The 62,497-nt window shown below is 35.1% G+C and overlaps 3 protein-coding genes, 2 long non-coding RNA genes and 1 pseudogene across 5 annotated transcripts; 3 read left to right on the top strand and 3 right to left on the bottom strand.

Moving 5' to 3' along the window:
• Positions 1–6,826: 6,826 nt before the first annotated feature.
• Positions 6,827–8,083, bottom strand: LOC149494650 (uncharacterized). The gene is given in 1 exon segment (XM_089724385.1): positions 6,827–8,083. A coding segment is annotated over 1 exon segment (1,257 nt).
• Positions 8,084–13,307: 5,224 nt separating this feature from the next.
• LOC105638545 (putative inactive ATP-dependent zinc metalloprotease FTSHI 4, chloroplastic) lies at positions 13,308–20,312 on the bottom strand (annotated as a pseudogene).
• An 834-nt stretch (positions 20,313–21,146) lies between these two features.
• LOC149494651 (uncharacterized) lies at positions 21,147–23,454 on the top strand. The gene is made up of 3 exons (XR_016321641.1): positions 21,147–21,447; positions 22,254–22,319; positions 23,202–23,454. It is a non-coding gene; the product is annotated as an uncharacterized LOC149494651 (long non-coding RNA).
• A 3,854-nt stretch (positions 23,455–27,308) lies between these two features.
• On the top strand, positions 27,309–29,920 carry LOC149494652 (uncharacterized). Its single transcript, XR_016321684.1, has 3 exons — positions 27,309–27,843; positions 28,717–28,782; positions 29,668–29,920. It is a non-coding gene; the product is annotated as an uncharacterized LOC149494652 (long non-coding RNA).
• A 5,651-nt stretch (positions 29,921–35,571) lies between these two features.
• Positions 35,572–40,345, bottom strand: LOC149494653 (phosphatidylinositol/phosphatidylcholine transfer protein SFH12-like). Its single transcript, XM_089723844.1, is given in 12 exon segments — positions 35,572–37,554; positions 37,645–37,749; positions 37,832–37,931; positions 38,037–38,086; positions 38,170–38,259; positions 38,333–38,410; positions 38,610–38,792; positions 38,794–38,831; positions 38,834–38,876; positions 38,974–39,073; positions 39,401–39,650; positions 40,188–40,345. Coding segments are annotated over 11 exon segments (972 nt in total). The 5' UTR covers positions 39,526–39,650; positions 40,188–40,345; the 3' UTR covers positions 35,572–37,494.
• Positions 40,346–50,746: 10,401 nt separating this feature from the next.
• On the top strand, positions 50,747–54,212 carry LOC105646375 (Sodium Bile acid symporter family). The gene is made up of 7 exons (XM_012232223.4): positions 50,747–51,512; positions 51,980–52,073; positions 52,169–52,202; positions 52,288–52,342; positions 53,140–53,223; positions 53,304–53,591; positions 53,870–54,212. The coding sequence occupies exons 1-7, from the start codon at positions 51,003–51,005 to the stop codon at positions 54,017–54,019; spliced, it is 1,215 nt and encodes a 404-aa protein (XP_012087613.1). The 5' UTR covers positions 50,747–51,002; the 3' UTR covers positions 54,020–54,212.
• The last annotated feature ends 8,285 nt before the right edge of the window (positions 54,213–62,497 follow it).

Consider the following 62,497-nt stretch of genomic DNA (forward strand, 5'->3'; position numbering starts at 1 on the left):
TTAATCATGAGGATTTAACTATTCTTTGTAGTTCAGTCACTGCTCCTACCAGTTCAAATGATAAATTGTCCTACAATTGAAACTTCCAAAAGAATTTCACAGAAATGGAAAATAGTAGATGCTTGCTAGCATCCCTCAGAACTAACAAAATCAGACTTAAAAACTCGAGGCCTTGAAGAAAATACGTTTCAACAATCAATTATCTAAACACTCTTCCCTTCATGGAATGCATCTTTCAATTAACAATTCTTACTCTTGGCCTCTAAATATTCTTGGACAGAGGCAGACATGAAACAAATAACAGCATCAGAACCATTTAGGACAACACTAGTCCACCAAAAAAAAAAAAAAAAACATACATTTAGACATGAGGAAAATTGCATGATAATGACCCGATAATATAAGGCTTGTACCAAAAAATTGTCCAAATATCTACCTATCTGTGGTAGGATAAATATTCCTAAACTGAATCTCAAAATAATAGAGTAACAGACAAATAGAATCTAAATGAGATTAAAGACTTGAAGATCGTTAAGGAAATTATTATTCCTAATTAGTTAATCATTTATAGTCCTGAATAGCCTAGAAAGTTCTTGTATATAAACCTATGTAACAAGTGCAAACACAAATTCTTCTCAATTCATATATCGTATCAGACCAGTCTTTTCATCACCGGTTCTCTTCTCTGACATCGACTCCCCTTATGCGGCACTATTGACTGGTGCATTGACCTGTTAACGTCAACTTCAGGTTCCTTGTTTTAAGTATTTTATAGAGTGATGCTTTGTTTGTTGAGTTCTTGTGTTTGGCTTGTTTCTTTTTTTTTTATGTGCAACCCAGTGAGTCGCACATGTTTCTTAGGTACTTCTGATGGTTTCAGTTGCTATCGTTGCTGCAATTCTGTTCCTTTGAGTAATTTTTTTTCTCGGTGATTTCTTCTTGTTTATCAATTTTTGTTCCTATGGTCATTTCAATTTGAGAGTGCTTTTATTTAAACATCATGGGAACTCCCAATCAAAAGGCTGTTATCACTGATGCGGTTCCAGTAATGACTAAGATCACAGAAAACAAACTTAATGACTCTAATTATTTGGATTGGAGCAAGACTATTCGAATTAATTTGCGAAGCATTATTAAAGATGATCACCTTAGTAGTGATTCACCAACTGATGATGCGGACATAATTGGTTGAGAGGAGATGCTTGGTGTCGTTGCAAATATGAAATTCTATTGACAATGAGGTAATTAGCCTAATCAATCATTGGGAATTTGTTAATGAACTCATAGATTATTTGGATGTTTTATATTCTGGGAAAGGCAATATCTCTAGAATCTATGATGGTTGCAAAGCATTTTATCGCTTAGAAAAGCAAGATAGACCTCGTACTGCCTATTTTTTAGATCTCAAGCAAATACATGAGGAGCTTAATGTCCTATTGCCCTTTAGTACTGATATAAAAGTGTAACAAGCTCAACGTGAACAGATGGATATTATGAGTTTTTCTTGTTGGTTTACCTCCAGAGTTTGACACTGCGAGATCACAATTTCTTTCTAGTATTGATATTTCTTCTTTGCAAAAACATTCACCAGAGTACTCTCAACCTCTCATTCTTCATATTCTGCCACTAATAATGCTCTTGTAAGTCGTGGAAGGCAAGGAAATAGGGGAAGCAACTATAATTCTGCAAACAGAGGAGGATCTATTGCTCGTAATGTTATAGCTACTAATTGGGGTCCTAATGGAGTAGTTTGCTATTATTGTCATTAACTCAATCAAGGCGCACTTGTTGGAAACTCCAAAATAAACCTCTGCCACATCCAAAGGCAAATGTAGACATTCAGGATCCTACCATTGCTTCACCATCTGGGCAATCGATTACAAGTTCTGCAGGAGAATTTGAAAGTTTTCTTAATATCAAGCATCCTTAAAGTTTACCAATTCCTTTGTTTCTACCATTGCTAATTCAAATAAACCTACTTGATGTCTTGTAGAATCCTCATCGAAACAGGTCAATGATTATGCATGTACAAATCATATGACCGGTAATCATTGACCTGTAACTTTTGTCCCATTAACTTTTGTCATGCACAAATCATATGACAGGTAATCATTGACCTTCTTTTGTCGATGATTATTCTCGAGTTACTTGGTTATACATAATGAAAAGTTGATCCGAACTATTTTCTATCTTTTGTGCCTTTTGTGCTGAAATAAGAACATAATTTAATGTTTCTATACAAACATTACGCAACGACAATACTAAAGAATACTTTTCAGAAATGTTTCAAAGTTATGACATAAAATGGTAGGTAAATTACAATAATGGTCACCTAAATTCACATTTAATTTTATAAGGTCACCTAACTTTAATTTGTCATTTTTGGTAAGTGACCTCTTGTTGAAACAAAAACTAAAGTTGAGTGATTAAAAAATGACAAATAAAATTTTATAACCTAAATAAAACTGAGTATAAAATTAAGTGACCACTGATGTAACTTATTCCATAAAATAGCATTCTACAACAATCCTCATGTTGATACACCTCAAATTGGGGTTGCCGAAAGAAAAAACCATCACCTCCTTGAGGCAGCTCGAGCACTTCTTTTCAAATGAAAGTTCCTAAACCTTTTTAGGTTGATGTTGTGCCCACTGCTTGTTTTTTAATTAATCATATGCCTTGATCCGTTCTTCAAGGCGATATTCCTTATGCTACCCTTTTTCTGTCTATAATTCAACGTGGAAAAAATATTGTTGTTATATTTTCATCAATAGGGACACGTAATATACGTATACAGGATACTATAAACCTATTAGGAATCTAACTCCTAACATAGCTCTATTTACAACTAGTACCCAACTTGTTACAAAGATAGTTAACCCGAGGTCCATTTAGAGCTTTTGTAAAGATATCTCTTAACTGTTCACTTGTTTTAACCTGCCCTGTAGAGATAACACCATATTGTATCTTTTCACGAATGAAATGACAATCAATCTCGAATATGTTTTGTTCATTCATGAAATACTAGATTTGATGCAATGTGAAGAGCAACTTGATTATCAGACCATAAATTTGCAGGCAAGGACGACTTGAAGCCAATTTCCACTAACAACTGATAAATCCAAATTATTTCACAAGCAGATTGTGCCATAGCTCGATATTCTGATTCAACACTCGATTGTGAGACTACATTTTGTTTCTTGCTCCTCCACGATATCAAGTTTCCACCCACAAAGACACAATATCCAGAAGTTGATCTTCTATCAACCTTCGAACCTGCCCAATCCGCATCTGAAAAACACTCAATGTCCAAATGCCCATGATTACTGTAAAGGAGGCCACGACCTGGATTACCTTTCAAGGAGCACAAAATTTGTCCTAAAGCTTCCCAATGGATAACAATAGGAGAAGACATAAACTTGCTTAAGATGCTCCCAGAGTAAGCAATATCTTGACGTGTTACCGGAAGATAATTTAGTTTGCCCACCAATCTTCTATGCATCTCAGGATCATCAAATAGCTCACCACCAATTGAAAGTTGAAAATTAGGAGTCATTGGAGCACTGCATGGCTTGGCACCCAAGTTTCCAGTTTCCTTCAGTAAGTCAAGGACATACTTCCTTTGAGATAAGAAGATGCCTCTCTTATACCTAGACACTTCAATACCCAAAAAATACTTCAACAATCCTAAGTCTTTTGTCTAGAACTGAGTCTGGAGGAATGACTTGAGTGATGTAATGCCTGCTGAATCACTCCCTGTAATAACAATGTCATCAGCATAAACCACAAGTAGAATCCAACCAGTCTTTGTACTTCTGAAAAATACAGAATGATCAGAAGTACTCTTCTGCATGCCAAATTGGTGTACCACATTGCAAAATCTACCAAACCAAGCTCGAGGATTCTATTTTAGGTCATAAAGAGATTTTCGAAATTTACACACTTTACCCAACTCCTCTTGAGCAACAAAGCCTGGCGGTTGCTCATGTAAACTTCCTCCTGAAGATCTCCATGAAGAAAGACATTCTTAACATCCAGTTGATGTAAAGGTCAGTCAAAAGTAGCTGCTAAAGAAATAAACAAACAAACAGAAGACAATTTGGCTACAGGAGAAAAAGTATTAGAGTAATCAAGACCATAAATCTGAGAATAGCCCTTAGCAACTAATCGAGCCTTGAGACGAGCAACAGACCCATCAGGATTCATTTTAACTGTGAAAACTCATTTACAACCAATAGCTTTCTTACCTTCCGGGAGAGGCACAAGATCCCAAGTACCATTAGTATCTAAAGCAGCCATCTCTTTCATTGCTACACACCAACCAGGATGGGACAAAGCTTGGACAATAGTTTTAGGGATAGAGACAGAGTCTAGGTTACTTACAAAACAACGAGATGAAGAAGAAAGATGATCATAACTAACAAACGAAGAAATAGGATAGGTACACTTGCGTTTGCCTTTTCGAAAAGCAATGGGAATGTCAAGGTCTGACTGAGGAGTGGATGGCACAGGCTCAGGTTGAGTGGAGGGAACCGGATCTTCTGTTGAAGTGGTAGGTGGGAAAGTGCGTCAAGAGTTCATGATCTCTTGGAATAAACCTGTTCAAAATGAGGACGGGACGATGCTGGTGCAAGAGGGCGAATAGGAGGAGGAGACGCTGTAGCAGGAGCAGTGCAAGTTCAGGAACAGGAACAGGAGCAGGAGAGCTAGGAAATTGCTGGATAGCGTAGACTAAAAGCTCATCATCCTCCCCTCACTCTAATATATAGGAGAAGGAAAAATGAAGTAGTCTCGAAAAATGAGACATTTACAGAAATAAGATAACGATCAAGATCGGGAGAGAAACAAGGATACCCCTTTGGATGCCGAGAATACCCAAGGAAAACACAACGAAGGGATTTTGGATCTAATTTGGAAACCTAAGGACGAATATCACGAACAAACAAGTACAACCAAAATACGAAGTTCAATAGGGAATAGAAGTTTAGAAGGAAACTGTGAAGAAGAAGAATGAGAGGAAATATTAACTTAATTATTCCCTCAAGAATTGAGGATATAAATAGTACTACATATGTACAATTAATGACAGCTAATTACAGCTATATACAACAGCTAATCATAACACCGCTAAGTACAACTAATGACAACTAACAACAGCTAATCATAACACAGCTAAGTACAACTAATGACAGCTAATTACAGCTAAATACAACAGCTAATCATAACAATCATAACACTACCTCCCCCTCAAGCTGGAGCATACATGTTGTATGTTCCTAGCTTGCCACAAATGTATTCAATTCGAGGTCCTCGTAAAGATTTGGTCAGTACATCTGCCAATTGATCGTTCGAACTGACAAAGGAAGTAGATATGCATCCTGACTCAATCTTTTGTCTGATGAAATGACAATCGATCTCAATATGTTTCGTTCTTTCATGAAACATTAGATTTGAGGCAATATGGAGTGCTACTTGATTGTCCCATATCAGTGTCATCTGTTTTATTTCTCCACACTTCAACTCTTGAAGAAGTTGCTTGAGCCAAACAAGTTCACAAGTGGCTAATGCCATGGCTCGATACTCTGCTTCTGCGCTTGACCTAGCCACAACATCCTGCTTTTTACTTTTCCATGATATCAAATTTCCTCCAATCATGATACAATAACCAGAAGTGGACCATCTGTCAGAGGGAGAACCTGCCCAATCTGTATCTAAATAGCCAACCACTTGTGAATGACCCTTGTTCTCATATAACAGACCTTGCCCAGGAGTGCCTTTGATATATCTCAGAATGCGAACAACAGCACCCCAATGACTATCACATGGAGATTGAAGAAATTGACTAACCACACTCACGGCAAAAGAAATATCCGGTAGCATAATAGTAAGATAGTTTAATTTTCCAACAAGCCTCCGATATTTGCCAGGATCTTTAAATGTCTCCCCCTGTCCTGGAATAAGTTTTACATTGGGACCCATAGGAGTATCCACAGGTTTGCAACCCATCATACCTGTTTCTTCTAATATATCAAGAGCATACTTTCTTTGTGAGATTGCAACTCCAATCTTGGACTGTGCTACCTCAATCCCAAGAAAATATTTTAGCTTTCCCAAATCTTTAGTTTGAAAGTTGTTGAATAAATGCTGCTTTAGTTGAGAAATCCCTTCATGATCATTGCCAGTTATGACAATATCATCAACATAAACAACTAGATAAGTACATTTCCCATGATTTCCATGCCGATAGAAGACTGAATGATCAACGTCACTTCGATGCATGCCAAATTTCTGGACAACAGCACTAAATCTTCCAAACCATGCACGTGGAGATTGTTTCAAGCCATAGAGATATCGACGTAGTCGACATACCAAACTAGACTCCCCCTGAGCAACAAAACCAGGAGGTTGCTCCATATATACTTCCTCGGTCAATTCCCCATGCAAGAAAGCATTTTTGATGTCAAGTTGATGAAGAGGCCATTGATAGATAGCTGCCAAAGAAAGAACACGACTAGGACCCCAAATGTCTGAATGAACAATATCAAACATAGCCAAAGCTTTATTATTGACAATCTTAGGAAATAAAACACAAGATTGTTTTCCAAGTTGACAAGATTCACATTCCAAAACACTTAATGAAGATAAGCTAGGAACTAAATGTTTAAGTTTAAGAAGACTAGGATGACCAAAACGATTGTGTAGAAGCTTAGCGGAAGCAGTAGAAGCTAATGTAATAGTGGCTTTCAGAGGGCATATGTACAAGCCATGTGACTTATATCCTATTCCAATCGTTTTCCCCGTACGCCGATCCTGCACAACACCATAGTTAGCTATAAAAAACAATGCAATCAAGCAGTTCGGTGATTTTGCTAACGGAAATTAAATTATAAGGACAGCCAGGGGTGTATAAGACAGATTGTAAAGTTATTGATGGAATAAGTTGAACGGTCTCAATGCCTTTAACTATAGTTTCTGAACCATTAGCTAAGGTGACTGTGGATGAGTCTAGAGTAGGAATGAGAGTAGAGAACAATGTTTCATTACCAGAAATGTGATCAGAAGCGCCGGAATCAAGTATCCAAGGAGTACCAATTGAGGACTGAGACAAACAAGCAACTAAAGTGCTAGAGTGTTGTAGACTAGATGACTGTTGTTGAGCTTGTTGTTTGGCTGCCTGGAATTGGGCATATTCTTCATATTCTAATCCTGTCAGAGTGATGCAGTTGCTTGATGTACTAGGCAAAGGAAGAATTCCAGCTCCATTACTCTGAACCATATGAGCTGCAGGTCGTCTAGTACCAGTAGATTGATTCTGAGACGGTTTACCATGTAATTTCCAACAGGTTTCACGAGTATGTCCTGGTTTATCACAATAAGTGCAGTGAACCTTATACTTATACCTATTACCTTTCTATTTTTGATTACTATTCTAGATGGCAAAAGTAGAAGCTTCAATGTTAGGAGGTGCAGCTGAAGTGGTGGAAATACGAAGAAGTCGAGCAGAGATATCTTCTAAGGTAAGAACAAAGGAACTAGTCAAAATTTGATCTCGAACAGAGCTAAGATCGGGTCGAAGGCCGATTAGAGCCAAGACCATAAAAAACATGTCTCTTTGTTTTTCTTGTTCAGCAATATTCTCTGTGAAAGGCATAATGGAAACAAACTCATCTTTCAATGTCTCAACTTGCCCAATGTAACTAGCCATATCCATTTGATTTTGCTGCAAATGGACAATATTAGAGACAACATTGTAAATTCGTTGTATATCATTGGTAAACAATGTTTTGGCTTTTGTCCAGACCTTACAATAGGTTTTACAGGACTGAAAAAGAGGAAGTAATTTGGGATCAAGAGTATGCCATAATAGGCTACACAACTGAGCATCAATTCGAATCCATGCTGTCCTATCGGTTGCAACGATATCAGTAGCATTCTTAATAGGATGATCATCATATACTTGGCCTAAGAACCATAGTTCAATAGAATTGAACCAAGAAATGTAATTGCTACTGCCTTGAAGTTTTACAGTAGTAATACTAGTAGAATTAGGAAGAAGAGACTTAATTAGACCTGATTCAGCCATATTCAGTAGCAGAACAGTTACTATAGAAGAGAGAGAATAATAGGGTAATTGGAAATCCCTTAGAAAAGAGAAAGAGAAAAGAAGAAGAATGTATTCAAGCCCTTTGCAGAAAGTGCAGAAGCAGAAAGTGCAGGAAATGCAGAAAATATAGAAGCAGAAAGTGCAGGGGCAGAAAGTGCAGAGAATGCAGAAAATACAGAGGCAGAAAGTGCAGAAGCAAAAATCAGCCCTTCTTTGGCTCTGATACCATATGAAGAAGAAGAATGAGAGGAAATATTAACTTAATTATTCCCAAGAATTGAGGATATAAATAGTACTACATATGTACAATTAATGACAGCTAATTACAGCTAAATACAACAGCTAATCATAACACGGCTAAGTACAACTAATGACAACTAACAACAGCTAATCATAACACAGCTAAGTACCACTAATGACAGCTAATTACAGTTAAATACAACAGCTAATCATAACAATCATAACAAAAACAAGACACTATAAGGAATTGCACCATTAAGCACAGAAGGCATGCGATTAATCAAAAAACATGCAGTAGAGACAGCATCCGCCCAAAATGTTTAGGGTCTTTCATTCGAAATAGAAGTGCCCTAGCAACCTCAAAAAGATGTCGACTTTTTCTTTCTGCATCCCCATTTTGAGTATCAACATAAGATGTTGATAAAATTTAAGACAACAATTTAGTAGATGAGTAATTTTGCTAACAGGTAATATTGAACGAAAAACGAGGCAAACAAAAAACAAAAGACAACGGAAGAGATGGGATGGATTGGCTGTGCCAATACACTGGACAGAAGATGTGGACTCATCAACTAGAGTAACATGACGATTAAATTGTTCAGATTCTTTTACTAAGGATAGGAGACTAGGGTTACCAGTCATATGATCTGTGCAACCAGAATCAAGGACCCACTCTGATGAGGTAGACATAAGACATGTAGTAGGAGTACCTGATTTGGCAACAGCAGCAACTGAGAAATTAGTAGACTTAGAAGAATGGTATCTAGAGAGCTCAGCATACTCCGCAGTAGAAATTGTTATGGTGTTGACAGAAGAAGTAACTGCAGAATCTTGAGTGGCCATAATTGCCCTTGGCGGCTTATTTATCAGTTTTTTACAATACCGTTTAGTGTGACCATTTTCATGGCAATAAAGGTAAATAAGAATGCTCGCCTCCCGATAAATTGCTCCATTACAACAATTATTTCCTTCTCTTCCTCTGTTTCTTGGCTGCGTAACTATCTGATTACGACTCACAAGGGCGCTATTATCATAAGGGATGCGGTATGAGAACCTTTAGTACATAGTAATCTAGCGAAAGTCTCCTAAAGAGTGGTAACGTCATTGCCTGAAAGAAACTGTGATTTGGCAGTTTCAAAAATCGGAGCAAGACCTGCAAGAAAACTCATTACAGCCATTTGTTCTCACTGAGTCTGTTGAACCTTAACATCGGGGCTAAAAGGCAATAAAACATTAAGTTCCTCGTAAATCTTCTTAAATTCCATGAAATAAGCTGTGAGGGGCTTATCTTGCTGGTCGGCCCGATAAAATCCTTTGTAGACCTCATACATACGAGATCGATTACCTTTTCCCGAGTACAAAAATTCAAGATAATCCATCAACTCCTTAACAAACTCACAATGATTAATTAAACCAATTACCTCATTGTCAATCAAATTCCAAAGCTGTAAAAATAACAGAGCATCCTCTCTAAGCCAGATTTCCTAACATCTCCTTCATGTGGATCATTGGTCAAGTGGTCATCCTTATCCAAACTACGAAAATATATACGAACTATTTTACTCCATGCCAGAAAATTGGAGCCAGTAAGTTTGTGTTCTGTTATTTTCTTCCGTAACTACACCACATCAGTGATGACAAGTTTCTATTCGAAAATCTCCGATAGAGTAGTCGTCATGATTTGTGACTAAACGCTCAAAAACAAATGTAGCACAGCAAAGGAAAACTACGATTCTTGGTAACTTGATAGAAGAATAGCAAATAGGCAGCAGCAGAATATAAATTCACAAATTCAGACTGTACCCAGCAAAGCGGCAGCAAAGTTGCAACATGAAAAACACCACAAAAGTCGAAGAGGGTCGATGCAAACACTGGGTTGCACTGTACTGGCAGAATCGAAGCCAGAAACTGAGAGCCGGTGACAGGAGATGGCCGGACGTGCCCACACGCACTGGCGCGTGAAGAATAGCGAAAAAAATATGAGTGGCGCATGAAGCCCACTCGCGAGGATTCCGATGACCGGATTGGGAGGGAGAGTTGATCGGCGGCCTGCTCTTCTTCCTTGGGTGACGGTGAGACAAAAACACTAACCTAAGTGGGTGACCTAGACTGACAGTCACCAAAAAAACACTTTGCCTGTAGTTTCAACACAAAAGAGCAGAGAAAAAAAAAAGAAAACTTAACAGCCCCAGGCTCTAATACCATGTAATTCAACGTGGAAAATATTGTTGTTATATTTTCATCAATAGGGACACATATATATACATATACAGGATACTATGAACCTATTAGGAATCTAACTCCTAACAGAACTATATTTACAACTAGTTCTTAACACTGTCAAAACTCCTGCTTCCTATTGATCCCCATATTTTTCGATGTACTTGTTTTGTTCGTGATGTTCGTCCACATATTACCAAACTTGATCCAAAATCCCTTAAATGTGTCTTTTTAGGATATTCTAGACTTCAAAAGGGTTACAAGTGTTTTTCTTCAACGCTTAATCGTTATCTTGTATTTGCTGATGTCACTTTCTTTGAGTCTACACCTTTCTTTCCTTCCTCTCCTATGTATGATAGTCAAAAAGAGAAGGAGAATCTTCTGGTCTATACCGCATCTCAACCTGTTATTTCACTCAATCCTTCTGCAAAATCTCCATCTGCACCTACACTAGCACCAGCACCTACTAACCTCCTCCAATTATTCATGTTTATTCTCGTAGGTTAGAGGCTCTCGACTCATGCCTGACGCCAGACTCTTCATCACCGGATCCAGCTCCTACCATTCCGAATCCTCTTGATCCCAGCATTGATCTTCCTATTGTTCTTAGAAAAGGTAAATGTAAGTGTACCTATCCTATTTGTTCTTTTGTTTTGTATGACCACATTTCTTATTCTTCTTCTAGCTCTTTATTGTCTTTAGATTCTGTTTCATTTCCTAAAACTATTCATGAAGCATTATCATATCCTGGTTGGCGAGCTGCTATGGAAGAAGAAATGGGGGCTTTGGATGTCAATGGTACTTGGGATTTGATAACTTTGCTTGTTGGAAAAGCTACTATTGGATGTAAATGGGTATTTGTTGTGAAGGTTAAATCCCGATGGCTCTATAGCTCGTTACAACTCTCTTCTTGTAGCCAAAGGTATGCTTAGACTTATGGTGTGGATTATTCAGATACTTCCTCTCCATTACCAAAGATTGCTTCGATTCGTATCTTTATCTCTCTAGCAGAAACTTGTAACTGGCCTTCGTATCAACTTGACATCAAGAATGCTTTTCTGCAAGGTGATTTGCATGAGGAAGTTTATATGGAGCAACCACCTAGGATTGTTGCTCAAGGGGAGTATGCGAAAGTTTGTCATCTTCGCAAATCATTTATGGGTTAAAACAGAGTCCTCGTGCTTTGAGGTAGATTTAGTAAAGCGGTTTAAGTATTTGGAATGCAGAAAAGTAAATGTGATCATTCAATATTCTATAGGAATTCTAAGAATGGCATAATTCTTAGTAGTATATGTTGATGATATTGTTATTACTGATAGTGACAATACAGGCATAGCATCCCTAAAATCCTTTCTTCACTCCCAATTTCAGACAAAAGATTTGGGTTTGTTGAAGTATTTCTTGGGTATTGAAATAATAAGGTGCAAGAAAGATATTCTTTTGTCCCAAAGAAAATATGTTCTTGACTTGTTGATAGAAACAGGAAAATTAGATCTTAAGTCAGTGAACCCATAGCACCCAATATACAACTCATAAAAGAGGATGGTGAATTGTTTTAAAGATCCTAAGAAGTATAGAAGACTGGTTGGTAAATTAAACTATCTTACAGTGACTCGTCCGGATATTGCATATTCAGCGTGTTGTAAATCATTGGACAGCTCTAGAATAGATCTTGTGCTATTTAAACGGAGCTCCAGGACAAGGTTTGTTATATTCAAATCATGAACATTTTAAAATTGAGTATTCATTCAGATGCAGATTGAGTAGGTTCTAAAATTGATAGAAGATCTACAACTGGATATTGTGCTTTTGTTGGAGGAAATTTGGTTTCATGGAGAAGTAAGAAACAAAATGTGCTTTCTTGGTCCAGTGCAGAATCAAAGTATAGAGCCATGGCACAATCTGTGTATGTAATAGGAATGAGCAGCCAATTACCACTACCAAGCCTTTCAAAGTTTATTCAATAAGGCCCAAATTTGTGACAGCAGACAAGGAGAAGCGTATGAGGTTTATGCACAGAGATTCAAGCAATGAGAGAGCTCCAGGTGGCATTGTTATTACAACAATGGTGATACCAGTGCTATAAACATCATGAGGATTTTGTTGTGAGACATCTTTTGGGAATATTTATATTTTTGGCAGATTGTGATATCTGTAAAGAAACTTCAGTTCCTGCTTGATTATTGCTAGTCAAGTTTATTTCATCTTTCGTGCTATTTCCTTCATTTGATTTTTTAATCCAGAGATATTACTGGCCTATTTTTCATCCTTGAGTTATCAATCAAAAGAAATCCATTCAAGTTCTCATTCTATTTGTTTTTCTGTTATTTTTCTGAAATCTCTGTTTGGAAATTCTGTTCCCATTCCTTGCTCTATCATGGGTGCATTGACTGTTGAATGAAGTTGGTCTTAAGTCTTCAGTACCTACTAAAGTATGGTGTGATAATCAAGTTGCACCTTCATATTGCTGCTAACCCAGTATTTCATGATTGCAATTGTCACTTTGCTTGTGACAATATTCAAGAAAAATTTATCACCACAGGTTACGCTAAAATTGGCTACCAGTTGGCTGATATTTTCGCAAAAGCTTTGCATGGGGCTCATGTTGATTATATTCTATGCTCCAACTTGAGGAGGAATGTTAAGGAAAATTAGTATTCCTAATTAGTTAATGATTTATAGTCCTAAATAGCCTAGAAATTTCTCGTATATAAACCTAAGTAATTCATTGATAAATTATGTATCAAATGCAACACAAATTCTTCTCAATCCATAACAAATTTATGTTGTAAGAATAAGATTTATTTAACTTACGGGCACATGCACGCACTACAGCATTCACGTAATCTGATTTCCTTGCGAAAACTCTGCCCGCAATTTCTGCATAGCGCATATTTGGCTGGCTATGTATAGAATTTATGTCTGTCTGCAGAATACACATTTAAACAAGTGAGTGGCATGTACTTCAACACTTAACCAAACAATAGAGCATCAAAGCATTCAAATGTATCCTTTCAGTGACCTCTGTGAAGGGGTGGTAGGGATCAGGAAAATAGCACGCAAGGACAGCAACAGCTGCTTCTCGGTAAGCCAATCTTAATTTCAATTCCTCTGGAATATCAGTACTATCTTCCTGGCCCGTTTCAAAAGTTCCTTTTTGCTGCATAATCAAGTATTAAATGCATTGAGAAAACAATCATACTGTAAAAAAGGTTTTAATTTTCACATAAAAGAAAAAAAAATTGTGCCACAGATACAGGGAGGAAGGTAAGGCAGCACTAACCCTCTTCAAAGCCTCTAGAAGTTCTTCTCGTCCAATGTAATCTAAATCCTTCCTGGCTGTTAAAATTCCAGCTTCATTCCTATAATCAATTCAGGAAACATTAGCCACTTTGTACAAATGAAAATCAAAGGGGGTTATTGATCAGTCAGTAAATACAGTATATTCTGCAGCTCAGCTCCGGTAAAATCTTCTGTCATCTCTGCAATTTCCTGCAGTAAAGCTAGCTTTTCCTCCTCTGAACGGAAAAATTTATTTCTAGCATGCACCTGCAGAAGTTAAATCTCAATGATGATTATAATGTAAAGTTGAACTAGAATTTTTGAATACCAGCTACATTTAAAAAAATACCTTTAATATTGCTAGTCTACCATCCTTAGATGGCAAACCAACTCTTATAATCTTGTCAAAACGACCCTTTCTCAAGAGGGCAGGATCAAGAATGTCAAGTCTATTGGTTGCACCTATAATTAACACCTGACAAGCCAAAGGTTAGCAGTTGATTAAAAAATCCAATCCCCTCAATGCACCAAAATATGATGGAGCATACCTGAGATGTAAATTCTTTAAATCCATCCATCTCAGTCAGTATCTGAAGAAGGCCTTGCTCCCTCTCAGCACCACCCTATACAATAAATCACATCTTCAAGCTCTATAGCAACTAAATTTTCATAGTTGGTCCGTATTTAAAAATAATATTCCATGCATAAACTTAACTATCATGTAGGCATGGCCACCCGTTTAGTTCTAACCGGAACCGAACCGTACTGTAGACGAACTGGAACTGGATCAAAACCGGTGGTTCAAAATTTCAAACCAAAACCGGCGGTTCAAGGGCTGGTTAAGGTTCATGTGAATGGTAAAATATGAACCTAAACCGGCCCAGAACCAGCGATTACTTGGTGTTTCGGTCCGATTCGAACCGAAAATTTTCTATTTTTATTTTCAAAATGATAATCACTTAGCCTATTTTATACTTCTCTAAAAGTCTCAATAATATTTCTATATGATATACTTTACTTAAGATTTTTTTTTTTTTAAATATACTTCACTTTAAAAGTTAAAAATCTAAAGTAAAATGGTAAAAAAGAGAGAAATATTTAGTCTAAAATTATATTATTTTTAACTTTTTTTTTTACCCTTTTAATTGTTTACTAAGTTTAAAATTACATTCTTTTGAAGCATTTTTTAAAATTTTCTTATAATTTATTTAATTAATAATATTTAAACAAAATAAAATGATAATTTATTTGATTATTTTGTAAATGAATTAACTTTATTCTTATATGAGTATGAGCATTCCAAAATTTATTTAAAATAAAATTTATCAATATTTTTTAAACTCATATTAATATTTATGAAAGAAAGATGTAACATTAGAACTAATCTGTTAAAAAAAAAAAAAAAAAAAAAAAAAAACATATATTGCTAGAAACCGTAATCGGAACTGTCAGTTCATTGGAACAGCACTAGAACCGGTCCAGAGTGGAACTAGACCTGAACCGGTGGTTCAAGGGCCGGTTCAGGTTCAACATTTTAAAAATTTTGAACCGGCCATGCCTACTATCATATGTCCATGCAAGTAAAGTAGCTTACCATCCAGCATCACCAATTTTTGATGGCTAAAAATTTATCTAAAGTTGTATATGTAAAGCTAAAAATAATACTCATCCAACAAAATAATGTCAATCATTTGGAAATCCAAATAAAATAAAACATGAATAATAAATGGATCTTTTTAATAACTAATGGGATACCAGAACTAATTTTATAGTTAGACAATGTTTCAATGGGCTTGAATTGGTGTCATTATGGAAAATTCATCCTTGGTTCATCTCTCTTGCTACATTAATTAAATGTTAACCATTTTTTCTTAGAACATGGCACATCTCCATTAATCCCTATCTAAATTTACACATGGCACTATTTCCTATTTTTTTAGGCAGTTGTCACTCCCTTCTCCATGTAAGCATCTGTTATACCTTTAATTTGCAGTATATTTTGTCATCAGTGATTTCAAACTCTCTCTCTAAATATTGCCCCACACATGCATTACTGTGTCCACCTTGAGTCACCATTGCTTTAGTCTACTACCTATGGCATTATATTCTCTAGTGTGAGCGCAGCTGTGTTCCTTTTCATCACTTTTCAAGCAACATCTAACCTTCTAAGATTGCACAATCCTCCTCTCAGACCCTCTCTAATTTTTCCTTAGTTATCACTTGCATGCAGTGTTGTCATCATCACTGAGGAACTGCTACAAAATGAATTTCCCAGTTCATATGAAGTTGCCAGCATATAATAAGGTTGCCAAGAGGTTAACTACTATGCTCCTCCATCAACATTTCATATTCCACACAACAAAAGAATTAAATAAATCAAAGATAATATACCCTACATGAAGATCAAAGATTAAAATTCACAAACTACATTTTCTTTTGGTCACATAATTGTTGTCACAGCATGCAATGCAATTAATAGATTCAAACAAGAACTAACCAAGCAATGCAACTTTAAACAACGAAACTGTCTAGAATGGTGCCACTTTGGACTGCATTTTGCTATGCTATTTCTTCTTGTTCCAATGAAATCCATAATGACTTTATATGAATCAGAGCTCCTTTCGAATAACACACCTTTGTAATTGCCATAATATTTACAATTTTGCACTGTTTAATTTCCTGCACTAGAACTTAATAGATAGAAGCAAACACATATCTTACCCCGCCAATGTCAGGTCCCCCCTTGCTGCCAATAGCATCAATTTCATCAATAAAGATGATGGAAGGAGCAAAAGATCTGGCACTGGCAAAAAGATCCTTCACACGAGATGCCGCCACACCTACAAACATCTAGAAAGTCACCTTTTAAGTTAGGCAGGTTTCTTCAAGTTCTAGGTATTCTGAATAATTCATGAGTCAGCAGAGATGAAGAAAATCGTTTAATTACAGTGAAAATCAGCAAGATAGCCATGTGGCACCTAAAGCAAGCATTCTAATTATCATGAACTGAAAAGACTAAAATAACCAGTTAACATAAAAAAGAAGACAAAAGAAGCTTAATAAAAAAGCAGTTCAATTAGTAAGGTTGGGGACTCATGCTTGTACTAATTTACGAATTAACAAGGCATTTTTGGTTGTGCTTGTGCCTTAGGCGTCAACAGAACATATTGCCATGATCGTGCAGCCCCTACCTCAAACTTAACAGCAAACAATTTCATAATTGATTGCAAGTTGGTCATGTGCAACATCTATGGACCAACTTGAGGGAGAGTGTTGAGTTGTATAATCAGGAAATATATTGTATAGCTTATTTAGGAGGATCATTGTAGTTTCCTTTTTCTGTATTTTCCTATTTAGAGTTAGACTTGTGTGTGTGTGTATAAGGTTGATGTTAAACACATAAATCAAGGAAGAAATAAGAGAAAATCTTTCTTTTAAACTCTTCTTTATCTATTGATATTCAAAAATGGCCTTCATATTATTTAAATGAGAGCAACTGAATTTTCAATGAAGTTCATTGAATAAAGTTTTGGAAGCAACTAATCTTCCACTATTATTTGTAATCATTTTTCTTTATTGGATCTTCCAAAGGAAAATTAGTCCTCACCTCTACAAAATCTGTGCCATTTGCTGCAAAAAAAGGCAGTCCTGCTTCCCCAGCAATAGCTTTAGCTAGCAAAGTTTTACCAGTTCCAGGAGGCCCATGAAGAAGCACACCTTTTGGACAATAGATACCCTTGTCTTTAAACTCTTCATCATTCTTCAAAATTCGTACAATCTCCTGTAGTTCCCTTTTTATATATTCCTGGCCAGCAAAATCATCAAACGTAACACCAGTACTTTCTTCTGCTGATATAAACTTTGCCCTGGTGGAAAGGCAGTCCAAAATTAGCATTGATGTTTGTGATTGTAAAAATACTCCAACTATTGTCGATGGAAAAAATCATCAGTGGTAGTTACTATCCGATTGCAACATCTAACAATTTTGAATACCAAAACACTATATATAACTGGTCAAAAGTTCAAAATCAATTAAAATTGGATATACTGAACTACTAAGGTTATGTTTGGTAAGCCGTAATGCAAGGTAATAGTAATCACATTGCAGGAATTTCTTTTTAATGTTATAAAGAAATTGATGCGATGTAATCATCATTAGATTGCATTACTGTTTGCCAAACATAGCACAAGTCTAAAAGTCAATGGAGATTAGAATGTAACTTGTAAGAAGGCAAATGGAACACAATCAACTTGGAATCAGTTATACAAAAACAGAATTAGCCTTACGCATTTTTCTTGGGCCGGGGGAGAGAGACTAAGAAAGAAGAAAATAAATGTAGAAACAAATACATTGGATTTGACAAGAAGCAAGTATGACCCTTATGGAGTGCAACAAAGTAAAAAAAAAATATGATCAGTGGATAACATTCCTAATTAAAAGTACAAGTAGAGTCCAATGTTCTATGAAAATTGGCAACTCTTAACACCTCTATAATTTTTTGACGTCTCCTCTGTAGTTGAAAAATGTGAGCTCGTCTTCTGTCTAAAAGAATCAATCAACTACTAAGCATAATGTTTCTCATTCCAAAGTTAGATAAACAGAGAGAAAGAGAGGACATCAGCCATTTAAATAGTAAAAGCATCCAACAGCAATTCCCCAGGCAATCAACATTCAACTTACCGACTCTTGCCAAGTGAACCAAGTGCACGGCGTTTGAGTGGTTGCTGAATTGTTTGGCTGGGCTTTCCCATATCACAAGGTATTAACCTTGCATAAATTGGTCTCATCATATTATCAATCCAGATATACAATGCAACAGATAAAGCAAGTCGCATAGACCAAATGACTGCAGTTGCAACAGTACTGTACACTTCTGCAGGAACCGTATCCACATTAAGGACATCTACATTTACTATTTGCTGATGTAACTTTTGCCAAACATCATTCCAACCATCAATTGGCATGCGGTCAACCACATGGCGCCGAAATATAATTTCCTTCTTAGAATTTCCTTTTGCTCCCTCCATTTTACCATCCTTGTAATATGGCAGAATCACTGCAGAAATAGACCAGAATCTTTCAGCAAAAGATGACAATGAAACAAAATTATGTAAGTTTTACAACATTTGCCAGCATAGAGAACAATTAGTAAATAAAAAAAAAACAACAATGTACTTTTCAGTGGTTAAGCCAAGTGAAGTACGGACCAATGGCTTGCTCCAGTAACAATAACAACCGACTTTAAAGATGCAATTGAACTATACATAACAAAAAAAGTAGTAACGATCCTAACTAAACAGTAACTAAATGATTACTCCACTCCTAAGGCTGAGCCAAAAAAGGATATAATTGACTTCAAACAGCTAAAGCATTAGAAATATTGAGTAAAGGACTGATTTTGAAAATAGAAATTCTTTTCTTATCTAAAAACAAAAAGAGAGAGAGAGAGAGAGGAGGAGGGGGGGGGGGGGGGCAATCTCTCCGAACCAATTCCATAATTTCATATCCGAGGAATTTTAGTTGGACAAAGTATCAATTTGTAAGCTGTATATCAATTTGTATGCAGTTCTTCTATCCAAAATTGAAACCCACGTGTATCTATACTATTCGACCAATTATAAGAAGTAATATCGTCAAATTAATATACAAACAGCATAACAACCAAATGCATACCTGATACTGTCTGCCCATAATTCGAGTACTCCATAAACTGAACATTATTTGAATTAAGAAGCCTCCAAAACTGACTAAAATCAATTCTATGAGAGTTTTCAGGATCCCACTCTGTTCCTTTCAACTTTCCACGCATAGTCAACAATGCCCTGCTCCAATTCGATGCCATTACAAGCTGCCTCTCCAATTGCACATCTGCCTTCCTCTCTAACTCTTCCAATTCATTGACTCTTTGTCTCTCTTTCTGTTTCAATTTCTATAAAAAAGAAAAGAAATTCATCTTCACACTCTTAAGAACTAAAAAACGAAAAAAAAAAAAAAAGATTAATAAACATAATACCTCGAATAGCTTAGCCGACTCGGGGTCTTCTTCTTCTGAGTTAGGAGACGCCAAAACCGAGTTAGCAAAAGCAGTAATTGTGAATGTTTTACGGTTTACGAATGGAATTGAGCCATTTTGAGAGCTTAATTTTCTAGTTTTAAAGGCGCATTTGAGTGTTTTGGGATAAGAGAGAGTATGGAAAGTTGCCAACAAAGGGTTTTGGAAACCCAATGGAATTAAGAGGAGGTTTAGAAGTGAGGGATTCCATTTCCTTCTGCTTTATATCATGTTATGAAAAGAACGGGAATGGAAAAGAAAGGAAAGGAAAATAATTTCTTTATGTTCGTTCTGTCACTTTCCACCGCAGGATTTGAAGAGGAAAATGTTTGGGTTTCTAATTCATTTGATACAAGCCTCTGCTTCCAAAGTCCAGTGAGGTTTATGGTTTTGGGTTTTTGATGATGACGAGTGGAAACGACGATGATAAACCATTGGACGACGCCGTCTCTTTGCAGCATGATACATGTCATTCAAGTCAGTGGGTATGCCAAATACATGTCATTCAAGTCAGTGGGTATGCCACCTGGATCGATCCGAACGGGTAAGGTATCCACCTAAAATTAAGAAGCCGAACTTGAATTCAATTGTAAATTAAATATCCAATTCCGTTTCGGCTAGAAATTTATTTTTAATACCCAAATTAGTATCAAATCCAATTATAATTATCCATTTAAAAATTTGAATATATTTAACTACACATTTAGTGTTAAAAATATTTTTAATTTTCATTAATAAAAATTATAAAATTATTATTTTGTGAAACAACCCGAATTTTTATTTTCAAAGATTTTCCAATTAAATTTAATAAACCGACAGCTTGGAAATTTATTTTAATATTTTATTGCGAACACTGTGAGAAATCGGAATCGAAAACCGATTGAAAAAGCCGAAAACCAATTGAAAATCAAAGATTTGGGTCGAATCGAACCGAATCGAACCGGTTCGACCCAAACCATCTAGAAACATCTATTTCTTTTCTTTTTATCTCCAGCGCTGCACCTCTACTTCTCATCCTCACCAGCGCCCCACCTCCACTCCACCAACACAGCCACCGCGCCTCCTCCTCCCTCTCTTCTTCTTCTTCTCTTTCTTCTTCTTCTTCTTCTTTCTTTCTTTCTTTCTTTCCTTTTTTCTTTCTTTCTTTCCCTTTCTTCTCCCCTGCAACTGTGTCTGCGTCACTGCCAGCAACTCCAGCAACGTCGGCCGATCACCACCGCGCGCCAGTTGCAGTCGCAACCGCCTCCATCGCGCGCCAGCACGTCCGTAGCTCCTCCGCGCGCCACAGTCGGCCCTCTGCCAGGTCTGTCGCGCCTACAGCAGCAGCACCAGCTTCAAGCCTCACCGCCAGCCGCACCTCCGCCCTCTGCCAGATCACCCAGCCACCGCTGCAGCTCCCTGTCGCAGAAACACCACCAGATCGTGCCACCTTCGCCTTCCCTTGCCACTGTCAGTCGGATCGGACCACTTCTGGCGTGCGTAGCTCCGATCCAACACGAGCAAATTCCGATCTAGCAAAAATTCGACAAAAAAAAAATTATATTTGGGGTATAAATTAATTTAACTACATTTTCGTTAATTTAATTTATTAACGATAGTTAATTAAATTTAGTCATTTTAGTTAGTTTAATTCTAACAATTTTAGTTGATTAACTTGATTTTAGTAATTGATTTTAGTAATCTTGAGTAATTAATTTAAATAGTATTAATTTATTGATAATAAAATTTTTTAGTAATTTTAGTTGTTTAGTTAGTTTAAAATGAATTCAAAATAGTTATTGATTAATATGAAGTATTATTGATTATAAATATAGTTAGTTTTTTCATTTTTTATTTGGCTTTTGGTCTCTCATTTCTGGCCTTTCCGTGTGGCTTGCCGGTTTATCTGTCTGTCCTTTTCTTTCTCCTTCTGGGTCGGTTGATGTTAGGTTGATGTAATTTTGATATTACTATTTGGATGGAGGACGGGAAAATTGCATTGATTGAATGCCCGACGGATGGGCTGTGTGGTTTGGAATTATTAAATAAATTGTTGATATTTTAACAGGTGGATAGTCCAATTTTTAGGGGAGATGCTGTCGAAATTTCGGTAGAAAATAAAATAATTTCAGTAAAAAAATAAAATAAATTCGGTGGAAATTAAAATAGATTTCGGTAGGAAATAAATAGATTTTAGAAGAAAATAAAATGAAATAGAGTTAGATAGAGAAATAAAAATTTATTACAGAAAAGAAATTAAATATCGAGATTAAATTACGTAGAAAAATTTAGAATATAAAATAAAATTATTAGAAGGGTAAAGAAATATTTGTCTGATAGAGTTATTCTTTTTGTGTTATTCTTACTTTGCTTAGATCGCCCGGGTCCATCTAGTGCTCCTCCAGGACAACATCAAAGCTAGAATTTCGCTCTCCATCACTGTGAGTAATAATAAATAAGTATATCAACACTGCATTTGCATAACATTTATTCATAAACATTATATTTTTATTTACATATTTACAATATATTACAAGTATTTTATCATATATATTATGTTACGATCATTATAATTATACTTATATATAATTGTGCATTTGGATGAAATTGGTGTAATACGTTGAAAGAATTGTTTGATTACTTGTGCTGTGCATATACTGTGCCTTGTTTGTGTGGAATTGGGATGAAGTGGGTCACCATGGGTTTGTGAGACTGTTTCTGTTATACGGATCCTGATTCTGATTTCTGTTATATTCTGATTCTGTTATATGGATCCTGATTCTGTTTCTGTTAGCCGGGTAAATGGGAGATCGGCGCCCCCGTGTGCACCTACCGTTATCCGTTACTGTTAACCACAGGTTGGCTTCTTTATTGGGCGCACCGGATAATCTAGATTTGATCGCAGCCCGCAGGGTGGCCTCCTGTTGTGAGCGCCTGATGATCTAGATTTGATGGAGACGACCGGGTTGCCTCCTGTTGGTATGGAAAAGAAAAGAGATAATGGAAAACAATGAGAGGGCTGGTCAAGTGAGGATTAGACCGGTCGGCCAGTATGGGGGATCGGCTCCCTGGTGCACATGTGAGAGGATGAGCCATGTGGGAGGACGGCTCATCGGGGGTTCGGTGACTCCACTGACTAATTTCCACGTGAGGTGATTATTTGAAGGTGATATTGTTTGTAGGTGCTGATGTATGTCATATGATTGACTGTTGTGTGTTCATTCAGTATACTAGGGTGCATTTTGCTTGACTGTATGTGGTGTGTATTATTTATTATTATTCACTGAGTTGTAAAACTCACCCCCTTCTCTCCAACCTCCCAGGTACTAGGAAGCAGCTGATTCGACTGAAGCTCTGCAATCTTCTCCGCAGAGTTATAAATGTAAACTTTACATTTCTGTTGTCTAATTTTGGATGTATAAGTTACTCTATTATCAGATTATTATTGAACTCCGCAGTTATAGGGTTGTGTATTACTATTGGATTTATTGTTAGCACTACACTATAAATTAAATATTATGTAATTAGCTGCAGGTGAGCCAGTAAGCCCATAATGTGATTATAATTTATTGTGAATAGGCCCTGGTAGATACTATGTGTTAATTGAGATTTAGGCTTACTACGGGCCTCGGGGGCCTTAAGCTTACCTGGGCCCTAGTGCCGGTCCGGCCCACGGAAATGGGTCGTGACAAAGGTGGTATCAGAGCATAGGTTATAAGTTTAGAAGTAACTGCGGAGTAATTCCTGTCATGTCTTGACATAGTTTTCCTTGCTTCCCATTCAGCGTTATTCGCAGCTAGGATAAAGTCAAGTTGTTTAATGATTAAATCTGTATCCTTGTTCTTTAGAAATGTGATTTAGTTACTGATGCTAAGGGATGGTTTAAGCAAAAAAATCTTTCTATGGATTAATAATATTCATATATAATTTAAGTAGGTAAGAAGATAAGTTATATATGATTAATAAGTTAAAGTTAAATGATGAAAGTATATTATTTTTATTTAATACGTGTTGAATATGGAATATATATATTGAAGACTGCATGAATGTTTGTATACGTGTGCCTGCGGAATTGAGAATGAGTTGCTAATTATTTAATAAGAGAACTAAATGATTTGAATTTGAGGACATTAGAATCCATTTAACTAGAGTATTGAATTAGTATATGTATTTGATGAAATTTACATGATGTTGGTTAGTAGAATTGCTTATAATTATTGAGATGAGTATTTTTCTAGATGGAATGGATATACATGATTTTTATAAGGTTTGAATATTGAAGGATTTGGTGTGATTTGCTATAATAATTGGTGATGAGTATTTTTCATAATAAATAATATTGGTGGAATTACTATATGAAGTGAGTTTATTTATGAGTAATGACTACTTGGTAGAGTAAAGTGTATTATTGTATTTAGCAACTATTTCTTTGGTGTGTGAATATAGGGAATAATATAAATTATTGTGGTTATAAGAAACGTAAATTGTGATTCTTAGTAAGAGATAAAGTACTCTAATCTTTATGTATTTAGTGATGGATATTGTGTGGATTGTGGCATCTTATGGTTTAATATGGTATAAATAAGAATTAAAGCTAATGGTATTTAGTCATTTGATGTTTAAAAATAGTTGTTGCACACTCGATGGTATATAAATTACAAACAATGATTTTGTTTAATAGGAGATTCTATGATCCGAGAAACGACTCTATAAGGAAATTATGTAAATAGTGGGCTATGATGATTAAGTGTATTGATGAATGACATCGGACATGGAGAGATAACTGTCCAATTATTGAATTGATGTTATACTAATGAATTAGATGAGTTAGGATGGATCTAGTCCTGTTATTATATGGATATTAAGAAAGACTTTCTACTTGAGAGAAAGAGATAAGAAATTCTCACTTCTGTAACTTGATGGCATTTGGTTAGAAAATAGTTTTATGAGTTATATTAATTGAATCCACACATTGAGCTTATAAATATAGTGTGATAAGTGTTATTAATAGTAATAACTGGGAATAAGAGTTGATAAAAGATCATGGGACTTAGCTTAAGATGACAATGAATGTGAATACATGTAACTTGTTTGTGGAAAGCATATAAACATAAGGACTTTCTATTAATTAGTGCAATTCGTGCAAGATACTTGTTTTATTGGATAAAGAAGGTTAGTTATATTTATGTCCTTAGTAGAACATGGATGTAATTAAATTATTTTATTTCATTAGTAAGCTAGCTAAGTTTGAATTTACTATTGTTTGGAACAGTGAAAACTTGGTATAAGAATAAATAGGTGAATTGGGATAGTTTAACAATTTTAGCGAGGAGAATACATGGTAGTATTTGAAAACTGAAAATATAAACTATAGGATTATTGGATGTGATAACGGTATGGTTTAAGATTATTGGAATGCTAACTCATGGGTGTCGATCAGATCATTAATAAATGAAAATTGCTCATGGAATTATTGAGATATCAATTAGGATGAGAGTCATTAAGATATTATTGGAGTCAATGTAAAGCTATTCTGAAGTTCTTAGTAATTGGTGGCAATTATGATTGAATGAATATTATTGTGTTATAAATGGCTGATGTGACATATCTTGTGGCTTAAGAGACTACTTAATTTGTTAGGGTCCATTTTGAAGAATTCAATGAGGTATTAACCTTATTTAGAGTAAAGAACATAGAGAGAACATAATTAAGGTTGAAAATATTCCTACATCGTATGAGATATAAATTTTACAAATTTTGCAGGTGATAGACATTAAGATAGACTTGGAAAAAAAAAAAAAGAATAAAAGAATAACCTAATGATATTATTATTTGAATATTCATCGGCATAAAACAAAGGACATAGTTTAATTAGGAGTTGGATTATAGGTTTTAACATCCTTAATCTCTTACTTAGCTTGAGCAAAAAAAAAAAAAGGGCACTACTTGTTTAGGATTCTTGATTTCTAAATACGTTAACTTAGTTCTAAAAGATTGATTAAGGATAGATTGAAATAGATAAATTGAATATAAACTACGGTTTGGAGAATTTTACATCTTGATTGTAGGCTGGATCTCTTTATGGAAGTGAGTATCATAGATTGGCGATTACAAATTCTAGAAAATAAATGAAGAATTATCTGGCATGACAACAGCTAACTTGGCTAGTTGCATAAATTCTTGTCACAGTTAGTTAAGAAATGGTATGGTATGACAAATTGGAAAGAGGAATAGAGAAGTTAAAAACTAAAATAGGGATTTGATGGTGAATTTAAATTCTCTTTATAGTTGATGTGCTACTTGTTTTTAGGGGATTCTTATTAGTAGGATTTGAAAAGAGATTGTATATCTTTCGTTGGAAATGGTTAAGTTGTTAAATAGGTGATGTGCTTGGGATAGAAGCCAAGGATCTCCTATCAGTTGATAGCAATTAGCTAGAGAAGTGTCATGATTTTGTTTGAAATAAGCTTGTAGTAGTGGCAAGAATTTGTTCTCTTTAATTGGAAATGATCACATAGTACTTAATGGCAGAATTTGATAAGAATCGAAAACTTTCTTGATTTGGCAGCCATCATCTTATTTAATTATGAACAACTTCAATGATTATGAGGGCAAATATATGGAATTGGAATTGATGGAAAATGGATGAGTCAGCCTATAGGTTTTGAATTTTAAAATAAGGAGTCCAACTTGAGATAGTAGTAAATTGGATTGAGTATGCTGATTCTTATATCAGTAAGATTAAATACTGGGTTGGTATATGAGTTTCTTATGGAGTGATGATCATTGCCTATGATAGCTAGTGAGAGAATAAATGACGATACATCAATGTAGGTCACATGATATATAGCTAACGAGATTAATAATCCTCACTTGAGCAGAGGCTATGTGGAACTTACATTCTTATGCATAACGGTGGCTACTAGAGTCAATCTGTGCCTTGGGTTATGAATATTTTACTTGATTTGATGACTTGTAGATATAGTACAACTCAAGTTTAAATTAACTATGGTGATAAGGTAGATATCTAACTGCTCATAAGAATACTTAATATGAATGTCATAACTTTTAGCAGTTGCAGCATTATGTGAGAAGTACAGCCACTATTGTCGTAAACAACTGTTGCATCCTTGTTTCTTGTCACTTAGAAATTCGAGGACGAATTTTTTTTAAAGGGGGGAAGACTGAAACAAACCCGATTTTTATTTTCAAAGATTTTCCAATTAAATTTAATAAACCGACAGCTTGGAAATTTATTTTAATATTTTATTGCGAACACTGTGAGAAATCGAATCGAAAACCGATTGAAAAAGCCGAAAACCAATTGAAAATCAAAGATTTGGGTCGAATCGAACCGAATCGAACCGGTTCGACCCAAACCATCTAGAAACATCTATTTCTTTTCTTTTTATCTCCAGCGCTGCACCTCTACTTCTCATCCTCACCAGCGCCCCACCTCCACTCCACCAACACAGCCACCGCGCCTCCTCCTCCCTCTCTTCTTCTTCTTCTTCTTCTTCTTCTTCTTTCTTTCTTTCTTTCTTTCCTTTTTCTTTCTTTCTTTCCCTTTCTTCTTCCCTGCAACTGTGTCTGCGTCACTGCCAGCAACTCCAGCAACGTCGGCCGATCACCACCGCGCGCCAGTTGCAGTCGCACCGCCTCCATCGCGCGCCAGCACGTCCCGTAGCTCCTCCGCGCGCCACAGTCGGCCCTCTGCCAGGTCTGTCGCGCCTACAGCAGCAGCACCAGCTTCAAGCCTCACCGCCAGCCGCACCTCCGCCCTCTGCCAGATCACCCAGCCACCGCTGCAGCTCCCTGTCGCAGAAACACCACCAGATCGTGCCACCTTCGCCTTCCCTTGCCACTGTCAGTCGGATCGGACCACTTCTGGCGTGCGTAGCTCCGATCCACACGAGCAAATTTCCGATCTAGCAAAAATTCGACAAAAAAAAAATTATATTTGGGGTATAATTAATTTAACTACATTTTCGTTAATTTAATTTTATTAATGATAGTTAATTAAATTTAGTCATTTTAGTTAGTTAATTCTAACCAATTTTAGTTGATTAACTTGATTTTAGTAATTGATTTTAGTAATCTTGAGTAATTAATTTAAATAGTATTAATTTATTGATAAATAAAATATTTAGTTTAGTAGCTTTTAGTTGTTTAGTTAGTTTAAACAAATGAATTCAAACTAGTTCATTGATATAATTCACTATGAAGTAATTATTGATTAATAAAAATAATAGTTAGTTCAAATTAAAATTCATTATTAAATTAAATTTAGTTAGGAAATTTTGGTAATAATAACATTTCTGCCAATTTCATAGTGTGGATTGACACGGTCGATTATATTGTAATGTAATTTTACTTTATAAATTAATGGGAGGTAGGTTGATGTTAAGTTGAATGTACATTTGCTCATTACGATTTGGATGGAGGCCGGGAAAATTGCATTGATTGATGCCCGACGGATGGGCCTGTGTGGTTTGGCATTATTCAATAAATTGTTGATAGGTTTAACAGGTGGATAGTCCAATTTATTAGGGGAGATGCTTGTCGAAATTTCGGTAGAAAATAAATAAATTTCAGTAAAAAAATAAATAATTCGGTGGGAAATTAAAATAGAATTTCGGTAGGAAATAAAATAGATTTAGAAGAAAATAAATGAAATAGAGTTAGATAGAGAAAATAAAATTTATTACAGAAAAGAAATTAAATATCGAGATTAAATTACGTAGAAAAATTTAGAATATAAAATAAAATTATTAGAAGGGTAAAGAAATATTTTGTCTGATAGAGTTATTCTTTTTGTGTTATTCTTACTTTGCTTAGATCGCCCGGGTCCATCTAGTGCTCCTCCAGGACAACATCAAAGCTAGAATTTCGCTCTCCATCACTGTGAGTAATAATAAATAATGTATATCAACACTGCATTTGCATAACATTTATTCATAAACATTATATTTTTATTTACATATTTACATATATTACAAGTATTTATCATATATATTATGTTACGATCATTATAATTATACTTATATATAATTGTGGCATTTGGATGAAATTGGTGTAATACGTTGAAAGAATTGTTTGATTACTTGTGCTGTGCATATACTGTGCCTTGTTTGTGTGGAATTGGGATGAAGTGGGTCACCATGGGTTTGTGAGACTGTTTCTGTTATACGGATCCTGATTCTGATTTCTGTTATATTCTGATTCTGTTATATGGATCCTGATTCTGTTTCTGTTAGCCGGGTAAATGGGAGAATCGGCGCCCCCGTGTGCACCTACCGTTACCGTTACTGTTAACCACAGGTTGGCTTCTTTATTGGGCGCACCGGATAATCTAGATTTGATCGCAGCCCGCAGGGTGGCCTCCTGTTGTGAGCGCCTGATGATCTAGATTTGATGGAGACGACCGGGTTGCCTCCTGTTGGTATGGAAAAGAAAAGAGATAATGGAAAAACAATGAGAGGGCTGGTCAAGTGAGGATTAGACCGGTCGGCCAGTATGGGGGATCGGCTCCCTGGTGCACATGTGAGAGGATGAGCCATGTGGGAGGACGGCTCATCGGGGGTTCGGTGACTCCACTGACTAATTTCCACGTGATGTGATTATTTGAAGGTGATATTGTTTGTAGGTGCTGATGTAATGTCATATGATTGACTGTTGTGTGTTCATTCAGTATACTAGGGTGCATTTTGCTTGACTGTATGTGGTGTGTATTATTTATTATTATTCACTGAGTTGTAAAACTCACCCCCTTCTCTCCAAACCTCCCAGGTACTAGGAAGCAGCTGATTCGACTGAAGCTCTGCAATCTTCTCCGCAGAGTTATAAATGTAAACTTTACATTTCTGTTGTCTAATTTTGGATGTATAAGTTACTCTATTATCAGATTATTATTGAACTCCGCAGTTATAGGGTTGTGTATTACTATTGGATTTATTGTTAGCACTACACTATAAATTAAATATTATGTAATTAGCTGCAGGTGAGCCAGTAAGCCCATAATGTGATTATAATTTATTGTGAATAGGCCCTGGTTAGATACTATGTGTTAATTGAGATTTAGGCTTACTACGGGCCTCGGGGGCCTTAAGCTTACCTGGGCCCTAGTGCCGGTCCGGCCCACGGAAATGGGTCGTGACAGTTTGTCTTCATTGTTCAATTTTGTTTTATTTATTTGGTTTTATTTTTCTTATTTGTCTTAATTCAGATCTTCTAAATTTATTTTTTTTATTTCTAATAATTTACATAATTTTACTTGATTTACAATGATTTTCTTAGTTGGTTTATGATAATTTTAATTTAACTCATATTAATTGTTTATTTGCATCATGATTTAAATTATTATTGCTTTTATTTTATTTTTGTAAATATATTTAATTAACTGAGACTTTATTATTTATTTGGTTATTTTATATATTTAATAGATGAATGATTAAGAGTGTATATTATTTTATTAGATGAATGGTTAGGATTATTTGATTAAATTATTTATTCATTTACTTATTATTTGTAGGAATGTAATTAATTAGTTGTAGGATAATTATTTATCTCTTGAAAGTAGATGTAATTAATTAGTTGTAGATTTTTTTTTTTTTGGATGCAATTCTTTTCTCCTCCCTCATTTCTTTGTATGTTTAATTATTTGCTGTGGATGTTTAATTTATTTTCAAATTTATGATTATTGTCGTATCAATGTCTAAAACAATCTTTTGGTTTTCAAAATTAAAACTTTTCTTTCAAAATGATTTTCGTTAAGTAATCTGGCTTAAAAATTAAAAATTAATCCTTATTTAAATAAACCAGCAAAGTGGAGGCCAACACCATGACCGGGTAGGCTTGGGTGCCTAACAACTTTTCAAGCCCACACCTAACTTCTTTATCATACTCTAATTAAGCAATTGGGCTCTCTGCGAGAAATCCAATCACTACGTGGTAATTGTTCTAGATTTTATCTGGGTGGCGATTTTTATTCTCCAGATGGACTTTGACCCATTCCATCTTCCCTTGAGCCCTTGGGCCTTGATCCAGTACTGAACCGTTTTCTTAGGTGAAAGCCCACATATGATATTTCTGATCATGACAATTGATTGTTTTGAATTCATCCTATTAGTAATACTTTTTCCTTTACGAAAGAAAAAAAATATTGAAATCCAATCAAAATTAAGTAAAAAAATAATAAAAAATTAAAATTTTTCTAAAAAAAGAAAATTAGAATACTTGACAAAGAGAACACATTGAAATTTCTATTTGTAATGGACAATATTATTATTTTTGTATATAATCATTGTTACAATAGATGATTTTTTTTTTTTTTGGAAGAAGTGAAAAATTCCCTAAAAATTTTTGTGCTTGATAATTAAACATTTTCAATGGATGCACTGTAGAATACCATTAGAGCATTAAATAAATAATTTTTTCTTTTTTTTATTCCATGAGTATCCTCAAATTCTTTGGAGTATGATACTAATTCTAATTTAATAATTTTCTTTTAAAGTTTGAGATTATCTTTGCATTAGTGTCCTTTCATGAATAGGATATCTAAGTTTATAAAGGTTGCCCTAACTAAAGTGTGTATTACCACTTGAATTGTAAATAATTAAACAAAAATTACTAATAACACAGTAGCAATAGCATTATAAAGATGCACCATTTATATTTTAATTTTACCCATAGAAAATTGTGTAGCACATCTTGTACTTTTATCCTTGTCTATGTTCTAATGTATTCTATCCATTGAAAGACCTTCTAGGTCTAGGGTATAATATAAAAGATCTAGGGTTTCCGTCTCTTTCAAGTACCCTTTCAATATTAAAAATTATTAGAAGATGAGAGATAGTCAGCACCTTTTCTATTAGAAAACAAATTAAATTCAAGTAATAAATTATCTCAATTATAATTCTTATGAAAATTTTCAACCATTTTTTTGCTAAATTGAAATTTATAAATATTCTTTTTTTTTTTTTTTGTTATGTGTGTAATATTTTATGTACCAGGCTGATAAACACATCTGCAGATTACAAATATTCATTTTTTTGGTGCACATTTTGGTGTTTCAACAATTAAAATGGGCAAAGTGAACTTTAGATGATAAGTTTTGGCCCAAATGTCCAATTATTTTTTCCTTTCCTTTCAGACTAAAATATTTGAAGATCATACGTAAGATCTTTTCTAGATATTTAATCAAAGATTACTTTTAGATCACCATTACCGTCATAATTTTAGATATGCTCAGACTTACTTTTTCAATGACAAGTTGAATTGGATGTGTAATTTAGAGGCCAGTGTCTATAGCAGATATGGAAGGAAAATTACACATTATATATATAGAGTTTGTACATTTGGACAAAACCTCTGGTTTCTATGTTTCTTTGTTCTACACAAAACCCTCAACGAGAAGTAGAATATGCATCGAGGTGGCTTTGGCAAACAGAACAACAGTGTTAGCACTCCACCAAGAAGGTCTTCAAGGACTCGTGTGATGAATAAGAAGTTTGAGGACTGAATTGATGCAGCAAAACTATCTTTTTACTGCTGCAATTGTTTTTAATTAATTATTTTATTAATCAGTTTCATGTTGAATAAATCAGATATGCTGTTGAGATTGTTGCAGCATATTTGCCTACTTTTACTCAATTGTGCCGTTTGTGGCCTTTAGAATAGGACTAGTTGGTTTATTTTCTCTCCTATTAAAATCCTTGTATCTGCAGTAGAAGGATCATGAACAAAAATTATCAAACTTCTTAGACTAAATCTTTATTAACTCTGATTAGGACCTATCAATTGGTATCAGAGCCAATCTACCCCATTTCTTTTTCTCTTCCCACTTATGGCCACTGACAAAGAACGTATTGAATCTCTTGAAGCAGGGTTGGCATAACTTCAAGACACTGTGGGACGTATGGAAACTGGGGTTGCTGACAAATTGCAACGCTTGGAGGACATGATATCAAAATTATCTGAAACAGTGTTGTCCAACCGAGATGGCAGCAATAGCCACTCCGCTGAGCGTTCGAGCCAACCACAGCACCATAGCAGAAACGACTCAACAGAAAGAGGAAGGCCAATGTTCTCCTCAAAATTGACTAAGCTTGAGTTTCCAAAGTACTCTGGCAATGATCCAACAGAGTGGCTCACATGAGCCAAACAGTTTTTTGACTTCCAAGCTACATCAGCAGTTGAAAAGGTGTCTTTAGCCTCCTACCACATGCAGGGGGAAGCCAATGAGTGGTGGCAATGGATGCAAAGAACATACCAGGAAGAAGGCAAGGAAGTAACTTGGGAGATTTTTGAAGACGAGATGTGGGTGAGGTTTGGTCCGACCGATTGTGAGGACTTTGACAAATCTCTGTCTAAAATTTGTCAAATCGGCTCCTTGCATGATTATCAAAAAGAATTCGAAAGGCTCGGCAACAAGGTTTGAGGATGGACCCAGAAAGCGCTAGTTGGTACCTTTATGGGCGAACTGAAATCTGAGATTGCAGATGGAATCCGTATGTTCAAACCTAAAACCTTAAAAGATGCAATCAGTTTGGCAAGAATGAGAGACGACCAGCTTTCTCGGCAGAAGCAAATCGCTCGACCTAATTCAGCGACTCCTGTTTTATCCTCCACTTCGTCGCCAATTAAAAAAGACAATCCCATACGCCGATTAACTTGGGACCAAATGCAGAAACGGCGTGCTCAAGGACTCTGTTTTAATTGTGAAGATAAATTCACCCCAGGTCATCGCTGCAAAGGACCTCAGCTTCTGCTATTAGATGGTGGAGATGACAGCATAGATGACGAAGAGGATCAACCAGAAATCTCCCTTCACGCACTCTCTGGCTGGTCGACTTATAGAACCATGCGAGTGGTGGCCCAGATCGGTTCTCATACCTTAGTAGCTTTGATCGACAGTGGATCTACACATAATTTCATCAATGACAAAGCAGCTGATATACTACAATTGCCAATCGTTCCTACCAAACCCTGCAACATCAAAGTCGCAAATGGAAAGTCACTAGAATGCCAGGGCCGATTCAATGATGTTCCTATCCACCTCCAAGGTATTCCATTTATTGTTACTCTGTATGCCTTACCTTTGAGTGGATTGGATATGGTTCTAGGGATTCAATGGCTGGAACAATTGGGAACGGTGGCTTGCAATTGGCAACATCTTACGATGGAGTTTCAGTGGAACAATTGCACTTACAAATTGCAGGGATTGAAGACACCACTTATCCAGCCAGCCTCTCTGCAAGCAATTTCCAAGGAAACAAGACATGGGAGTTCAGTTTTCGCCATTTGTACCAATACTGCCATGGGTACAGTGGAAATACACCCTGATCTGCAGTCACTCTTGGATCAATACCAGGATCTCTTCAAAGAACCGACTCAATTACCTCCACCAAGAGAAATCGAGCACCACATCAATTTGAAGGAATGTACTGAACCTGTCAATATACGGCCATACAGGTATGCCTACTTCCAGAAAGCTGAAATTGAGAAACAGGTGCATGATATGTTAGAATCTGGACTGATCAGATCTAGTACTAGTCCATTTTCATCTCCTGTTTTACTGGTGAAAAAGAAAGTCGGGTCTTGGCGATTTTGCACCGACTATAGAGCACTGAATTCAGTTACAATCAAAGATAGATTCCCTATCCCTACCGTCGATGATATGCTGGATGAGCTCCATGGAGCTACTTACTTTACAAAATTAGACCTTTGGGCGGGATTCCATCAAGTTTGAGTTCATTCCACAGACATTCCAAAAACTGCCTTTCGTATCCATAATGGACATTACGAATATTAGTCTTGCCCTTTGGCTTATGTAATGCTCCATCTACCTTTCAAGCAGTCATGAACTCAATTTTTCGCCCCTTCCTTCGAAAATTCGTCTTAGTCTTTTTTGACGATATTTTGATTTATAGTCCAAACTGAATACCCATCTCGAACATGTCAAAACAGCCCTAGACACCTTGAGGCAGCACCAACTCTTTATAAAACGTAGCAAATGTGCTTTTGGCTCTCAAGAATTGGAGTACTTAGGTCATATTGTTACTCCTTATGGGGTTAAAGTGGATCAAACTAAAATTGTGGCTATGTTGAATTGGCCTACACCCACTAACATCACTGAATTACGTGGATTTTTGGGACTTACAGGTTATTACAGGAAGTTCGTCTGCAATTATGGCCTCATAGCTTAGCCGCTCACTAATCTTTTGAAGAAAGGGAATTTCCAATGGAAAGAGGAAGCAGACATAGCCTTCCAGCGGCTGAAAACGGCAATGACAACCACTCCCACCCTTGCTATACCAAATTTTAATGATACTTTTGTCATTGAGTCCGACGCTTTTGGTGAGGGCATCGGTGCAGTCTTAACACAGCAGGGCAGGCCGGTTGCATTCATGAGCAGAGCCTTGGGCAGCAGTAAACGATCTTGGTCCATTTATGCCAAAGAGATGTTGGCTATTGTACAGGCAGTCCAGACTTGGCGACCATATTTACTTGGCCGCAAATTTCTTATTTATACATATCAGCGCAACCTCAAACACCTATTGGAGCAACGGGTGGTGACGCCTGAACAACAAAAATGGGTTTCTAAGCTCCTTGGGTATGATTATGAATTCGTTATAGGCCGGGGAAAGAAAATGGAGCTACTGACGTGCTATCTAGGGTTTCTGGCAGCCCAAGTCTAGACGCGTTGTTTGTTTCCCAAACTCAATTATGGGATACAATCAAAGACGAAGCCAAAACCCATCCTTATATGCTCAAGATTGGCAAGGAAGCTTCAACCAATTCTAGCAGCCCCTACAAGTGGCAAAATGGACTGATATGCTACAAAAATAGGGTTGTTGTACCCCTCAATCTCCCATTATTCAGCAATTATTGTATGAGTTCCATAGTTCTCCTCTTGGCAGCCATTCTGGTGTTTTGAGAACATATAAAAGGCTGGCTCAGCAATTCTATTGGCCCTCAATGTATAAATCAGTGCAGAAGTATATAGCTGCTTGTGAGATTTGCCAACATGTCAAAAGTGAGGCCTTATCTCCGGCCGGGTTGCTCCAACCCCTTCCAATTCCTTGCCAACTTTGGGATGACATTACTATGGATTTCATCGATGGATTGCCAACTTCACATGTTAAGAATTCTATTTTGGTTGTGGTTGATAGACTGAGCAAATCAGCTCACTTCTTGGCGTTGACTCACCCATATTCAGCCAAGGTGGTGGCTGAAAAATTTGTTGAAAACATAGTCAAACTTCATGGAATGCCATGAACCATCATCTCTGACCGTGACCCAATATTTATCAGTCAATTTTAGCGTGAGTTTTTCAAAATGTTAGGGACACAGCTGAAGATGAGTTTTGCTTATCATCCACAAACAAACGGAGGTGGTTAATCGTTGTATTGAGCAGTATCTTCGCTGCTTTGTGTTTCAACAGCCTCGCCGATGGTATTCTTTTCTGCCTTTGGCGAAATTTTGGTACAATACAACCTTCCATATATCCACAGGAATGACTCCCTTTCAAGCGTTATACGGGAGACTGCCACCTACCATTCCACGTTACTGTGAAGGTACAAGTTCTGTCAATGAAGTTGATCAAAATCTCCTTTCTAGAGATGCTTTACTCCTACAGCTGAAATCTAATCTTGCGGCTGCCAATAATAGAATGAAACAATATGCTGATGCAAAAAGGCGTTATGTACAATTTGCAGTTGGTGATTGGGTATTTTTAAAACTTCATCCCTATCGCCAACAGTCTGTGATTGCTCGACAGCATCAAAAGCTTGCTTGCAGATTTTTATGGCCCATTTCAGATTGAGGAAAAAATCGGGCAGGTAGCTTATAAACTTAAACTTCTAGCTGAGTCTCGCATCCATCCAGTTTTTCATGTGTCGCTTTTGAGAAAACAGGTTGGCAATACAGTTCTGACTTCTCAATCGCTGCCTCTAATTTCTGATGATGGTGAGCTGATTTTAGAACCTGAGGCTATATTGGATACACGCTGGATTAAGAGAGGGGCCAAATATGTTAAACAGAACTTAATTAAGTGGAAGAAATTGCTACCCGAAGATGCTTCTTGGGTCGACTCTAACTTCATCAAAGAGAACTATGCAAACCTTAACCTTGAGGACAAGGTTATTGTCCGAGGGGGCGGTAATGTTAACACTCCACCAAGAAGGTCTTCAAGGACTCGTGTGATGAATAAGAAGTTTGAGGACTGAGTTGCTGCTGCAAAACTATCTTTTTACTGCTGCAATTGTTTTTAATTAATTATTTTATTAATCAGTTTCATGTTGAATAAATCAGATATGCTGTTGAGATTGTTGCAGATATGCTGTTGAGATTGTTGCAGCATATTTGCCTACTTTCACTCAATTGTGCCGTTTGTGGCCTTTAGAATAGGACTAGTTGGTTTATTTTCTCTCCTATTAAAATCCTTGTATCTACAGCAGAAGGATCATGAACAAAAATTATCAAACTTAGACTAAATCTTTATTAACTCTGATTGGGACCTATCAGAATCAAAAATAAAAAATTTCTGAACTTTATGATGGTTGATAAGATATGTAGGAACTCTAAGAAACTTACTTGTGCAAGGAACGGAGCGACTTATGCATACTCTAATTCCTTTGCAACTTCTATAGGCCCCACCTTAAAAGATGTGTGTCTCTGGATAATTACAATATGAAGTAAGTTGGGAAGTAAAAGAAAAGTAGATAACGAAAAAAAATTAAAGCAAACAATTTAAGGAATTAAGACCTTTGAGGCCACTACTACTACTCCCTCATCCTCAGGTATTGTCTTCTCCTCAGCATGTGGAGTCTCACATTTGTTCGAACATTTATGATCTCCGTTTTGGACCATCTGCAAGGCAATGGAACAAGTAACACTCATGATTTCTTAGAAAAACAAATGAGATAAAAGAATGAATATGATTGCATAACACCTTCATAATCTCTTGGTCTTTCCAAGGGCCCTTATCAGAACGCATACAGCCTCCTCGATCAACACAAGTGCAGGTGCCTCCCAAAAACTCCAGTAACTCACTAGTAAAGGGCAAAACCAAAAATAAAGAAAGAACTGTATTGTCGTGGAAAAAAGAACCAACATGACAAAGATATTTGCATAATATTCTCATTAGAAACTTATACCTGGCATCAATGATCTCAAGTAACTTGCTCTGATACTTGTTGCCGAGAACCTGGTGAGTAATTAACATCCTTACTAATTAGTTATTTGCCTAGATAAGTTCTACTCATGGAATATCATAATCTACACACTAACGTGGATCTTTGCAGTGGTCTTAGGATCAAGGAAGGATTTTATAGTGTTCCACAGCATTCTGAATCCAGAACCGGCATTGATGATGAACATCTGATTCAAGGTCTGTAAAGAAGCAGCAATTGACATGAATCATAACTATATATAGGACAGAACTTGTTAGTACCTCGGGATAATTGTCACCATCAATCTTCTGAAGGCAAGTGACAAGATCCCTTGCATTTTTGTTAAAATTCTTGAGGCCCTGTAGATATTAAAGATTTACATATAGTTAATAAATGTGGTAAAGAGCTCTAGTGCCTATTATTATCATTTTGCAGAGATGATCTTTCAAAAGTATATTTGAAAGATTGATGATAATTGATATCTTAATTACATTACTTATATGAGGATTATAGCTGTTACTTAATATACTGAAATCTGATTTTATAGTCACAACATACCACTCCCTGCACATCCAAGATGGCTGTGCTCTGATCAATTGGCTGCTTTGCTGAAATTGAACAAGTAGGAAATTTAACAGCAAAAGTCCTCTCAAATTCCTGCACGTGGTACTTGACATATCGATCCATGGTTGTGACCTGCATTAGCTTGGTAGGATCTATTAGGCCCAGTCTTTCAATGTAATATAGGTCTTCCATCCTTGTCCACACCATGATGCCCCTGGGATAATATTGCATGACTTCATCGAGTTCATTGAACTCAAAATCCTTCAAGAAAAGCGAAAACGAAAATGAATTAGACCAAATTATGAAAATAAAAATCCATAAATCAAACAAATGATCAAAATTGAAAATCCATAAGTACCTCCATGATAGTGTCAGCACCAAATTCCTTCCTCCATTGGAGCATCTCAGTCCACATTTGCTTTGTTTTCTCAACATCATATTTCCTGGCTCTCAAGAATCTATAAAATGGTGAAAATAATAAATTCATGGGTTTAATAAATCATAAGCATCACATTAGTTATAAATGAAGCATATGATCAAGAAAGTAGAGGAGGAAAGCCTTGAGGAAACAGTAAGCTTACTCCTATATGACCAAATGGCCATAGCTTAAGCCTTAGACTCTAAGGTAATATTGGTCTTCGCAAAAAGAATCAAGTAGAAGGCTTGCTTATGATAAATGACTCTTTCTGAGCTTTGCACCAGGGAGTAGGGACACCCTTTTATTAAGAAATGAGATACAGAAAAACCATTAATCAGAAGATGATAAAGAAAGGGAAGAAATTAACCTGAGCATCACGTGATAATCATCATGTCTTGGGAGTAGAAGTTCCCCTAAGAGTAGGACTTGGCGGAAAGCATCAACCACCTTCATCTCCTCAACATCATGAATGTCCTCAATTTCAAGGGACATCACTTTACTACTTCTACCCTTTCTTGTCAAAGAGTTTTAAAATTTGTTGGAGGCATTGATGGCTTTAATTTTCAAGGACTCAATCTTTGTCTTCTTGTCATCCGCAGCAGTTTCTGAATCAGGTACTGCAAGGGAGAAATAATCCAACAAAAAAATTTGAAAACCCCCATGTAAAAAATCACACGTAAAACACACAAATATTTATATATTTAGTAGAAAACCTCAAGCAAATTAATCAAGCAACAAAATTTAAAAACAACCATATTAAAATCTCATATAGAGATACATAGCAATTTGATCAAACAACAAAATTGAGAACTACCTTTATCTAAAATCATTATGAAGACGCATACTAATGAAAGAAATAAAAAAAACTCAATTTTCTAATGAAAAAAGACAAAATTTGAAAGCTAACCATGCCTCAAAACAAATTCAATTTATAAAAAAAAAAAAAAAAAAAAAAAAAAAAAAAAAAAGCAATAAAAACTGAGGCAAATTAATGGAAAAAAAACAAAATTCGAAAACTAACCAACATATAAATGAAAAGAAAGCAGCAAAATTTAAAGCAAATTAATCAAAAAAACAAAACGAAATCTGAAAAATACCCATAGAAAAAATCAAATACAGAACACATAAATTAAAAAAAAAAAAAAAAGAAAAACCTGCTTTGGGAGATGAAGATTCAGCGGAGACATCAGCCATCTGATTGGAAGTGTTAAAAATTGGCGGTAGGTTTTATGGTGACACAGAAAAAGTGCAGCAAAATTAAAAAAAGCACTCATATCAGGATGTCACATAGAGCCTTATCCCAATGCCTGCAAAAACATAGATATAATAACAAAGACTTTTAAGGTAAATCAAACAACTACAATGGAAGATTGAGAGAGAGGAAGTATACCTCCGTTGGGATAATGGTAAATGTCGGAGAGAATACAAATATAGTGAGAGAGAGAGAGAGAGAGAGAGAGTCAGATAGAGAGAGAAAGACTATGAGGCGGCTAAGAAGCAAAGCATTAGCAATTTTTGGACAATCATCCATTTTTATTTATTATCATTATCATTATTATTATTAATATTATCAATAATATTGTTATTATTACCTTTGATCATCTTGACCAGGTCTCTACTGCTCTCTTTAGCCATGGCTATTCTTGCTCTGAGAGAGGGAAGATTGACAGATGGAGAGATAGTGCGTAGCCATTCCGTTCTGACAGGCTTTTTTTGAATTCTTGACCATAAAAATTCATGTCTTTGCCCCTTTTCCCTGCAAAAAAGATGAAATAGGCTTATGCTTTGAACCGGACCCCTCTCTCGTATTGGGTTATTTCGGAAACCCAACTCAGCCTTTGTTATTTCTTTGGAATTATATTTAAGTTAGGGTTAGCAAAAGAAATATTGGAAATTACTTATTCACAATTTTCTTATCTAAACCGAAAATGTTTGATAATGATTTTTAAAAAGAAAAATTATATTCTGCAGAAAAGGATTATAAAAAAATAATAACCCGAACCATTTTGATTAGTTTATTTTTAAAAGTCATTCATTATTTGTTATTTGTATCTGTCAAACTTATAAGTGAAATACCAATTTTTCTCTAATTCAATTAATTTATGTGACTATTCATATAAAACTTTTTGTGAGCCACACCATTGCTCTTTTCAAAAATCTGAAATCCATCCAAAACTGGTATGTACCAGCAAACGGAAGTGAAATATCTTTTTGAGCATTCGATCAATTTCAATTTATTTAAAATGAGTTTGGATAAACTGAGGTGAATATGGGTTTAAATTTATTATTTTTCATGAGTTTAAATTAGATATGAATTTAAGGTTTTAGGTACCATTGGAATCTTATTATAATGAATTTTTTAATTTTCATGTAGATGTTAAAATGATTTTTTTTTCTTTATTTATTTGTAAATTTTGAAATTCTATTATCATGAATTTAAAATTTATTTAAGTATCATAAATGTTATTTAAATGTATTTTATATTAATGAATTTAAAACAAATAATAAGCAAGTAATACTAAAAATAGTTTGGTTCAGCTGATTCATATAATTGATAACTGATTTATATACTAAATAGCTTATGGATGTCACAATCAATTGATGATTGCATTAGTTACGTTTTAAAACTTTTTCATATTAGTGCTAGCTCATTTATATTTGAAATTCATTAACCTCATAAAAATAATTATTAGTAAAAGTTTTTTTTAATTAATATCTTTTATTTATAGTTATTTGAAAATAATAATTTCTACTAAAATATTATTTTAATATTTATATAATACGTGAAAACAAAAATAATATATTCAACTTATATATATATATATATATATATATATATATATATATATATATATATTACACTATAATTGATAAAAAGAATATATCTTCAACGGTCATTTTACATTTTAACAACAACCGCTACAAAAATTTTATCAAATATCATCATGGCAACTATCATCAGCTATTAGCTGGTATGAACAACTAAATCAAACGAACATTAAGTAGTTTAAAACAGTAAGAATAGTAAAAAGATATTTTAAATTGATCTTAGGACATGTATGGATAATCAAAATTTACAAGTATAAAAAGTATCTAAAATAGTTTCGAACATATGGATATATGTAGTAAAATTTTGATAAAGTTTAGATATGAATGTTTCAAAAGAAATTTTAAACAAATTTGAGATATACATATCGGATTATCTTGAACTTTGTGGGTTTTTGCAATTTCATTCTACTATAATCTTTACATCAATTTTACTTTAATTCTAATCTTTTGTGGCAATAACACCTTCAATTGTAATTAATAATAGAATTGCAAATAAAAATTATTTTCATCATTTTAAAAAAATAATAAAAATAAAATGGCCAAATGCATAAAATTACCTTTGTACTCCACCAACAAAAAAATTTGTGGAACCTCAAACCTTGTGAGGAACCTATTATACCCTGAAGTTACAAAATTGATAGTATTGTACCCTTCTCTATGCTAGCAATAATAGTTTTTTGGTGACAGATAGCTTGAACCGACGATGGATATACACGACGATGTATGCATCACCATCGGAACAATATCAGAATATTATGTTGGAACGATTAGTTAATTTTAGGGCCAATGTTCATTTATCGTGGCTTATGTCTTGAGATTTCAACATGCGTATGCTCCCTTTAGAGACCACTAGTAGAGGAGATTATGTGAATGCTAGGTGTGTTTGGTTTCGGCAGTAAGTGGATTCACTGGGTTTAACTGCTATTGATCCTTTCGGTTCCAAGTTCATTTAGTCAACGGGGCATTCTTCTTCTAACTTCCAAGCTACTAGACTTGACTGGGACTTTAAAAATGTTCATCGGCAATTGTTATTTTCTAGTGCTAGTCCTTCTCACTTCGAGCGTTTGGTCTCTCACCACTGCTAGCTGCACTTGGAAGTTATGGTGTCAGTTACTACTTCTCCCTCGTCTCCTTTTTGCTTTTAGGCCGCGTGGTTCTCTCACCCAAGCTTCATGCCAATAATAAAATCAGTTTGGGGGGTGCTGGTTCTTGGTTGAAGGTTTGTATTCTTTGCGTTCCAAATTACAAGATTAGTGTTGGGCAAAACTAGACACTTGATAACTGAAATTCTGTATCAAGTTAAACAATAAGAATAGAAAGATTTAGAGACTAAACAATAATGAAAGAAGATGAAAGAAGCACTCATATTGGTTGATAAAATCAAGAGAGTTGTTGGCTTATTCATAGCCATACATATAATAGAAATAATAGAAAAGTATGGCACTAACAGTAACGTACCTTGACTCAACAAACAAAGAGACAAAAGTAGGAGAATTATTAGCAACTATCTAACAAAGCATGAGCTGTCAAAAATATCCTATTTTCAGTCAACTTCTAACACACCCCCTTGATTCAAAATCACACACTCCAAAACATGAACAGAAGTACGAAAGCTTTTTAAGCGAGGGTGCTTTAGTCAGAACATCTGCAAGTTGTTCTTCGGTGCTGTAGTAAGTCAAGACAATTTGCTCAGTTGCAACTAACTCCCGAATGAAGTGATGACAGGTGTCTATGTGTTTAGTCCTCCCATGAGAGGCTAGGTTTTTTGACATTAAAATTATGGACTTGTTATGAGAGGAAATCTTAGTTGCTTCCTTTTGTCCTTGGTTAAGATCCTTCAATAACCTTCGGAGCCAAATTGCTTGACAAGCTGAGGCAATTGCAGCCATGTATTCTGCTTCCGTTGATGACGAGGCTGCTGTTGGTTGTTTTTTTGAGCTCCAAGGCACTGCACATGAACCAAGAACAAATACTTGATTAGAAATACTTCTTCTATCTTCAAGAGAATTTGCCCAATCGCTGTCCGTAAAGCCTTTTAACTTGAAATTTGAGCTTGCAGTATACCAAAGCCCAAAATTCAAAATTCTTGCAACATACTATAGAATTCTTTTTGCTGCTCCAAGAGGTTGATTAGAAGGACTATGCATTAACCTAGAAACAACACCAACAGAAAAGGCTATATTTGGCCTTGTGTGACATAAATAAATCAGTCCACCCACCAAGCTTTTATAAAATTTTCCTTTTGCAGGTTCTGAACCATCATTGGCTTGTAACTTTTCACTAACATTCATTAGAGTTGCTGTGGAGTTACAATTTAGCATGTGAAATCTTCGAACAAGATTAGCTGCATACTTCTTTTGAGATATAAAAATCCCATCTGCTATTTGAATAATCTCCACACCAAGAAAGTAATGAAGCATCCCCAAATCTGTCATCTCAAAAGTCTTCATCATATTTTCTTTAAATTCAAAAACAATAGAAGAAGATGATCCCATGTAAATCATATCATCTACATAAAGAAATGCTAACAACAAATTATTCTCTTGTTTTTTCAGATAAAGAGTTGGCTTGTTTTCACTTCTAAAAAAATCGAAATTTTGAAAATAAGAATCAATCTTACTGTACCAAGCTCGTGTCGCTTGTTTTAGCCTGTGAAGAGCCTTTTTCAACTTATATACCTTACTCTCCGTGCCTTTTATTACGAACCCATCTAGTTGTGATACATAAACGTCTTCTTTCAAGTCATCATTTAAAAAAGCTGACTTAACATCAAATTGAAAAACATGTCATTTCAATTGTGCAGCTAATGCTAAAGCAATTCTTACGGTCTCAAAATGCAACACAGGAGAAAATGTTTCTTCGTAATCAATACCTTGCTTTTGGCAATATCCCTTAGCTACAAGTCACGCCTTAATGCTTTTGAATTCTCCTATCTACTTGGTACTTTATTTTGAAAATCCACTTCAATCCGATTGCTTCTTTTTCTGCAGGTAAATCGACCAAATCCCAGGTACAATTTCTTTCAATGGCTGACATCTCTTCTTTCATTGCATTACACTACATATTTTCATCTACTGCTTCTTTATAAGACGATGGGTCAACATTTGCGATCATTGCAAATTGAATTATATCTCCTTCATCATTAATGGCATCATCTTGAATCACCTCAAAATTTCTTAAACGAGAAGATGTTTGAATTTGTCATCTTGGCCTGGTCGCTGGTTGGGAGGAACTCGAAATATGAGATGTTGCGTGAAAGGTACCTATTTTTCTGTTGGCTAAACCAAATCTTCATCTTCTACATGAATTTCAGCAGCTAGCATTGCTTGACTTTCATTCCAATTCCAGCTTGCAAGTTCATCAAATACAACATTCCTGCTAATAATTATTTTGCCACTACTAGGATTATACAACCTATAAGCCTTGGATTGAAATGAATAACCAACAAAAATACATTTTTCAAACTTGCCATCTAGTTTTTGACAATTTTGTTGGTTAATTAAGGTATAAGCAATACAACCAAAAATTTTCAAGTGGCTAACATAAGGCTTCATACCTTACCAAACTTCAAAAGGAGTCTTGTTCTAGATCGCTTTTGTAGGAGAGATATTTAACAAGTAAACTGATGTAGCTACTGCTTCTTCCTATAAACTGTTCAGAAGATTTTTGGCTTGCAACAAACTTCTAGCCACTTCAACAGTAGTGCGATTTTTCCGCTCAGCGATGCCATTTTGTTCCGATGTGTATAGTGCTGTCGATTCCTTATGAATGCCATTATCTTCACAAAATGAATTGAAATCACCAGATAAAAACTCTCCTCCCCAATTTGTGCAAAGAGTTTTGATGATTTGGTCGCTTTGCTTCTCAACCAAGTTCTTGAACTTCTGAAAAAATTCTGAAATGTTTCTGCCTTGGTAACCTGAAAATATACCCAGCTGAAACGACTATAATCATCAATAAATAACAAAAAATATTGAGTTCCTCCAATAGATTTTGTTTGCATGGGTCCACACGGGTCGACATGTACGAGCTCAAGACATTCGGATGCCCTCCAAGACTTCCCAACAGGAAATGTTTTTTTACTTTGCTTCCCATAAATACAACCTTCACACAACCCAATTGACTCAATTCTAGGCAGCCCATATACCATTTCCTTCTTACTCAACAATTTTAAACCTTTCACATTGAGATGACCATATCTTACATGCTACAAGGTAGAGTCACTTGGTTCATTGCCAGCAACTAATGCATAGCTTTCACCACCAGAGATATCAAGGGGAAACAAATTATTTTGTGCCATAGGAACACTAACAATAATTTGGTCATATTTTTCATCTTTGATCTCACAGCAATTATTATCAAACAAAACTGAATACCCCCCATTCATTAACTGACCAACACATAACAAATTATTTGCCAAACTAGGTGCAAAGTAAACATCATCGAGAAATTTCACTTTACCATTGTTGGACCGTACTACGATATTACGTATTCCTTCCACTTTGATCTCAGTGCTATTTCTAAGATTTACTTGTTTCTTGAAGTTTCATTAAGTTCTTTAAATGCAGATTTTTCTCCCGACATATGGTGTGAACAGCTGCTGTTGATGAACCAAAACTTCCGTTGGCACATTCACCTCCACCTCTTGCTCTAGCTCTTGAGCCATGAACAGCTTCTCTTCTACTTCAACTTCTGCATAACTTGCTTTTTCTTTCTTTTTGAGCTTCCAACAATCTACTTTCACATGGCCATAATTTTTGCAATAGTTAAATTGCACACTGCTTTTGTAATGTCTCTGTTCATCATTTGTCTGGCTATAATCAACTTGCTCATAAGATCTTCCTCTACCTCTGCCTCTGCTGTTGGCTCTACCGTTGCGACCTCCTTTATTGAATTCTTTACCTCTACCAACGGCTTTTAAGTCACCGGTTGATGGGGAAGCTTTGACTTGAAATGCCTTTTCTTCTACTTTCTCAATCGATCTGCTATTCATTCTGGCTTCATGAGATTGCAATGACCCTTTTAGGTCATCAAAAGATAGAGTAGATAAGTCTTTGGATTCTTCTATAGCAACAGCTACATGATCAAATCTAGGACTTAAACTCCTTAGAACTTTCTCAACCACAACTTGATCAGTATATTTTTCACCATATGACCTCAAATGATCAACTACTGTGGCTACTCTCGACAAAAAGACTTGTATTGACTCATTATTCTACATTGTCAAATTCTCAAATTCACAGCATAGTGATTGAAGTTTGACCATGATAGATTTGTTTGTGATATTCTTTCTGCATTATCTCCCATGCCTCTTTGGAAGTGCTTGCTGCTACAATTCGTGAGAATATTAATTCATGAACAGCTTGTTGAATGATGTATAAGGCCTTGTTATCCTTTTTCTTGTTCTCTTTCAGCCTTGCTTCATCAGTGTCAAGATCTGCAAAACCTCTTTCAACTAATTCCCATACATCTTGGGACTTGAAGAGTTATCTTCATTTTGATGCCACAAAACTCATACTTCTCTCCATTGAAGATGGTTATGAGTGGCTGCATGGAAGAGGAAATACCATTCACAGTCATGACCTAATTTCCTATTGTGTTTCACTCCTTTACATGTTTCTCTCTCTCTCTCTCTCTCTATTTTTACTCACACTAGCCCAGTCAAGACCCGAACCAGGCTCTGATACCACTATGTTGGGCAAAACTAGAAACTTGATAACTACAACTCTGTATCAAGTTAAACAATAAGAATAGAAAGATTTAGAGATTAAACAATAATGAAAGAAGATGAAAGAGGCACTCATATTGGATGATAAAATCAAGAGAATTGTTGGTCTATTTATAGCCATACATATAATATAAATAATAGCATAATATGGCACTAACAGTAACGTGCCTTGACTCAACAAACAAAGAGACAAAGTAGCAACTATCTAACAAAGCATGAGCTATCAAAAATATCCTATTCTGAATCAACTTCTAACAATTGGAATAAGAATGTTTTTGGGAATATTTTTCAGAGAAAACGCACGTTGCTGGCCAGTATTAAGGGGATCTAGTGTCGTACTAATTAGGATAGGCATTTGGGTTTACTGGCTCTTAAAGTTAAACTCAAATGAGATCTTAATTTGCTTCTGGATCAGGAGGAAATATTGTGGTTTCAAAAATCTAGAGAGAGATGGATGGAGGATGGGGATAGGAATACCGCATTCTTTCATGCTAGTGCGGTTCTTAAAGGGTCGAAGAAGCATATTTCTCATTTAAAGGATGACAATGGTAATTGGGTTACTGATCAGCAGACCCTTCTTGATATGGCTACAAGTTTCTATAGGAAGTTATATGAGGTGACACTGGCTCGACATCTCCTACATATCTGCCTGTTGGTTTTCCTGCTCTATCTTTAAGGAATGAAGCTATTCTTAAGGCACCTTTTACAGTGGAGTAAGTCAAGAAGGATAATATAGGAAATCATATTATTCTCCCCTCATTCCCATTTTTCTATATACTAGTTATTTTATGATGTGCGTTGCTTGTTGCTCGTTATATACTCATTTAATTTTTTATTTATATAATGTTTTTATAAATATAATAAACATGTTTTAAAATGTAATATCTAATTGAAAAGAAAATAATAGTTTTGCTCCTCTCATTAATAAAAAAACATAATTTTATTATTAATTAATTAGTATAAAATAATTAAAATTTTACATTTAACATATGGCAAAGTATTTTATAATTTGGCAATACTATGACATTAATCTAATAAATCAAAACTTGCTCTATGTAGCCGCAATATAAAATATAAATTTGATCTTCACATCAATTACTTTTATTAGATGAAGTTAAGCTGAAATTTTGTTAATAATATGTAATATTTTGGACTCCATGTCTTTTAAACAAAATCTAAAAGTAAATTGCTTAATGTTCTCAGCTCTATATAGGAATAAATATGCAAACAACAATATGGATAATGTAAAATCCTTTCTCAAATTTATAGATAGATATAAATGAGATTAAATTCAAATTTTTCAAAGTCTGATTTATTTATTTAAAAAAATAAAATCTCAAAAGTCTAATTATCTTTTTATATATTTTAAAAATTATTTTAAAAAAATACATCCAATTAAATTATAAAAAATTAAATAAAATTTGGTAAATTTCAAAAAAGTAAAACAAAATATTAAATACAAAGAGAGCTCTTGAACTTTCTCTTTATTTCATTTTTAATATAGAATAGCTAAAAAATAAAAATGGCAGTAAATATGCTTAAATAGTCATTTTTCATTTATTCAATTTTTTATAGCATACGTTTTCTAAAAAGATTTTATTAGACTAAAAAAGAAAAATTTTTGTATTTAATATATTAGTCAAATACTATAATTCCATACTTCTATTATTTTTGTTAAATTATAATTATAAAAAGTTTTAAAATACAGTAATGTGTAAATGATTCAAATAAGTGTAAATTAAAGAAAAAGAATATATTTTAAAAAAATTTATTTTAGTTTCATTATATTTATCTAATACACTCTAATAGAAAATTATTTAACCATATTTTAAAAAATTCAGAACATAATAAATTAGAAGAATTTAAGTTTTATTTTGAATACTTAAATTAAGATTTTCGATTTACCTCCTAAAAAGTAGTATAATTAAGAACGTGGGAACGTATAATTAAGAACGTCAAAATCTATTAATTATGAAAATCATTAGGCAATAATACTGCTAGATCAAATAAAAAATATAAATATACATATTTATCGAATTAAAATGCAGAAAAAAATATAATTAAAAGGATAAATGTAATATATTTTTTCAATTTAAAAGGCATAAAAAAATTAATTAATGATTTTTAAAAGGATAAATGAACATATTTTCTCCAATTAGAATGCATTAAAAATCTAACTAAAAGGATATTTTAGGATTTCTAAAATTTCACTAAAGTTATTATAGATAATCTCATTATTCCCCCTCTTATTCTCACTTATATATAATAAAAATTATTAAAAAATATAGAAAATTTCTGAAAAAAGGGAAAGGAAATGCTTGAAGGAAAATATGCCAAGTCAACTTTTTAAATTTTTTTCTTTAGGATTATATATATATATATATAGATTAAAGTATTTCAAACTGCATAGTTTTAGAATAAAGTAGAAGTTTTTTTAATATTAAAATTTTAAAATATTGTACACAAGTTTCATATTTTTATATTAAAATAAATAATTAAAAATAAAAGATAAAAAAATAAAGTTCGGTATATGGATTAGAATATGAAATTTTTATTATGCTTCCACTCCATATTTTATTATCAAGATTTTAAAAAATACGTTTCATTTTAAAATGTTATTTCAAAATTCTATTCCAAATTGATTTGTAATTTCAATTTATTTTATTTCAAAATTCTACTCCAAATTGATTTGTCATTTCAATTTGAATGGGCATATTTCAAACCAATTTATATTTCAATTTTTTTCCGTTGATCCTTATTTTTGGATTGTCCTATTCACTGCATTTTTTGCTTCAAGAATCTGAAACTTTTTTTTATTTTTTCTATTTTTATTGGTACATGATTTTTTTTTATTATTACTTCTTATTTTTGGATCGTCCTATTCACTGTTTACTGAACCTGAAATCTCATTCTTTGGCTTACGGGTAGTATTACTACTTCGTCTTAACGTCTTATTGATTGTTTTATGTCTCTTATGAACTGATCTCTCTATTTGTTATTGGTTTTTGGATTAAATGACATAGCTTGTGTCTTTATATACAGATTTGTGCGTTTTGTGTGAATGTAATGTGATGGAATCTGGAATCAGAAGTATGTTTTCTTTTAGCTCCATTTTTCACATTTTAGACGCATCCCTTTGTGTGTTTTTGAAGGTAGTGAGTTTTTAGACTAAAAAGGTCAATTATGCGCAAAATTGAATATGGCCTCCAAATTCAGAGGGAAAATTGAGCTTTTTTTTCCTTTGGTTTTTTTCCAATTCAAATTAGGTAATTTGCCTTTTCAGTTCCATTTGGGGAACCCCTAATTACCACCGACATATTTTATTGAATGGCATTGATAACGCTCAGCGAGATTTAAAAAGCTCTAACTTCATCGTATTGCACCTCCTTCAATTAGACACAGTAGCAAAAAAATGCAGTCATCCCTTTCAAATTGGAACGTTCAAATCAACCATTTGAGTTTTAGATCAAACAGAAGCCTACTAAGATCAAGCTCTCTACCAAGAAAAGAACTCCGTTGTGTTATTCTCACTTCCTCTGCTAAATCCTTCTCAAAACTTCTACTCCCAAATAAACACTGGATCTCACCCCCTAGCCTCCTGTCGAGAGCAAAATCAACAATCCCAGTTCTTGATTGTGGCATATCATCAGACAATTTAAGCACAGGTAGTGATCGGAGTTTTAGGGAGTGGATTGGGGTGGTTGGTGAGGCGATATCTACGGCATTTCCTATATGGGTATCTTTGGGTTGTTTATTGGCGCTCATAAAACCCAACTCCTTCAATTGGGTCACACCGAAATGGACCATTCTTGGCATTTCCCTAACCATGCTTGGTATGGGTATGACACTTACGTTGGATGATCTTAGGTCCGCTTTCGCTATGCCTAAAGAGCTCTTCTCTGGTTTCGTGCTTCAGTACTCGGTGTGTTGTGTTCTTTTCTATGTGGGCGTGTAAACCTGCTTTCACCCTAAGCGATACCTTACGCTAATTTTGTCAAATAGCAGTGCCAAGTTGGAATTCTTTAATGCAGGTTTCCCTTCAAAATGAATAGGGAAGATTTTTCTGCCTTGTGAAACATGAAATGAAACAATTCAAAATTCTATTTTGTGTGGTAGTTTGAAATTCTGATTTGGGAATGATAAGTTGTTATAGTGTTTTGTAGCACCAACTCTTAATTCGCAGAATTAGAAGCTCATCTTTTTATTAGTATACAATTAGGGCATACTCAATATGCTCCAACTTGAAGAACATTATCAAAGTTCCTTAATGAGTGATGGTACTTTTAGTGTATTGATATTCTTCCTGTTCATTGGAGTTAAAGCAGATATGTTCGATTTTCATATTCTATTCTATTGAATACTAATAGTTAAACTGCTCATTTCTTTTAGGTCATGCCAATATCAGGATTTCTGGTGAGCAAGCTCTTGAATTTACCATCACATTATGCAGCTGGTCTAATTTTGGTATCTTGCTGCCCTGGTGGTATGTCCATTGCTCCATCTGTTAGACCTTACAGATATTGCATTTCTACATGTTCATCTTTCTAATGTAGTAGTTCTTAAATTCATTTACTGCAGGAACAGCAAGTAACATTGTAACTTACATTGCACGGTTTGAGACCTCTCAATTTTCTTGTAGTTTTAACCTTTTTTTTTTATGCTCAGCCATAAGATTTACTCCTCTTTTCATCTCCCAGTGGAAATGTGGCCCTCTCTGTATTGATGACAGCAGCAAGCACTTTAGCAGCTGTGGTTGGTTACCGATACACTTATTCTCTTTTACTTGGCAAAAGTAGTAGTGGTAATCATGTTAGTGTGTCATGTTCATGTTATGTCAAGTTATACCCATAACACGATTAACATTAACATGAACATAACACAATAAATTTGTCGACACAACATGATAATACATTTAAGATTTGAAACACTTAATCACATTGAGAGAAAAATGGAAATATTACTTGAGTCTATCACCATAAAAGTCTTGAAGTTATGTTTAAAGAATAATTATATCCATTCATAACATTTTTCTTTCTATCTAAAAGAAAGTATAGTCTATTCTTTTTATAGAGGAGACTACACTTTTCTCATCCAATCAAAATTAATGTGGGATTTCGATCAATTCTCCATTAGGCATGTAATCGATGGGCTAATGAGTCAACCTGAGACTCAGTATGACATGACATAATAACATTATTTTCATGTCACAACTCGGTCGATAGATGACAACACGAATATGATAAACCTTAACCCAAACCTGTTAATTCCATGCTGGGCTAATGCTGGCTTGTTGTGTCATGTGTGTCTGATATTGCAACCCTAAGCAAAAGTTTAGCCTGCATTTACTTAAAGGGAATTACCTACTAAAATACTTATATGAAGCTTTTTAGAACAAAGTTTGGACAATAAGATTTTCAGATATTGCGAAATGTGTTCTGTTCAGCTTTCCTGTTTCCAGGCATGGTGTAGTTCAGAAGGAAGGGGTTTGAGTTGGCCCCTTGATTCTGTCAGTTGCCATGATAAAATATCCTTTTCATTTTCTTTTGCAGGTCATGACCCCATTTCTCACTGCCAAATTGGCAGGGCAATATGTGGCAGTAGATGCAGCTGGACTTCTAATGTCAACACTGCAGGTAACTTTTCCTCTGCTGGTATTGCTTTGATGATATTAATATTAGTAGCAATTTGGTAATTTGCTATTTTTTGAATGCAGGTTGTGCTTCTACCTGTTTTGGCTGGTGCATTACTAAATCAATACTTCCAGGGTCTGGTTAAATTTGTGTCACCTCTGATGCCACCCATTGCTGTGGGAACTGTTGCTATTCTATGTGGAAATGCAATTGCGCAGAGTGCTTCGACAATCCTCATGTCTGGACAACAAGTGGTGCTTGCTGCATCTCTACTTCATGCATTTGGCTTTTTCTTTGGATATGTACTTTCAAGGATGCTTGGGCTTGATGTGGCATCATCACGGACCATCTCTATTGAGGTTGGGATGCAGGTACATTATCATTGTAGCTCGATTCCTAAGGGAAGATTTTCTTTTGTTAAGTCATTGACTTTCTGCAAGTTTCTATATAATGTAAGTAGGACTCCAATAGCATAGATTTTGTACTTAAAGCAAGTTTGAGGCGTTGATGTTGTGATGGTATGCTATGAATAGTCTTTTGGCAACTTTATGATGCAACCCTAGAGGAAAATCCCCTTCCCTTCTATTTATTAATGTTTTTCTCATAGTTCTCATCATTCTCATCATTTTAACTTCTGTTTATGTTTCAGAACTCGGTGCTTGGAGTTGTTCTTGCAACTCAGCACTTCGGAAATCCTCTGACTGCAGTACCATGTGCCGTTTCCAGTGTATGTCACTCAGTCTTCGGTAGTGTCCTGGCTGGATTTTGGAGACAATCCTCTAACCCAATTAAGGATTGATGTCATTTATAAACTTCATATGAATTATTTCTTTGCTTGACATACAACATATAGTTTTAGCAAGTGCATCATAGATTGTTAGTGCTTTGCTTTTAGTAATGCATTTATGTATTGGATGATAATATTTTGCCAAGATGTACTGAAAAAACTGTCTGCTATGAAGAAATCCCATGCAGCCTTTTCATTGCTACAAGTTACTGATGCCTATCTATAAACTATATAATTAACATACTATATGCTTTGTTTGATTTTGCATTTGTTGATCTGGCAGTGTAGCTGTATATGAGTCTGAGAATGAATTACGTGCAGTGCTAATTTAAAATAACTAAGCTTGATTTTGAAGATTAAAATTGTCAAATGAAATTTTTCTGCTGATTTTAAGTTGTTTTTATTATGTTTTCCCTTGCTTTTTAGTGTCTAATTAAGTGTTTCAGCTCATAATAAATTTTTAAAATTAGGTTCTTTTGGCTTTTCACTTCATTTATTTTTGTAGATTATCACATGTTTCTCTTTATTAGGAATTAGTGAGATTTTTAAGAACATAAAGGTTTTAAAACATAACAAATAAAGATGAATGAAACGATTGTTTACATGTAGTATCATTTATATATTGTAATTTTTTAATAAAAAATTTCTGTTAAAATGTACTTAACTGCCATAAAAAAAAAAAAAAAAGAACTGTTGAATTAGATAATTGATAAAAAAAAAAAGTAAAATAAAATAGAAAATTAGTAAAATTGAGGCATTAATATATAATTATCCCTAAGTTATTTGGTGGCGTTATTGCTAGAGCTTTATTTGTTAAAGGTAGAGCAATGAGTTTCTTCGCTTGATCTGTTCTTTCTCACAACGCAATCTCAGTAACCACTCTAATAATGCATCTCTGCTATTGAAATTCTTGCCAACACCATTGAGGAAATTCTTGCTATGAAATTGTTGCCAAGGGTGTGTTGGCAACCTTCGCCCTCAATTCTTAAAATTCAATAAAGAGTTTTAAACTTTCAATAAACCAGACTGAGATAAGTTCCGTTCCTTTTCATAAGAACATAATTCGAAATAAACCCAAAGCCTTTTTCTTTCTTGCTTCAATGGCTTTCTCCATTCATTACATTAAGATCTCGTTTAAATCGTCTAAATTAGTTTTTTTGCAACATGGGTTCTCTTTATAATTGCCTAATTTTTGCTGTTGTCATAAAATAATACCCCCTCTGTTTCAAAATATAAGTCGTTTTTCATTTGCTATTTTGTCTCAAAATATAAGGCATTTTGTGTATTTCAAGAAGTAATAAATGATGTTTTTCCAATGTTGCTCTTGTTTACACTAAATACAATAAATATTTCATAAGCAACTATTGGTTTTGAGATAAAGGATAATTTGGTCAAATTACCCTTGAATTTGTTATAATCTAGGAGAGTTAATTGCTTTCTTACTCTTTGTGCAAAAACTTTAAACCATTTATATTTTGGGACGAAGGGAGTAATAAAAAGAAAATCTCAAAATTTATTCAGGGATGTGAGCTAGGTAATCTTATTGGCATATAGGGTCTGTTCTAAAAAATTAGCTATTTTGATGACTGTAATTGTTTCAGTAGCGTGTAATTGTTAGCTGTTTGAGTAACTATTTATAAAACGCTAAAAGTTAAATGTTATATGAGTTAACTATTTATAAAACACTACCTTAACCTTTAAAATTCAATTCAAAAAGCTATTTAAAACAATGTTCCGGAACACAGCCATAGAAGATTAAAATCTTTGTCTAACAAGCTACTGTAGTTGCAGATACATGAATGATTAAAAAAAATTTTTCATCATTATTTGTATGCTTTTCTCTCATTTCTCTTTTTGTAAGTAAAATGGATGAGAATAGTAGAGAGATATATAATACACAAAATTCTTTTGTATATATAAGGTGACCTATGTATTTCGATGCGTCGTTCTTTATTATTGGTTAGTGGAAGAATTCGAATTTGCGTTAGAACTTTCTCCCTTGTCAATAGCCTACTTGAGGACTTGAGGACTTTCAGTTTTCCTTATGTCGCAGCAACCAGTAGCCGACTTAAGGATTTTCAGTTTCTTCAGTCGAGAGCTGCTCCTGAAAGAGTGTTTGCCGAAAAGGAGAATCAGTTAAGAGCAAGATCAGTAGATCCCAGACTGAAGTTTGGCTTCATCGGCCAAAGAAGGAGCCTTAAACGAAGGCTGGCAACCCCTCTAGATAGTGCATTCACTTTGAGAAGAGAATCATTGGTTTAACCGATGAACTACGTGGGAAAATGGATCTTTAAGAAAGCGGTGGGCCTAGTGAGCTCTCCAATCGCACATCGAAACAAAAACACAGAAAGAATTGGTCTTGTGGTCGGCCTTATACAGTTCTATAAGCAAAGCCCCCTTCCCTTATTAAATGAAGTAGAAATTCTAGGCTCCCCCTTTGAATTTCCAATTCCTCCTTTTCGTTCTACTTAGGTAGAGCAATCCGAACTCTCGACAGAATATAAAAGAGGTTTTTATCCCTGTGTAGACACCTCAACGAACTCATGTGGACGTATCTCCCTCTTTCCTGTCCCCCTTAGGTCTTCTGAAGAATCTCATTCCCTAGTCTTTCATTTGCCTTGGGGACAGGCGTGGGATCGAGTATTAGTTAGCGATCCCAGCTCAGTGAGTCTTTTCTTCCATGATGAATTGTTGGCACCAGTCCTACATCCTACTTTTTATTTTGTCTCTATGGACCGAGGAGAAAGGGGCTCAGCGAGAAAAGGACTGTACCATGAGAGAAGCAAGGAGCTCAACCTCTTTCAAATATACAATATGGATTCTGGCAATGCAATGTAGTTGGACTCTCCTGTCGATCCGAATGAATCATCCTTTCCACGGAGGTAAATCTTTGCTTACTAGGCAAGAGGATAGCAAGTTACAAATTCTGTTATGAAACCATGTGCACAGAGGAAAGAGATAAGGCAGTCCCATCAGCAGTAAATATAGAAGAGGAGGGGCGAAGAATTATAGTTCTAGTTCCGCTTCTGCCTAATCTTTAGTAAGCACTTAAATAATACAATTCGAGTGTACCATCTTCTTTCTCATTTCGAGGAAAAGGTGCGGGAGGAAAAGGAAACAACGGAGAGATCCGAATCAGACCTAAATGGGAATGACATGAAAAGTCTTTTTCAAAACCTAGCATTAAGGGCGTTACGACGATATACGAGAGGAATGAAGAAAAACTCGTGATTGGTGTGGAGGGGAAGATCTGTTTATGATATAGTTCAAGAAAGAGTCGTCTCATTTCCTTACTTCTTCGTTCTTTCTAATTCATTCACTTCAAGGCTGGTTCTGAACGCCGCATAACATCATCTTCAACCAATTGGAAGTTAAGCTAGTTGGAGAGACATTACCTAGCCTTTGTCCGCATCAATGGTTGTCCCACCACCGGAAGCAGAGGAAGCTAGAAGATGACCAATCCCACCTCATCATGATTGGAGGCGACTCGGATGGCATATGATTAACTAGCGCAGGAGAGAGAGTTATCCCGTCCCTCGGATCACTTCAACATTTCTAGTCAAAATAGATGCTATGCTGGGCATATCTACTGACCCGACGAAGCTGGTGTAATTCTCAAAGGAATAGAATTGGACAGTGAATCCAATAATGGTATCTCATGCGCCTATTATTTATTGATAGGTGATAGGGATTTTACCGATGCTAAAGGTAGCTTGTTGCGGAAGTATCTACTCGTTACGGAATCTCAGGTGTCAAAGTGTGGATTTCATATAGTAAAAAAAAAAAGGGGGGACATGCTATATCCGAAACGTACGAAATATAGTAAATATCGTAAAGGCAGATGTAGTAGGGGTTGCAAACTGGACGGTACACAACTTGGTTTTGGAAGATATGGCACTAAAAGTTGTAAAGCTGGTCGTCTTTCATATCGAGCCATTGAAGCAGCGCGTCGGGCTATAAGCGGACAATTCCGAAGAAATGGTAAGATATGGGTAAGAGTTCTCGCAGATCTCCCTATTACCGGATCATCCCAAGGACGGATCATATCATCAAAAGTACCCTGAGTTACCTTCCTGGCTAGTTCAATACACTTAGCCAAGGAACGAAAGGTCAATCTGAACCGCCCGACCGTCTTTCTTCTATATCATTATTCTATGCAAAGAAGATCCGAGGATAGACAGACAGTTTTCTCAAAACTGGCTACTCTGATATACCACCTCAACCCCCGATCTAAGAGCATCTGAGAACATCTTCGACATTATCGAGGGAAACTTAGATAACTGGAATGATTGCCCTTCACGCCTATCCCATCGATCAGAATTGGCAACAAATCTTTCAGCGGATCAATATCAACCGTGTTCAGCTCTTGCTACTAGGTCAACTCCCAAATCCCCCAGGTGAGGGGTGAACCTTTTAAAGATAGCTTGGTTCAACTTACATGCAGGCAAGGCAAGTAAATGATTGATATCCAAATCGGTGGACTGCTCGGTCGCACACGCTTCCCTAGTAGGAGGAAAGGAGGATATAATTAGTGCGCTACCTTCTCCCCGAGGTATGGTTTGAGTCCTGGTGCTGAACTCCAAAAGAGATAAGTTCTTCATCAGACTTTCGCTAAACAAGAGCTCTTTACTGCTAAGCTGATCACATTCAAGAACAGCAAGAAGACGACTCTAGCCCGCTGTAAGCCGGAAGTGACCTCGGGAGGAGAAGGAGGAGCATCGAGGCTCTGGTTTCTGGTTGTTTCTTATGCCGAAAAGAGCTCTTTCATTGAGAAGTTGGTCCTGGAGCTGAAAGAATTTCTTTAGTTGACCCCGCAGCTAAGAGCTAAGGCAGTCGCAGAATCGTCCGCTCTCTTACGAAACAAGGAAAAAATCCGCTGTTTGAAAGGTAACTAGATCTAGATGCAGATGGCAGAGCAAAGCCCATAAGAATGGGCAAGGCACAATAGCGAGCAAAACGAGATGCTTCACAGCAGGCAGCATAGAAAGAGGAGTAGTAGGTATATAAGCTGCTGATGATGAAGAAAAACTCTCAATCCTGGTTCGAGGCTATGCTGCTTCTAAGCTCTCCTCACTTTCACGGCAAGAATAGGGGGTGCAGGATCTTTAAAGTAGGTTCGACGAGCCTTTATTTTGCTTTTTGGGATCAGATGTGGCATTTATTCCCCTTTATTTTTTATCCAGTTTCATCGTCCTTCTTATAAAGAGCCTAGCAAGAACCGATTCAGATTCAATTGTTCGAGGAAGAGGTATATTGGCATCTTCACTAGTTGCCTTTCAACAGTTCCTTCTCTACCGTAAAAACTTCCACATGAATACATTAAGTTTGAGAAAGCTGATAAAATCACCAAAAAAGACGAAACCAAGAAATTGCCATACAGACGCTTTTTTTTTAGAGTGGCACTCCCAGAAAAGCCATCCCCAGCCAAGCCGGAAAAGTACGTAGAGGAGAAGGTCGGAGTAGGCTTGCTTCTTCCTTCGAAGCCTGTTTCGGGTGCTTGCTTGGTCCGGGGCAGGGTGCTTTTCAATACCTGCTTGGAACGAGCGGAAGGACTCCCAATCCCCGGAGCGAAGACAAGACTGACTTTGAAAGCTCAACACTCGAGCAAAGCATAAGAGCATAGTGTACTTCTAGAAAGCTAGAGAGGAGCCGAAGAGAGTTGAATATCTAGAACAAGAAAGGGCTTGGTCGAGAAACTTCCCCGCTTTTTATTTAGGAAAATAATGCTTTTCATTCCCTTTCTTAAAGGGAAAAAAGAGATCTAATTGATGTTCCTGGTCTAACTCAGTTAATGGTTACCGGACCCTTATCACTAGGCTAAAGATGACTCAGAAAGACTTGGCATTCCCTTTGTTATTTATTAGTCACTGCATAAATCTTTCTACTTAATTAGATATGGCAGTGGATTGGGCAACTACTTAAAATGCACCTCATTAGTTTAAATCTGATTATGAATTAGGTAGTCGAACTTGTTTCAAACCTATTTAGAAATTCACTTTGTTACTCGAACCGATTACAATTACATATTTAAATATTCAAATCCATTTAACATTAAAAATATTTTTTATTTTTTAAAATAAAAGTATAAATTATAAATTATATTTTGAAATATAATTATAGCATTAATTATAATTATATATATATATATATATATATATATATATATATATATATATATAATTTTCTTTGAGAAAATAATTATTTTAAATATTTTTATAATATCAATTAAAAGGGTAACGTTTTAATTGTATAGGTGTAATTGTCACGTTTTAATTTTAAATCAGTCCATTCAGGCCATCATACTGTCATAACCTTAACCAACGCTTTCATTTTTGTTTATTTATTGAGTTAATTGTTTTTATGGCGTTTGAATTTTTTTATTTTTTGATTTTAGCGTTTAAATGGAAAAATTTATAATTGAAAATTTAAATTAATAATATTTATACAATTAATTGTATTTAGCTCAAATTTTTTATCGGAAAATAAAAAATAACTATTTTGCTCTAATATTTTACTTTATTTATTTTTCTAAATCGTTATATTTCTTTGTTTTTTTCTTTTTCTCTCTTGTTCTTTTTATTTTGTTTTGAAATAAAAAAAAGAAGAGTTTTTTAGATTATTTTAGAGTAGAGATATAAAATAATAAAAAACTGAAAAAAAATGAAAAAAGAAAATTAAATTGAACGGATGTTAATATTTTTTATATTTGATATTATTTATTATATTTTGATTTTTCAGCACAATCATATGGTGAAATGAAACATCTCGTAATTTTATTTTGAAAATTTTTGAATTTTAATTAAAACAAAAATTTTGATTTTCGGTTTCATGGGCTGCAAATATCGAATAATTTTAATCCGTGTCCAAACTTACAATTTGGGCCAAGCCCAATGCATATTATCGCAGCTCCTAATCGAGAATCTTATAAACTTCTAAAGGATTATTATTTGACGTTAAATATTAAATTAACTATTAAAAACATATACATGCCTATTATTTAAATTAATTATTCTAAACTCAACTATTATTATTATTATTATTATTATTATTATTGAGTAAATTGAAGAAAATCAATAAAATAAATAAATAAATCAAACCAATAAACCTAAAAGCTTTATTTTAGTTAGTGGAGATTCTAGGACTAACTAAACAAATTGAAAATCATTTAAACAAGACTTAAATCACTCAAAACCATAGGAAACCGAGTATAAGGCCATTTAAACAGAGCAAAATTCTCTAGAAGCAGATTTGAACTAAACCCATCTGAATTGGAGCAAAATTCCTTCTCCTCTCCCTATCGCCGACGGTCCCCTCTCCCTCTCCTTCCCATTTTCTAGCCAAACGGCTGTTGTTTCCAGCGCGTAAGGACTCTAAGCTCAAGAGCTCAATGAGACAATCACTCATGTGGCTACAGTTCGCATGATAAAGGGCAGGATCAAAGGGAATCGCGAGTAATGGGATTCGGTACCGTAGCGGCTCGTCTTTCGGTGATTCTCGTCCTTACCGGCGAAGACAGCCTTCAAGGAGGCCTTCGATCGATTCCCCATCACTAGACGATTGTTTTCCGTCCATAAAATCTAGTGTCTACTCCTGTGTTGCAAATCAGCCATGAATGGCGGCTGAAAGCTCCTATCGAGCTTGTTCCGGCCAATTACCAATTAGAGGACCAGCCTCACCAAATTAATGCTGAAAATGGACTCCTCAGCGAATTTCGAGTCGGATGGTATGGTCGTTGTTAAATTCTAGGCGGGCTCGATTTGTCGGCCACCGTGCACTGCGGCGGTCTGATGACTGGCCAGCACGCTCCAACAAGGACCCAAGATAGAATTTTCCCATTTCCGTGGTGATCGTAAATCTTCAATCCAATTTTGATCGATAGGCCCTAAGTCCTTACATTGTATTTTCTTGTAATAATTCATTTAGAACTAGTTAATTCAAGTTAGTCTAGTTAAATTTTATTTTAGTTGATTTAGTTAATATAAATTTACTCATAAAATACAAATTAAGATTTAAATGAGTATAATTTATTATTACAGAAATGAAGTAAGAAACTTATTAATTAGGAAAAATTATATAATGAAGTAAGAAACTTATTAATTAGGAAAAATTATATAATCAAAATTAATGACGTGAAATGATTGGTTCTAGATTGTGTTGATAATGGAAGGGTGAAGGGCTTAGTTGATTGATTTGTCCGATGGATGGGCTGTGATTATATGCTGAATTTCCTTGAATTGGAAATAGGTAGATTATTCTAATTATAGAGAAGATGCTGTTGGATTTTCTTCAACGTATCTTTAGATAATTAGATTAATTACCTTATTATTATTATTATTATTATTATTATTATTATTATTATTTTCATTAATTAATGTTTACAGAAGATTGTTTAGTTAAAAAAATTATAATGAGGTTAGATTAGCATGTATAACATATATAGATTACGATAGGAAACTTAAGATTAGGAAATCGAGATAGGGAAGTTACGTC

Source organism: Jatropha curcas, chromosome 7 (assembly GCF_041381405.1).
Source record: "Jatropha curcas cultivar XTBG-Jc1 chromosome 7, XTBG_Jcur_1.0, whole genome shotgun sequence".
Classification (NCBI taxonomy): Eukaryota; Viridiplantae; Streptophyta; class Magnoliopsida; order Malpighiales; family Euphorbiaceae; genus Jatropha; species Jatropha curcas.

Coding starts and splice junctions, on each gene's coding strand:
- LOC105646375 (XM_012232223.4), top strand. CDS start 51,003: ATGCAGTCATCCCTTTCAAATTGGAACGTTCAAATCAACCATTTGAGT. Junction 52,074..52,168: donor GGTATCTTGCTGCCCTGGTG/GTATGTCCATTG, acceptor CATTTACTGCAG/GAACAGCAAGTAACATTGTA. Junction 52,343..53,139: donor CAAGCACTTTAGCAGCTGTG/GTTGGTTACCGA, acceptor TTTCTTTTGCAG/GTCATGACCCCATTTCTCAC.